We start from the raw sequence: 70872 nt of genomic DNA, 5'->3' as shown, positions 1-70872 counted from the left end.
TTTTGTGCCATGCCAGCAATGCAAAGGGGTTGGAAAGTTGCTCTAATGTGTCAGCTGAGAAATCCTCAGGAGCAGGAGACTCCTATACCACACCCTTTTAGTTCTCTTCATATAGTGGGCGGGACGAAGAGGGGGCACGGGAGAAGTGTGCTGTGCTCCGGAGACCCCCAGCAGGCTTAAGAGCCTCTAGGGATCCATTACAGAATCTGAGAGAAGGTCTAAGGCTACTCCAAGTTATGCTAGCAACCACACCCAGGGGTTTGGGGGAGTGCCAAGATGGCTCAATAACATCTTTGCCCCCCAGCCCCCACTTTCTTCATCATTATTGAGCACAGCTCTGATGCAGCTGAGGCTCGTGGACATATGAGCCTGATACTTCACTCATTTATAACAATTTTACATCGGTGTGACTGCAGTCCCTTCAGTGCTATCGCTCCCGATTTGTATGGGGAGAGCTGGAGACACTGTATGGGGAAGCTTGACTACTGCTACCTTTGCTGTACCTGTTCCGTGGCAAAACAGAGGACTCCAGCCCTGGTCTACACTACAAACTTATGTCGGTAGAACTATGTCGCTCAGGGGTGTGGAAAATCCTCACCCCTGAGTGACACAGACATACCGACCGAACTCCTAGTATAGACAGCACTATGTTAATGGGAAGGCTTCTCCCCATGTGACCGCCTCTCAGGGAGGTGGAGTACCTATGTGCTGATGGGAGAAGCTCTCCCGTCAGCATCGGTAGCATCTTCACTAAGCACTACAAAACTGCACCGCAGCAGCGCTGTAAGCGTAGACAAGCCCTTAGTCTCCAATGCTGTCAAGACAGCAGCTTTCATCAGCACTCCGTTCACCCGCTCAAAAAAGAGGGGCAGGGTGGGAGGGAGGCCAGGGGGAATTACAGAGATTACAAACCCCAGCCCAGATCAAAAGGAGCCTCAAGAGAGTGCACTCTCCCTGAAACTTTAGGCGTATAGCGCCACCTAATGAGCAATTAGCTTTCAGACATGAACGAAGCACAAAATGAATGTAAACCAAATCAGAATGGTATCATTTTATATCCCCTATGCACTGGTATAAATGACTACACAAGGTGCAAAGCAATGGTGAATCTGGCCCTATGTCACCTTCTCCCCACAGCTCTGCCTGTCCAGCCCATGCACTCAAGTCTGTGGACCAATCAGAGAGAGGGTGAGATTGTGGTGCTGGCTCATAGTTCTCCTCTCCTTTTCTTTGTTGACAGTTTCAGAGCCATCACGGAAGGCCATGGGGCACTAATGCACACCTCAGCTGGAAAAAGCGATGGAATGCCGTTCCAACCTGTTCTTCCCACTCCAGGTCTGAGTCCTGCTTCAAAGTATGCCTCAACCACCATCCTGGCAAGTTTATAAATAGCAACTTAGCCATAGGCCAAAGTGCCAAAAACAAAATATATTACAATAAAACTTAAAACTAAATCAAAAAAATTAAACTACCAAAATACATGTAAATACAGATGAAAAAGAACATAAAACTAATTAAACCACGTACAATCACCGTGCCACTTGCCTTTCCCTTATTTTAGCGGCTGACCGTGCAAATAGGACAACTGCTTGGATCACAGTTACACTGTCAGTTCCTAATAAATATTCTGTTTTCTGAGAGCTCACAACTGTATGAAGGAAACTGCACAGATGGTGGATTAGGCCCAACTGCCACACCAGTACACCCAACTGCCACCCTCACAAATCTCCCAGCATCCACCCCTCAGTCCAACCACTCACACAAGAACACAACCCTCATACACAATAGCCTCAAACATCACTCCATGCAACAGCATGGGCTTTCAGCTACTTAACTGTATAATAGCCCTTCACACTTCCTAGTGCCTTCCAGCCACACACCTCAAGGTGCTTTACAAAGATTACTTAAATAACCCTGACAACATGCCTGGAAGCCAGGAAGATAATATTACTCTTGTTTAACAGACAAGGAAACTACAGAACAAAGAAGTGAGCTGTAGCTCATGAAAGCTTATGCTCAAATAAATTTGTTAGTCTCTAAGATGCCACAAGTCCTCCTTTTCTTTTTGCGGATACAGACTAACACGGCTGCTACTCTGAAACAGAACAAAGAAGTTAATTCACTTGCCCAAGATCACGTAGTTAGTCAATGGTGGAGCTGGGACTAGAACAGATCCTTCCTCTACTCTAACCACCAGATTTCACTCTTTCCCAAGGAACAATAAGGAAACCTGCCACCATATGGCAGCACTGGAGTACTCATCTGTGTCCTTGGCTCAGCTTGAGTGATACTCATTGGGCAGCTTCCCATACTCTACCATTTACCATCCTGTTGGTTTCAGCAGCTCCTTCTCATCTGCTGGGCAGCGCGGGAATGGAATTTAGGTTGGTTCCCAGTTGATTAGGAGCTGAGCAGAGCAGTTGCAATATTAGTAGTAAGATAATATTAATAACATCCATAAAGAACCAGACCTACCATTTAACCAGTATGTAATTACCAGATGGAACCCAGCATTTTATATGATGAAATATCTAACAGAAAATGAACAAACTTTCCATGTTGGTGTGAATTTGGTGCTTGTGGAAATTGCTGATTTGACAGATCCAGTGATCAAAATCCTCAGTTTATCCACAGAATAGGGACAGCATGGGAAAGGCATGTTTCCTCAAACTGCCCCATCAACATGTCTCACGCTGAAGAGACCATTGTAGAGATGAGAAGGTAATTCACTTGCATGCTCGTTCAGTCCTTGGACTTCAGAGATGCTCAATAAGGGAGCCAATTGTGGTGTTTCTTATGATCTGAGCACTAGGAGCTGGACTAAGACCGCCAAATTTATCTCAGCTAGTGCTATGACACCTAACAGCAATCCGACGATAGCAACTTTCAGTCACTCCAGACCTGGGCAGACTTTGAACCACCAATCTACATGCGAAAGATGCTATAGCCCAGTAACAATTCCCCTATGCCATCCAGTCCTCACAATAAACTTCTTTGAGCGTTGTCTGCACAGAATACCTGAACGTCTCATCACTGACCCCTCTGCAATGGAGGAATTGGGAATTTATATATTCCAGCCATTTCAAGAACTAACAAGAGAAATGAGTGCTGGCTAAAACTGCTTCTCTGTTGTGCTTTCTGCAGTGTGCACTTTGAAAGTGTATGTTCCACTCTGAGGCATAAATACTATGAAACAGAAATAATGAACTCTGTGATCAGAGTGGGATAAAATATTGAATTGGAACAAGGTTATATACTCTTTGTGGTGGATACACAAACCCTGTGCTGGATCTCGACAGAAAGGGGTTAATGGTCTATCCTAGTAACTGAGACTTAAATCAGTCCAGTCGCCACAGCCAAAAACATCAAGCCTGATACAAAGATCTTCCAGCTGTAGTTGATAATCAGGAGGGAAGATGACATAAAGGGGAGGAAGTATAACCTAGAGTTAGCTATTCTGATAGTGGGAACACACATCCGCAGAAGGAGATGCACCTAGGGATTAGAATCCACAAGCAGCCTTCCCTGAACTAGGTAATGTACAGCCAACAGAATGTTTGACCATCCAGGAAATACTGACCAGATCTCCATGAGGAAAGGGAATGCCTATGTCATAAAATAAAGGGAAGGGTAACCACCTTTCTGTATACAGTGCTATAAAATCCCTCCTGGCCAGAGGCAAAACCCTTTCACCTGTAAAGGGTTAAGAAGCTAAGGCAACCTAGCTGACACCTGACCCAAAATGACCAATGAGAGAACAAGATACTTTCAAATCTGGAGGGGACAGGGGAACAAAGGGTCTGACTGTCTGTGTGATGCTTTTGCCGGGAACAGATCAGGTATGCAGACTCACAACTCCTGTTAAGTTAGTAAGTAATTTAGCTAGAAATGCGTTAGATTTCCTTTTGTTTGATGGCTGGTAAAATAAGCTGTGCTGAATGGAATGTATATTCCTTCTTTTGTGTCTTTTTGTAACTTAAGGTTTTGCCTAGAGGGATTCTCTATGTTTTGAATCTGATTCCCCTGTAGGTATTTACCATCCTGATTTTACAGAGGTGATTCTTTTACCTTTTCTTTAATTAAAATTCTTCTTTTAAGAACCTGATTGATTTTTTCATTGTTCTTAAGATCCAAGGGTTTGGGTCTGTGTTCACCTGTACAAATTGGCGAGGATTCTTATCAAGCCTTCCCCAGGAAAGGGGGTGTAGGGTTTGGGAGGATATTTTGGGGGAAGACGTCTCCAAGTGGGCTCTTCCCCGGGTCTTTGGGTAAGACGCTTGGTGGTGGCAGCATACTGTTCAAGGACAAGGCAAAGTTTGTACCTTGGGGAAGTTTTTAACCTAAGCTGGTAAGAATAAGCTTAGGGGGTCTTTCATGTAGGTCCCCACATGTGTACCCTAGAGTTCAGAGTGGGGAAGGAACCTTGACAGCCTACATTTGGACTATATATTCTTTTTATATTCTTTTTCTTTCTTGTGGATCTGACCTCAATCCATTCCCAACTTGGGCTATGGTACTTGTATGGTTGTTTTGCTTGTTGGTTTTGAGTAAAGATGATTGTTTTTTCCAATACTACTTACAAGTATCTCATTCTTTTTGGCCATCGCTGTGTCTAGCTGACACTCTACTGGTGTGAAACCCCACTGCAGATGCCAGAATATTAAGAGAGTTAACTGAAGGCTCAGATTTGAACACAAAATCACTCTCTGGGTAGGCTTGTGTGTTCCAAGGGTTCTGGGTTAGCCTAAATTGACACCAGTTTGGCAGGAATCTCCTACTGCATTCTTTCCATGTGCTTCTACAAGCAATAAAATTAAAAATACAAAACAAAAAGTCCACACCATACAGGGTAGTTTTTCTGATTCCCCACAGCTTCCTGACTTGGCTTCTAGTCAACACAGACCCTGTTGGCCTCTTCCTTTTCTTTTAAGCTGTTGAGCCTCTGAACTCTGTCTGGGAACTAATTCCTGAAACTCCAAACTGTGACTTGCTCATCTGGGCCCTCTCCTAGGGATAGTATTGGCATGAGATATGGCAGGGCTTTGGGGTCACTCACCGTCCATGGAGTGCCGCAAGACCTATATATCCTTATTCCAGTAGGTGGTGCTAGCTAATCTGTCCAGGATCTTGGCTTCCTAGGCCAAAGTGGTATTAACCTTATTTGTGGCATTCAGAAGGCAAGCTCTGATGTCAATTAACTATTTTACTGTGTGGTCCCCCCAGCTCTTGTGAGGACATGTATCTCCCTGAATTGCGGTTACATGAGTTCCATATAAAATACAACTGTTTAGGCAGACATATATAAATAGTGCCACCTACTGATAAGACAATAGCATTGGTCATAACTATGTAAGTTCAGTAAACTTGTTGATATGCATTGTAAATGGCTTCCTGAGTGCTGCTCTTAATGGTTGCCAACTCTTGTGACATTACGGGACAATGGCAGCACAGTGCTATCAGGTTGCCAAGCCTTGCTTCTGTTGCAAGGTCACTACTTGGAGCTTTGCCAAACAGCATTCCTTCACGGAGGCTACTCACTTCTGCTGAGGCTACCTATGCTGATCATTGCTGCAGACTTCTCCAAGATTAGGTTTTGTAGAGTGCAACTGACCATGAATAGATGTTAGTTATTAATATCAGTGTCTGCATCAACTGCAAGTTAAATCATTTCATCAAAGAATAGTAGCCATTTAGGGTATGTCTACACTACGGAATAAGGTCGAATTTATAGAAGTCGGTTTTTTAGAAATCGGTTTTATATATTCAAGTGTGTGTCCCCCCACAGAAAATGCTCTAAGTGCATTAACTCAGCGGAGTACTTCCACAGTACCGAGGCTAGAGTCGACTTCCGGAGCATTGCACTGTGGATAGCTATCCCACAGTTCCCGCAGTCTCCGCTGCCCATTGGAATTCTGGGTTGAGATCCCAATGCCTGATGGGGCTAAAACATTGTCGCGGGTGGTTCTGGGTACATATCGTCAGGCCCCCGTTCTCTCCCTCCCATGAAAGCAAGGGCAGACAATCGTTTCGCACCTTTTTTCCTGAGTTACCTGTGCAGACGCCCTACCACGGCAAGCATGGAGCCCGCTCAGGTAACCGTCACCCTATGTCTCCTGGGTGCTGGCAGACGCGGTACGGCATTGCTACACAGTAGCAGCAACCCCTTGCCTTGTGGCAGCAGATGGTACAATACGACTGGTAGCCGTCATCGTCATGTCCGAGGTGCTCCTGGCCATGTCGGCTGGGAGCGCCTAGACAGACATGGGCGCAGGGACTAACTTTGGAGTGACTTGACCAAGTCATTCTCTTTAGTCCTGCAGTCAGTCCTATTGAACCGTCTTATGGTGAGCAGGCAGGCGATACGGATTGCTAGCAGTCATACTGTACCATCTTCTGCCGGGCAGGCAAGAGATGAGGATGGCTAGCAGTCGTACTGTACCATCTTTTGCCGAGCAGCCATGAGATGTGGGTGGCATGCAGTCCTTCTGCACCGTCTGCTGCCAGCCAAAGATGTAAAAGATAGATGGAGTGGATCAAAACAAGAAATAGACCAGATTTGTTTTGTACTCATTTGCCTCCTCCCCTGTCTAGGGGACTCATTTTTCTGGGTCACACTGCAGTCACTCACAGAGAAGGTGCAGCGAGGTAAATCTAGCCATGTATCAATCAGAGGCCAGGCTAACCTCCTTGTTCCAATAAGAACAATAACTTAGGTGCACCATTTCTTATTGGAACCCTCTGTGAAGTCCTGCCTGAAATACTCCTTGATGTAAAGACACCCCCTTTGTTGATTTTAGCTCCCTGAAGCCAACCCTGTAAGCCGTGTCGTCAGTCGCCCCTCCCTCCGTCAGAGCAACGTCAGACAATCGTTCCACGCCTTTTTTCTGTGCGGACGCCATACCAAGGCAAGCATGGAGGCCGCTCAGCTCACTTTGGCAATTAGGAGCACATTAAACACCACACGCATTATCCAGCAGTATATGCAGCACCAGAACTGGGCAAAGCGATACTGGGCGAGGAGGTGACATCAGCGTGGTCACGTGAGTGATCAGGACATGGACACAGATTTCTCTGAAAGCATGGGCCCTGCCAATGCATGCATCATGATGCTAATGGGGCAGGTTCATGCTGTGGAACGCCGATTCTGGGCTCGGGAAACAAGCACAGACTGGTGGGACCACATAGTGTTGCAGGTCTGGGACGATTCCCAGTGGCTGCGAAACTTTCGCATGCGTAAGGGCACTTTCATGGAACTTTGTGACTTGCTTTCCCCTGCCCTGAGGCGCATGAATACCAAGATGAGAGCAGCCCTCACAGTTGAGAAGCGAGTGGCGATAGCCCTGTGGAAGCTTGCAACGCCAGACAGCTACCGGTCAGTTGGGAATCAATTTGGAGTGGGCAAATCTACTGTTGGGGCTGCTGTGATGCAATCAAAGATCTGCTGATATCAAGGGTAGTGACCCTGGGAAATGTGCAGGTCATAGTGGATGGCTTTGCTGCAATGGGATTCCCTAACTGTGGTGGGGCCATAGACGGAACCCATATCCCTATCTTGGCACCGGAGCACCAAGCCGCCAAGTACATAAACTGCAAGGGGTACTTTTCGATAGTGCTGCAAGCTCTGGTGGATCACAAGGGACGTTTCACCAACATCAACGTGGGATGGCCAGGTAAGGTACGTGACGCTCGCATCTTCAGGAACTCTGGTCTGTTTCAAAAGCTGCAGGAAGGGTCTTTATTCCCAGACCAGAAAATAACTGTTGGGGATGTTGAAATGCCTATATGTATCCTTGGGGACCCAGCCTACCCCTTAATGCCATGGCTCATGAAGCCGTACACAGGCAGCCTGGACAGTAGTCAGGAGCTGTTCAACTACAGGCTGAGCAAGTGCAGAATGGTGGTAGAATGTGCATTTGGACGTTTAAAGGCGCGCTGGCGCAGTTTACTGACTCGCTTAGACCTCAGCGAAACCAATATTCCCACTGTTATTACTGCTTGCTGTGTGCTCCACAATATCTGTGAGAGTAAGGGGGAGAAGTTTATGGCGGGGTGGGAGGCTGAGGCAAATCGCCTAGCTGCTGGTTACCCGCAGCCAGACACCAGGGCGGTTAGAAGAGCACAGGAGGGCGCGGTACGCATCAGAGAAGCTTTAAAAACCAGTTTCATGACTGGCCAGGCTACGGTGTGAAAGTTCTGTTTGTTTCTCCTTGATGAAACCCCGCGCCCCTTGGTTCACTCTACTTCCCTGTAAGCTAACCACCCGCCCCTCCTCCCTTCAATCACCACTTGCAGAGGCAATAAAGTCATTGTTGCTTCACATTCATGCATTCTTTATTCATTCATCACACAAATAGGGCGATGACTACCAAGGTAGCCCAGGAGGGGTGGTGGAGGAGGGAAGGAAAATGCCACACAGCACTTTAAGCACAGCACTTTAGAAGTTTACAACTTTAAAATTTATTGAATGACAGCCTTCTCTTTTTGGGCAATCCTCTGTGGTGGAGTGGCTGGTTGGCCGGAGGCCCCCCCACCGCGTTCTTGGGCGTCTGGGTGTGGAGGCTATGGAACTTGGGGAGGAGGGCGGTTGGTTACAGAGGGGCTGCAGTGGCAGTCTGTGCTCCAGCTGCCTTTATTGCAGCTCAACCATACACTGGAGCATACTGGTTTGGTCCTCCAGCAGCCTCAGCATTGAATCCTGCCTCCTCTCATCACGCTGCCGCCACATTTGAGCTTCAGCCCTCTCTTCAGCCCGCCACTTACTCTCTTCAGCCCGCCACCTCTCCTCCTGGTCATTTTGTGCTTTCCTGCACTCTGACATTATTTACCTCCACGCATTCGTCTGTGCTCTGTCAGTGTGGGAGGACAGCATGAGCTCAGAGAACATTTCATCGCGAGTGCGTTTTTCTTTCTTTCTAAGCTTCACTAGCCTCTGGGAAGGAGAAGATCCTGTGGTCATTGAAACACATGCAGATGGTGGAGAAAAAAAAAGGGACAGCGGTATTTAAAAAGACACATTTTATAAAACAGTGGCTACACTCTTTCAGGGTAAACCTTGCTGTGAACATTACATACATAGCACATGTGCTTTCGTTACAAGGTCGCATTTTGCCTCCCCCCACCGCGTGGCTACCCCCTCAACCCTCCCCCCTCCCCGTGGCTAACAGCGGGGAACATTTCTGTTTAGCCACAGGCAAACAGCCTAGCAGGAATGGGCTCCTCTGAGTGTCCCCTGAAGAAAAGCACTCTATTTCAACCAGGTGACCATGAATTATATCTCACTCTCCTGAGGATAACACAGAGAGATAAAAAACGGATGTTGTTTGAATGCCAGCAAACATACACAGCAATGCTTTGTTCTACAATGATTCCCGAGTACGTGTTACTGGCCTGGAGTGGTAAAGTGTCCTACCATGAAGGATGCAATAAGGCTGCCCTCCCCAGAAACCTTTTGCAAAGGCTTTGGGAGTACATCCAGGAGAACCGCGAATGCCAGGGCAAAGTAATCCTTTCACATGCTTGCTTTTAAACCATGTATAGTATTTTAAAAGGTACACTCACCAGAGGTCCCTTCTCCGCCTGCTGGGTCCAGGAGGCAGCCTTGGGTGGGTTCGGGGGGTACTGGCTCCAGGTCCAGGGTGAGAAACAGTTCCTGGCTGTTGGGAAAACCGGTTTCTCTGCTTGCTTGCTGTGAGCTATCTACAATCTCATCATCATCATCATCATCTTCTTCGTCCCCAAAACCTGCTTCCGTATTGCCTCCATCTCCATTGAAGGAGTCAAACAACACGGCTGGGGTAGTGGTGGCTGAACCCCCTAAAATGGCATGCAGCTCATCATAGAAGTGGCATGTTTGGGGCTCTGACACAGAGCGGCCGTTCGCCTCTCTGGTTTTCTGGTAGGTTTGCCTCAGCTCCTTCAGTTTCACGCGGCACTGCTTCAGGTCCCTGTTATGGCATCTGTCCTTCATGTCCTGGGAGATTTTGACAAAGGTTTTGGCATTTTGAAAACTGGAACGGAGTTCTGATAGCAGGGATTCCTCTCCCCATACAGCGATCAGATCCCGTACCTCCTGTTCGGTCCATGCTGGAGCTCTTTTGCAATTCTGGGACTCCATCATGGTCACCTCTGCTGATGAGCTCTGCATGGTCACCTGCAGCTTGCCACGCTGGCCAAACAGGAAATGAGATTCAAAAGTTCGTGGTTCTTTTCCTGTCTACGTCACCAGTGCATCTGAGTTGAGAGTGCTGTCCAGAGCGGTCACAATGGAGCACTCTGGGATAGCTCCCAGAGGCCAATACCGTCGAATTGTGTCCACAGTACTCCAAATTCGAGCCGGCAAGGCCGATTTAAGCGCTGATCCACTTGTCAGGGGTGGAGTAAGGAAATCGATTTTAAGAGCCCTTTAAGTCGAAATAAAGGGCTTCATCGTGTGGACGGGTGCAGGTTTACATCGATTTAACGCTGCTAAATTCGACCTAAAGTCCTAGTATAGACCAGGGCTTAAAATGATAATCACTATGAGCTAAATCCTGCCTGTAGTGCTTATTCTTATCTTACTCAGGCAAAACTCTCAAGCAGTTAGCTGGGATTTTGACTAAGAGATTCTGGATTTGGGTTTACAAATTTGAATGAGATAATGATTCTGAGGAAAGGAAGGAGTGAGAGCAGCAGAATAAGGACAATGGACTTCAAAAAAGCAGACTTTAACAGATTCAGAGAACTGGTAGGTAATGTGTCATGGGAAAAAAATCTAAGGGATAAAGGAGTTCAGGAGAGCAGGCTGTTTCTCAAGGAGATCATATTAAAGGCACAACTGCAAACTATCCCCAGGGACAGGAAAGATAGGAAGAACAGTAAGAGATCAATATGACTCCATCAGGAGCTCTTTAATGACCTGAAAATCAAAAAGGAATCCTAGAAAAAGTGGAAACATGGACAAATTGCTAATAAGGAGTACAAAAGAACAGCACAAGCATGTAGGAAAAATTCAGAAAGGCTAAGGCATAAAATGATTTACACTTAGCAAGGGACATAAAAGGCATTAAGAAAAGGTTCCTTAAATTTATTAGGAGCCAGAGAAAGATGAAGGAAAGTCTATGTCCTCTACTTAGTGAGGAAGGAGAGCTAATAACTGATGATATCAAGAAAGCTGAGGTGTTTAATGCCTATTTTCCTTCAGTCTTAACTAAAAAGGTGACCAGATACTCAACACAATTAATACTAACAATAAGGGGGAAGGAAAGTAAGCCAAAATAGGAAAACAACAGGTTAAAGACTATTTAGATAGGTTAGATGTATTCAAGCTGGCAGAGTACTTAAGGAGCCAGCTGAAGCAATATTGCAACTGTTAGTGATTATCTTCCAGAACTCCTCGAGGACAGATAAGGTCTCAGCAGATTGGAGAAGGGCAAACATAGTACCTATCTTTCAAAAGGGGAACAAGAAGGACCTGGGGCATTATAGACCAGTAAGCCTAACTTCAATACCTGGAAAGATACTGCATAACTGCAACAAATTATTAAACAATCAGTTTGTAAGCACTTAGAGATTAATAAGGTTATAAGGAATAGCCAGCATGGACTTTTCAAAAACAAATCATGCCAGATCAGCATGATTTCCTTCTTTGACAGGGTTACTGGCCTAGTGGATGGGGGGAAGCAGTAGATGTAAAATATCTTGATATTTAGTAAGGCTTTTTACACAGTCCCACATTCTCATGAGGGAAATGTGGTCTACATTAAATCACTATAAGGTGGGTGCACAACTGGTGGATAGACCATACTCAAACAGTAGTTATCAATGGTTTGTTGTCAAATTGAGAGGGTGTATCTAGTTGGGTTCCGCGGGATCAGTCCCAGGTCCAGTACTGTTCAATATTTCCATTAATGACTTGGATATTGAAGTGAAGAGTATGTTTACAAAATTTGTGGATGACACCGAGCAGGGAGGGGTTACAAGAGCACTTTGGAGGACAGGATTAGAATTCAAAACAATCTTGACAAATTGAAGAATTGGTCTGAATTCAACAAGATGAAACTGAATAAAGACAAGTACAAAGTACTACATCTAGGAAGAAAAAATCACATACACAACTACAACATGGGGAATAACTGGCTAGCTGGTAGTACTGCTAAAAAGGATTTGGGGGTTATAATGAATCACAAATTGCATATGAGCCAACAATGTGTTGTACATAAACACAGGAGGTATTTGTTCCGCCCTACTTAGCACTGGTGAGGCCTCAATTGCAGTAATGTATCCTGTTCAGGGAGCCTCACTGCCATAAAGATCTAGATAAATTGGAGAGTCCAGAAGAGAGCACCAAAAATTATAAAAATTTAGAAAACCTGACCGACAAGGAAGGGTTACAAAAACTGGGCACAAGCGGCGGCGGTACTTATAACAGTCCTCAAATATGTTAAGGGATCTCATAAAGAAGACTGTGATTAATTGTTCTCCATGTCCACTGAAGGTAGGACAAGAAGTAATAGATTTAATCTGCAGCAAGGAAGATTTAGGTTAGATATTAGGAAAAACTTTCCAACTACAAGGGCAGTTAATCTCTGGAACAGGCTTCCAAGGGAGGCTGTGGAATCTCCATCATTAGATGTTTTTAAAAATAGGTTGGACAAACATCTAGCAGGGATGGTCTAGGTTTACTTGGTGCTGCCACAGAGCAGGGGGCTGGACTTGATGACATCTCAAGGTTGCCCTCCAGCCCTACATTTCTGTGTTTCTATGATAATATTTGCTTTGAATTGTTCTTGTATTTAATAGTTTAAAACCACTTGCATATTGGGACCCTACACCACCGTGTATTTTAGTGTAACAGCACTTTAAATCATGTGCTATTATGTAACAGCACTTAAAGTCATAACAGGCATATTTTCAAAAAAGATCTAAAATCTACCTGTCCTAGATATGCTATGAAACAGTATTTTATCATAAAATTGCTTTTCAAGCACTTCCAAAATAGACTGCAGGATCTGAACACCTTGGTTATCTGTCTTAATTATCCCTAGTCAATATTAAATGAATCTTACTAGCCTTTACCTGGTATTCAAGTTGTAAAAACCATTATTTTCCTTCCCCTTCCTCTTTAATTTTCCTCTGGATAGATGACCAGAGGTAGAAAAAGTGGAATCCCACTTCAAAACATTACTACACTCCAGTGATTAGCAACTTCAGTGACAATAAATGTAAACCTAATGTAAATTATTTTCTCTGACGTATAAGATAAAATCGAGTGAACATGTTTTGACAAAAAAAATTATTTAGATGGTTTATCTCTAGAGTTCAAAAAGATGTACCACAAATTACATCTATTAGATGTCTTAAATAATGATTATGAACCCTATCAGCAATCCTTTCCTTTGGAAATAGCCAGTGGTTTTCAACCTTTTTTCATTTGCGGACCCCTAAAAAGTTTCAAACAGAGGTGCAGACCCTTTTAGAAATTTAACCTGTTGTCTGTGGACCACTACCATAGAAGTCTTAGACTGAAAACTAACTGAACAGAATTCAATTATAAACGTTGCAGGTGCTTGGCATGGCATTTGATGCAGCGTGAGAAAGGGCGCAAAATTATTGGCTTCTACAGTAACACTTCCGGGTTTTGACCTGTAGGTGGGAGTATTCACATATTTTTGATAGATCAGAAAAATGGAATGACTACTCTGGGATCTAACATAGTCTGTGGCCCCCCAGGGATCCGCGGACCACAGGTTGAAAACCACTGGTCTAACTGAAAGCGGTGGAACTACTCATGTAAATAAAGGCTACTTGTCTGAGCAAGGGTTGTAGGATCAGGCTCTTCACCATCATAATCATCACACAGAAAACAGCCAACTTACACATTTTGTGCTGTCTTGGAATCAAACTGGAACTTCGCTGCTGGTGTCATCTGGTGCCAAGAATTAATTTGCAGTCATTCCAGGTGAGATACAAGTGCCATTTCAATACCTGTAATACCAGTGATATAATAAGTGACATTCATGAAACTTAAAATTTTAGGCAACTATTAATTTGGGGGTTTTGTGACTGGGGATAAATAAATGATACTAATGGGGTCAAATGTGACCATTTCTATTGGATTACCCTAATTTATAGCGACACTGCCAGGTTGGTCAGGCCCCAAATGCAGGTTGCTTAAAATAAAAGTTTGAAAACTTAGTATTAAAAATGTTCACAAAATATTTCTTAAACGTCAATGAAAACAGTGCGCGTTCAAAATTCAAGGAATATCATCTACTAAAAATCAACCTGTAAATCTTTTATGTTTAATGGCTTAGATTACTAAACATTGACATTTTAAAAATTCAATTTGGTTCTTGCTATTCACATGCTCCTTGTTTTTCTGCTTCTATCTCACACTGAACTATGTCAATTTTATTATTGTCATTCTCAGGATCATAGTGCTACAATGTCCACTACAAAGGAAGCTGTTTAAAAATCTGATGGATTTGTTGCAGTTCAGAGAAATGTTTCCAATTTGTTCATCTTTTGCTTTCTGAAAGCTTGTGTACCTCAAACTTAAGCTTTATGCCAAATTTAAGTTACTGCTGCCCTTTAAAACATTCTCTGTAGAATCTGAACCCCAAAACTATTGAAGTTTGTGCAAGTGCATGAGAAAATGAAACAGACTCAAAATAAATGTGAAATTGTAAAGTCTTATTTCACCATGCAGTTCAGAAAATAATCAAATATTGGTGGTGAAAGAACTTTTGTTCTAATTTTAATAATCTAAGTTGTTAGACGGAGGTTAAGAAATTTTTTAAAATGACTTCTAACCTAACAGTGTCTACTTAAAACTCAGCAAAAAGAATACAACCTCTACGCTATGCTGTTTGTGTAGTTTTTGAACGAGTGTGTAGCTGCAGTAAATATAAAAACTATTTGCAAGTTCAAATGAAATAGATCAAATGCAACATATTTAAAGCAGATAATTAAATAAAACTTCCCTCCCTCACTTTTTTGAGGAGTTCAAATGTACCTGCAAATTACCCCACGCTGTATATTAGTCTGCTCCTCACATAGGCGTCCTTTTCTCTAACATTTCAATTTATGTAGCAGAATTGATACCAAAGTTCTCTAAAAACTTACATACATACAGCATCAAAGAAGTGCAGCCACTTCTCCCAGAGCTTGCTACAGCTGTTTGGTGGTGGCAAGCGCTGGGAGGTAGGCAGAGGAGCGGGGACCCAGCACACTTAGGGGAGGAGGCAGAGGTGAGGTGGGGCAGGGCAGGGAGCTTGGCTGCCTGTGGGTGCAGAGCACCCACCAATTTTTCCCCGTGGGTGCTCCAGCCCCAAAGCACCCACAGAGTCAGCGCCTATGCCCCCCACGCCCCTAGTTCCAGCACCTATGACCCCAACCCTCTGCCCCAGCCTTGAGCCACTCATACCCAGCCCTACCACACATCCATATTGGCACACATAATAAAATTCATTCCACACATGGGTGGGAAAAATTAGAGGGAACTCTGCCCCAGCGTGGGGACACCCCAGCCCCTCTCCTAAGTGACCATGACAAGGTTGGGGGTCGAGCCCCTCAGCCTTGCGGTTACAAGGACTCTGCCACACAGGAAAGTGGAAGAGGAGCCCTCGAGGTCAGGCAGGCCTCTGGGTAAAGGAAGTGGGTGCAAGGACTCAGATCCTTTCACTAGCCCATTTCACAGGGGTTATTTATAAGCCAGGAAAGTTCCCCACAATAACAGGACCATTCCCCCGCTTACATACAGCAAAAATGAGAATATAAGAAACCATAAAGCAACAGCAAAGTGACTTACATGCTAACAGCACAGGGGAGACTGCATCAGACAACATTAACCCAATAAGAGAAAAGGCACAAATGTGAAAGCAGCAGTCGAACCAAATTAAAACATAAGAACAGTGCACAATTAGAGAGTGGGAAACCAAAAAACCTTCATAGGAGGGAAGATTGGAAAAGCTGTGGAAGATGTGGCAAAACACCAAGCCACAGATGACAACAGTGTAAAGAGGCAGAATGTAGGAGATACCATAAAATGAGACATTTTGCAATAGCATGCACCTCACCAAGAGCAATGGAACAATCCAAGAGGGAGCGTTATCATCAGTTGACAATGAGTTCATATTTCTAGGGACTATATCCTCAACAGAACATACAAACTTTGTTATGCAAGCATGAATCTAAACAGCTGAAACCTTAAATTTAAAATTGATACTGGGGCAGCAATCACTGCAATTCTAAAAGAAGATTATAACTGATCCAGGGATGGAGATCTGCAAAGACAAAATAAGAATCTCCATGGGGCTAGTAACACTGCATTTCAGAGTAGCAGCCATGTTAGTCTGTATTCGCAAAAAGAAAAGGAGTACTTCTGGCACCTTGGAGACTAACCAATTTATTTGAGCATAAGCTTCCGTGAGCTACAGCTCACTTCATCGGATGCATAAAGTGGAAAATACAGGGAGGAGATTTATATACACACAGACCATGAAAAAATGGGTGTTTATCATACACATTGTAAGGAGAGCGATCACTTAAGATGAGCTATTACCAGCAGGAGAGTGGGGTGGGGAGACAGAAAACCTTTTGAAGCGATAATGAAGGTGGGCCATTTCCATTGGATGTCTGTGGCCAGTTCCTTGGGAAACTGGAGAAAGGACAGAAATTTCTTCAACAAATATATGTAATACATGGACTGACAATTCCCCTACTAGGATTGCCAGCAATATAAGGAATACAGCTAGTAGAGAAACTGGAATGCATTAATGGCAGAAAGCAAACTATACAGGAGATGTATCCACAAATCTTCACAAGGCTAGGAAAGCTGTCAGGGGGGTACAAAATAAAATTGACACCAGCAGCAACTCCCTTTGCTCTCAAAGCTCCAGGTCACATCCCTAAACTCTTGTTAGGGAAAGTTAAAGAAGAATGAAAGAGACTGGAACATAGAGGGTTTATTTCCCAGATAGAAAAACCCACTGACTGGAGTCCAGGGATGATTGTAGTACCAAAGCCCAATGACAAAATCCAGATTTGTGTGGAACTCACACAAATTAATAAAAGCATGTGCAGAGAGAGATACTTGCTTCCTTCAGTTAACCAGAAATTAACTCAGTTATCAGAAGCTAAAGTCTTCTCAAAGTTAGATGCTACAGCAGGCTTCTGGCAAATCCCCCTTGCTAAGAATTAATACATTCATCACCCCATTTGAAAGGTACTGTTTTGGTCATCTTCCTTTTGCCATATCTTCAGCACTAGAACATTTCCAAAAGAAACTCTTTCAGATCATTTCAGGTTTGCCTGGCACCCTTTGCCATGCAGATGATGGGTTAGTATACGGCAGAGATAAAAATGAACATGATGAGCAACTACATGCAGTTTTGAGATGCTTCCAACAAGCTGGCCTCACTCTGAAATGAGAAATGTGAACATGGAAAGAAGCAGATATAACACATCATTAGCAAATGGAATTCAGCTGAATTCAAACAAACTGATGGCATTACTCGCCTTACTTGAACCTACAGACGTTTTTGCTATAAGAAGATTCCTGGGCATGATTAGTCATTTTTGGAAATTCTTACCAGATTTAGCTCATCTAAAAAAACCCTTAAAAGATCTCCTTAATGGTCAAAATATCTGGATTTGGGGAAGCCGCAACAAAATGCATGTAGTAAAATAAAAGAACTATAGGCATCTCCACCTGTTTTGGCACAATATTCGGTAAACTACCCAACAATTGTAGCAGCAGTATATGTTCATAGCGGTTAGAAACAGTGCTGACATAAAAGCAGACAAAAGGTGACCACAGACTGGTTGCCTTCATACAATCATAGAATATCAGGGTTAGAAGGGCCCTCAGGAGGTCATCTAGTCCAACCCCCTGCTCAAAGCAGGACCAATCCCCAATTTTTCCCCCAGATCTCTAAATGGCCCCCTTAAGGATTGAACTCACAACCCTGGGTTTAGCAGGCCAATGCTCAAACTACTGAGCTATCCCGCCTCCCAAAAATAACTTCTCTTCACCCCAGATGGGGCTTGAACCCCTAATCCCTGTTTTAAGAGGGCAATGCCTTATCCATTAGGCTACTGGGGCTGCCTCATTTCAAGAAGCCTCACAGAGACCAAGCAACTGTAGGCCCAAATGGAAAGGGAAGCTATAGCAGTCATGTGGGCCTGTGAACAGTTCAGTGCATATCTGTTTTGCCTGAATTTTAACACAGAAACAGACCACAAGCCCTTAGTAGCACTATTGGTTCAAAACCATTGGATGACCTTTCACCTAGGATTCAAAGATTTTGACTATGGCTAATGTGATTTTCTTGCAACATACATACTAGGGAACGCACTCATAGCAGCGGACACTCTATCTAGAGTCCCAGTTGAGTAGCCACCAACAGAAGAGGTTTCAGAGAAAGATGTCAAAGTCTACATTGACCGTGTTCTGGCAGCAATTGCAGCATCTGCCAGCTGACTTCAGCAAATTAGAGATGAACAACTAAAGAATCAGACTTGCCAGAAAATGACTCAATGTTGCCAAAGAGAGTGGAGATAAAGCAGTCAACTTCCAACATATCTGTTATCATACTGACAGGACTGAAATGACTTTCACATGGCCAAGGGCCTGTTTCTCAAAGGCCAGTTCATTCTTATCCCTGCAGTACTTCAGAAACAGATACTCTCCACAATCCACAAGGTATGCCAAGGTATAATCAAGCGCAGGGCACAAGCATAGCAACCTGTATGGTGGCCCAGTCTGAGTAAGCAAATTCCTTGGGACCTTAGTAGAGGACTGCAATATATGTAACAAGAGGAAGAAGAAAAAAAAAAACAATTGCCAGAACCATTACTTTTTACAAAGCTACCTGACAGACCTTGGAGGTGGGTAGCCACAGATGTTTTTCTGGAAAGGACACATATACATTATTGTAGTTGATTACTTCTCCAGATATATTTGACTTGGCTATAGGTACGCAGACTTCATCAGCAAAGGTCATACAGAAACTAAAGTCAATATATGTAAGTCATGGAGTTCCTGAAATCCTCATATCTGATAATGACCCTCAATTTACCTCTGAAACATTCCCAGAATTTCACAGGACTTTGATTTTGAACATGAGACTAGTAGTCCACATTACCCCCAGAGCCAACAGGGGGAGGTGGAAGGAGCAGTGCAGACAGAGGCGGATTAAGTTCTCCTGGGGCCAGGGCCAGAGCAAGTGGAGTGGTCCCAGCACTGAACCATGGACCTGCCTCACGCCTTCTGCTTGCAGCCCTGCCCATGGCCCCATCCCATTCTGCCCCTTCCCCCGCAGCCCTGCCCCTGTTTCCCCAGGGCCCCTGGGCACATGCCCCATGGGCCCATTGGATAATCTGCCAGTGAGTGCAGACTACAAAATGTTCTGCAAAAATCCGTGAACTCATATAAAGCATTCCTGGCATATCAATCAACACCACTTGCATCTAGACTATCTCCAGCAGAATTTCTCACGGGAAGATGACTAAGGATGCCTTTATCTGTGGCACAAATACAACTTAAACCTAGGTAGACCAACCTGCACGAATTTTGAAAATAGGTTGCCAAAATAAAAATTCAGCAGCAACAAAATGTTCAGCACAGAACAAAAGCGCTACCGAACAAAAGCACTACCTTTTGAGCTAGGGAACAAAGTTTGGCTCAAAAGCTCTCAGACATCTGGAACTGTTCTGAACTCCTCAGTCTCTCACATCCTAACTAGTGAAAACTCCAAACCCAGTGAAGAGAGGATCTGGGACCTGCTGGCACAGGTGCCAACTTTCCAAAGTGCTTGGGGGTGCTCGACCCCTGGCTCTGCCCCAGGCCCCGCCCCCCACTCCATTACTTCCCCCAGGGCCTCCCCACATCCTCACCTCTTTCTGACTCTGCTCCACCCCTGCCCTGCCTCTGCCCACCCAGTTCCGCCCATCCCCTGAACATGCTCCTCCCCTCCGGGAACCTCCTGAATGCTGTGAAACAGCTGACTGCGGCTGGCAGGCGGGCGGGAAGCACAGGGAGGGAGGGGGACGCACTCATCCGCAGGGTACACCGGTGGGCGGGAGGCACTGGGGGCTAGGGAGAGCTGATGGGGGGCTACCGATGGGTGCTCAGCACCCATCATTTTTTCCCTATGGGTGCTCCAGCCCCAGAGCACCCACGGAGTCGGCTCCCCAGCCCCAGAGCACCCACAGAGTCGGCGCCTATGCCTGCTGGTACTTTGTCAGGAAGTGAGCCCCCTCCACAGGGAATGCCATGCACAAACTCAACAGAAGTGAGAAAACATCTGGAAGACTGATCAAAACCCCCTTAAAGACCTGATCTTTAGAATACTGTTCAAGACTATTTAAAAGGGAACATAGAAGTTTAAATAGTTTTAAGGAACTGAAGTTTATTTTGAACTGCTCTGTGTATACACATTGTTTTATAATTTAGGTTTTAATCTTATAGAGTACCTGGTCCTTCACCAGGTACCAGAGGGACCAGGATGTGTAGAAGCAGGGATCTTAATAAGTGGGGGAACTTCGTGGTTAGGGAATTCTCCATTTGCTGCTTAAAGCATGGCTCTCTATGTTTATATCCTCCTACTACAGAAATAGCACCACAAAGAGGTGAAGTGACTAGCCTAAAATCACACAGCAGGTCTATTCTGTTCTCCATAAGATTTTTATATTGTGCTTATCACTGTAGCATCTGAGCGCCTTCCAGTAGCACATTACTAACATTTGTTATGTGGTGGTTGTTCTCTCATCCTTTCCCCAGGGGGAGAAGTGTGTCCCGTGGAATGTTTTGGAAGGGTTTTTTAAATAGTAACATACCACAGGCACTGACTTTTCAAAGTGCCGGGGGTTCTCGACCCCCAGCTCCACCCCAGGCCCTGCCCCCACTCCACCCCTTTCCCCCAAGGCTCCACCGCCGCTCCACCCCCACCCCACCTCTTCCCGCCCAGTTCTGCTCTCTCCCCCAAGAACGCTGCGTCCTCGCTCCTTCCCCCCGCCCCCAGCCTCCAAACAGCTGTGCGCAGTGGGCAGGAGGCACTAGGGGGTAGCGGGGGGAGACGCTGATCCACAGGGCCCGCCAGTGGTCGGGAGGCACTGGAGGCAGTGGGGAGAGCTGATAGGAGGGCTGCCGGTGCGCGCACACACACACACACACACACACAGAGCTATGTGTTTATATTCAAGAAGGTAAGGTCAAAGAATGCACCTTGCCCTTTGAGCAGAAGGCGATGAGGTTTGTGATGGCCCTCAGAGTTCATTCCATTCTTGAACTGACCCCCGAGAAAACTCTGTCTCTTGCACAGACAAACTTTACCCTTGTGGTAGAGATTCCATTGTGTCAGAGAAGCAAAGTTGTCAACCATGGTCTTCATCCTGTAACTTTAGATTGTCTTTTCGATATCCTGGGCACAGGCCGTGGAACATCTTGAAGATAAATTCTGAGACCTTCAACTCGATATTCTCTGAGAAGCCAGGGTAGAGAGCAGGGGACAGGTGTGATGTGCTCACAGTTGCCCGTGTTGCTGAGGTGATGCACTGCAATGTTCTATACTAGTTGGAGTTTCCTGAGAGCTGAAGTCTTCATGCCCAGATACATCACATTATTGTAGCCTAGCTGAGAGGTGACAAAAGCGTGAACAGCTGAGGTCAGATCATTGTGCGCCAGGATAGAATGTGTCTGCTAGCCTAATGGAGATGATAGAAAGCATTACTTCCACATGCTCATCGGGGCAGAGCTGGGAACAGAGCCCAGGTCTCCTGGCTTCCAGTCCGGTGCACTATCCGCCTACTGCACTGCATTTCCTCATTTAAGGTCTCTTCTTAAATAGTAAAAAAGAACCCTACCCTGCTCTACACCCCCCAGAGCTCAGCAATGCTGCTCTTGGGCTTTCAGATGGAATGAGAACTGCTGGAGGGGAAAGACAGGGGTGAGGCACTCCATCCCCATCTGCTTGATCCCCCTCCCCATCATCTTCCAATTATGAGAGGAACACACTGCATGGGCCCTCTGCCCCTCCAAACAAGGGCAGTTCATCTCCTAGAAGGGGGTACAACCTATGGCAGGGAGGATCGGGAGCGCAATGCCTCTCGCTCCCCCAGCTCCTCTTACACAGCTTGGGAGTAGAGGAGCTCCGGGCTCAGCGGGCTCCCCAGAGAAAACTGGCCTAGGCCCCACCCTTCAACCTCAGCCGTCTAGTCAGCGCCAAATAGAGACCCATCGGGAACAGCGAGCGAAGGCCCGGGAAATATCTCACATTCACGATCCGCTGGGCGGGAGGAGGGACCCGGCAAAGCGCGCGCCCGCGGAAGGGGGTGGGGGGGGCTTGCGCGCGCCTGGGAAAATGTTGCGCAGATTCTAAAATGGAACGTTGTCGGCGGCGTGATTGAGCGCGAGGGGGTGTGTGAGCGTGAGTAAGACAGGGACCAGCGGCAGCAGCCACCACCGCACCCGCCGCCTTCTTGCAGCCAGTCCCCCCGCAGCGGAACGGGGAGCAGCCGCCTCCTCCTTCCCCCTGCATGGAGCTCTCTGCTATCGGGGAGCAGGTTTTTGCGGTGGAGAGTATCAGGAAGAAGCGCATAAGGAAGGTGAGGAGGGGGCGGGGGGCACCAGCATCTATTCCCCACCTCGCCCTCCCCTGCTGCAGGCAGGGGGGGCTCCAGAGCCTACTGCCTGTAATCTCTCCCATTCGTGCACCACGCTGCAGGGAAGGAGGGCAGGGGCCCTGTTCCCGTCTTGCCTCTCGTACATATTCTGTGCTGTAGGGAGTGTGGTGGACACTGGGATCGCCCCATGCTGCAGGCATCGGGTATGGGGGCATCAGTATGTACCCCTAGCCATGCTGCATGCGCGGGGGGGGGGGGGCGTGGTGATGGGTACTAGCACCATGCTGCGGGCAGGGGGCGTGAAGGGGATCATTGTCAAGCCCCAGTGCTGCAGGATATGGGTATGTTTTTCTGTCACCATGTTACAAGTAGAGCTGTATGGTGCGGATCACCATCACCTACTCCTCCAGCGTCCCATAGAGAGGACAGGTACCATTTCCATACATGCGTCTCTGCATGCTGTTCCTTTCGGGGGTGGAGAGAAAAATAGCTAGATGTGAGGCTTGTAAGGGAAAGAGGACCCATGCCTGTTCTTCCCTTTTTCCACCTCCCACAATGAGGTCATCTTTTTCTTTTACCACGTCCCCTTAAATGAGTAATGACCTGGTCAAGAATAGGCCACCTTGCCAAATTTCCTGACCTCCCCTTCCTGACTTTTCATGCCTGTGGATGCAAGTCTTTTTAAGTGTGGCTTATATCTTCAATTCTTTGAGGATCTTAATTTGTAGTAAGGGTTCATTTCTTTTTGGAAAAATGTGGGTGTGGGGAGAGAGGCACAGATGGACATGGGAGAGATGGCTGCATGTTTAACCTCTCACCTCTGCTACCTTAAGACAAGTCATTTTTGAACCATGTTCTGACTCTTAGGTGCTGAGCTATACTTGTGGTTTGAATGGACACTTCTGTAGATGATGGGGTGATTGAAAAAGTGCGATGAATGCAGAATTTGTTTTGAAATGCTGATGTGGGACTCTAGGATGGATCATTGTATAAGAAAGCATGGCTTTGTGCTTAAATGATAGAAGCGGGAGTTGAAAGAGCTGGGTTCCTACTTCTGACACTGACTCTTTTGGTAACCTTGGGCAAGTTATTTTGCCCCCCCCCCTTTTTTAAATTGCCTCTAATTTTAGGTACTGTTTTTGGATGCTTGGGGGCTCTGAATTTTTTCAGGGGTGCTGAGCTCCCATTGACTTGAATTGGAATTGTGGGTACTCAGCACTTCTGAAATTCATGCCAAGATGTGTCAGATTGGGCACCCAAAATCAATGGACACTCCTGAAAATGTTGGTCTTGAATTTAGTGACTGTTTTCACAGCTGTAAAATGAGGATGGAGAGGGTATTAACCACCTTATGGGATATTGACAGGTTTCAGAGTAACAGCCGTGTTAGTCTGTATTCGCAAAAAGAAAAGGAGGACTTGTGGCACCTTAGAGACTAACCAATTTATTAGAGCATAAGCTTTCGTGAGCTACAGCTCACTTCTTCAGAAGAAGTGAGCTGTAGCTCACGAAAGCTTATGCTCTAATAAATTGGTTAGTCTCTAAGGTGCCACAAGTCCTCCTTTTCTTCTTATGGGATATTGTGAGGATTAACCCATAAACATCTGCGAAGTGCTTGAGAGCCTTCAGTGGAAGGCATCTTATAAGGCAGTATTTTTTTTTCACATATTTGAAAGCTGAAACCCCCCCCCCACCCCCCTTCAAGAAAATGAAATCAATTCCATGATCTCCCTTCCTTCTACAACCCATTGTGTATGTTAAGTGTATCTTAATTTGTATATTTTCGATGCCCTGCCTTCATAAGTATGTGTGTACACACCACACTTCAGGCAAACTTTAAGGGTAAAGTGATGCTGTTATTTATTATTACTCAAATATCATATCAGCTGTACACATACTCAGGGCTCTTGAACTGATTTCCATACTCTCCCATTTCTTCCATCTCCCCCCTATATAGTGAACAACTAATTGGATACCTTTAAATTCAGCTTTGAATTGCTGTTTGTTCAGGTCAGAACGTTGAGTGGCTTGGATGGAGGGGGACAGTGTTTGGGTAAAGCATGTAGCAACTGGAAGGGGACATGCCAAAGAGGCATTTCATAGCTTCTAAAATTTTGTATTTCTTTTGGCTTCTTATAACTAGCCCCTCAGACACTTGTTCCATTCCTGGCATGAGTCTTCCTCCCATCATGTTTATGCATGCGGACTTGTTGTAGGGTTGCTCATGAGTTGTGAAGCTGTGCGTATGCCTGTTGGAGGGTTGCTGGGGCTCCGCCTTCTAGTACATTAGTCACTTTTGAAGCACCTGCAGAGCTGTGTTCCCTGGTTGATAGTAGGGTCATTTGAGAGCACTAGGAATACGTGTGCGTTTGCTTGTGAAATCTGTGGATTTATTCAGTTTGAAGAAAAGGCTTAATTTTTTTTAAAGGTGGTGATGGGGAACAAGCTCTTCAGTGCGCGCTGTTGCCAGTGCAGAACAAAGGGCATTCTCTTGACACAGTTTCTCCTCTTCCTGTAGTACCCATTTTGGGTTGCAGGGCTTACCTCTTCTTTTTGTTTCCCTCTCTCTAGGGTAAAGTAGAATACCTGGTGAAGTGGAAAGGATGGCCCCCAAAGTAAGTATCTCCTCCCTCCACCCTGCTTGTCAGTAATGGCTTTGGCTGTATTTCTGCTCCCCATGTTATTAACATATGTTCTCTTGTGCCTTGCTCCAAAAAAGACAGACAGCCCCAAACAAAGTCTATGTACCCATATTCCTGACTGACTTAATGACTGGTGAGGCTGAAGCATGGGCCCATATCCTTCAGTTGCCTGTCTCTCTTCTTTCCATTATCCTCTCCCCTCTGTAACTGTTCACTTGCTAACTACTTCCAGTCTATCCATCTTACACAGGAAAACTCCAAGGGAAACCCAGGTGCTAGGGTTTTAAGTGTTACATTCAGTAGGAGGTGTTCTTCCTTCCAGGTCAATACTGAGAAGACCCCCCCCAACATATTATTAGAGGGTGGGTTGCATCTAGAAGTGCTTCCTTTTGGATAAGACACAAATTGTGAGCATTATCTCTTATAATTAAAGATTTCCTTTCATGAGAGAAGAGGCACTAACTCAGATTTACTGGTCACAGTCCTCTGTGTTGCCTTTTGAGGATTCCCACTATTTTCCATTGGTTAGGGTATATTTCTGTTCCTGTCCTAAATTATTTTAGTAGTTAGTTTAGTCTTCCCCAGAAGTGGCTGCATTTCAATTGGGAGTGACTTTTTTGGCAAGGAACAATCTGTAAAATGCTGTAAGATGAAAGGCATTATGTAAAATTATTACTGTGTGAACTGCCTGCCTAAAAGGATTATGGACATCTGTCTTCACTCGTCTAAAAAGAAGTTTAAACATCCCCAGATGCCCTGTCTCACCCCCCCAACCTCCACTTCCCAGGTGTATGTGTGCGTGTATACAGTCCCTATCTCTTTGGTTGGTGTGGGAAGAGAGATTTTCTTCCTGGCTATAAATTCTGTGATCTATTTAACCCTGTGCACTTGAGTACCAATCTCTATAGTGCAGTTTAGCACCAAAGCCATTTTCTGTGGACCTGCTGACTTTAGAGTTAACTTCAGCTTTTTGTATTCAGGCATTCAGATTGGTAGCATGTCTGCACTGCTAGAAGCACAGAACATTGGTGTTTGTCCCCTGTTACTTTCCACAAGTGCGGTCACTCCAGTGGTGCCTATTTCACTTCTGCTTGATCATTAGTCAGTAGGAATGGGTGGACTGAGTTTGGTCTAATAGCTCTTCTGAAGGACAGTGCAGCACTTACCTCCTTTTGTCTTTTTCTTCCTTCCTTCCTTTCCCCCAGACCTTGAGATCCGCAACAAAACAAAATCCTAGCATGGGCATTTGAACCCTCACAGCCTCCTGGCTCAGAGGCGAGAGGATTCCTTGTTTTGCTGCCATAACACCTCAAAACATAAAAATATCAAACCCTGTTGATTGGTATCACATTTTTGAAACCTGTTCTCTCCAGAGCTAGCATTGCTTGAAACCTAAATGCTTCAGTTGTTAACTCTCTTCCTTCCTTTTATCAGTCTCTGTCTTGATCTCTGAATGCTCTGTACATGCAGAGGTGTGCAGCATACTTAGGTGTTTACATCCTAGCCTTCCAGCACATCCCGTCTCCCCCTACCCATCTTGGTTTTCTCTTCCTGTGTGTGTGTGTGTGTTGCCATTTCTGATCTCCTTTACCCGTTATTCAATTACTCCCACTGTGGTGTTGATGGAAAGGGGTAAAGGGTCGGGTACAAGTAGTGCATTTGCTTCTTTCCTGTGTGTTCCATGTACTCTTCTCAAATTTCCCTCATTAATTTGCCACACCTATCAAATCACTGGGCTGTGCTGCTGCAGGCAGGGACTGGAAGGGTTACAGATCTGACTCAGCCACAAGCTTGTTTACAACTTGTGTTTGAGGTGGGGGAGGGGAGAAGGAAGATCATGTGATCTGTGTTTTCCAGAGTGTGTGCTCTCTCTGCAGTTCTGCTGCTGCAGCCTGGACTCTGTGTGTGTGTGTGTGTGTGTGTGTGTGTGTGTGTGTGTGGCGCAAATTGCACCATGTTGTTTTTTTTTTTGTTTTTTTTTATATGCAGTGTTTTGTCACTGCAGTGAGCAGGGAGCTGAGCTGCAGAGGAAAAGGAAACACCCATCAGGTTTTTTGTAACAAATCCCCCTCCTCCTCTGCCATCAGAAAAGGAATCCTCTGGCTGATTTTTTCTCTCCCTCCTCTGTAAAAAACGAATGCCGAAATTTCTGGAAGGGAGAGAAAGGAACCTTCCTCTGCATGGATAACATCTTGACTTTGACAGCCTGCGCATACAGAGACTGCTGCAGGAGGCTTGAGTGAAAAGATGGGGGAGAGTTGGTGATGGTGGAGTGAGAGGGGACGGAAGAGTCAGTTAACAGGGAATGGTGAAGGCCTGTCTGTTCTTAACCCTGTGCCCTGTCCATAACCTTCTGGAATAAAGCACATCTTAGAATTCCTGGGTTTCATACCTGTCCTTCTCCCTTGTTGAGGAATCTACATTAGGGTTTCTAGAATCATCCTCGGGAATCTCCCCTATCTTGGTACTCTCTTCTGCCTCAGAAGTGAATGTTCCAGAACCACACGCACAATATACACCTCTTCATCCAAAAACCAGACCCTTCTGTAATAATTTGGCTTGCTGCTCTGCTTCAGAGATGTTTGTACAAACACCACTGCGCTGCTTGTGGTTTTTGGTACCACTTCTCTCTCCCCTTCAGGAATGTATGAGATTGTGTGCCCCGCTGCATGGGTGTTAGACCTTTTTAGTCCAGAAAATAAATCACTCTGGAACATTTTGTTCTAGAGCTATATTCTTCTCCCTGGTGGGATGGGCATTCCAGATGTATACCACCCCCAGTCCCAGTCAAACATGACCTTTGCGAGTGGTAACCCTTCCAGAATTGTTCTCTTGCATTTAGCTCTTCCATGTTCTAGCTCTTCTCTGAAAGCGGTTTTTAAGGACTTCCCCATAGTCAGAGTGTTTCGCTGATACCACACCTAACCCCTAGTTCCTGTCTCAGCTGCATAACAGTCAGGGAGGAAGACGGGTTGATGACCTTTCTGCTCTGCAGCTCTGCAAGGCTAGCTTCTGTTTTCTGGGTGCCGAGTTCGGAAGCACTATTTCCAGTCCTCCCCCCTCATAACACCTGGCTTATGTTAGATAGTTTCTGTGCCGCTGAAAACAATATGCATGCATCCCTGTTTTTTCTTATCCCAGTCTAGAACTGGTGTATAAAAGCTAATTGATCAGCGTCTTGTCACCTGTAGGAGGAGTTAGGTGCATAAGAAATAGCAAAAGGTCTGAAGGCTCACAGTCAACTTACTTTAGGCCCCAAATTTAGGTGTGTGTTTTTGTTTTTGTTTTTTTTAAATCGGCATCTGTGGTGAAAAATCCATTCAGCTGTTATAATCCTTTCATCTTCAATAATCCGAGATTGTTTCTTCACCTGTGTTGTTAACTTATTAATATTTCTGCTTAGGACTCTATTAATCTCGAGTGTCCTGTTTTCTTGAAAATCCCATCCAGCCGGGCCCATTGCCTTAGTGGTTAGTGCTCTGCCAAGGGGGAGAGCTGGATTTGCTCCCCGAGTTGGGAGCAGCACTGCAGAGCAGATTTGCTCAGCCTTCAGTGGTGGGAGTAGTTTATGATGCTCCTGCTGACTTTGAGAGGTTTTGAGGGGGCCTGTGGTGGGAAGCTCTCTCTCTTCTCTCACAAAGAGTGGATGATGTAGGGTTTAGACTGATTCAGGGGGGTGTATGCACATGTGAAAATGGGTGATGGGAAGTCCACAAAGCTCTCAAAGTGGTGTGGCTGATCCCTGACCTCCCACTGAGGAGTGATCTATGCATGGGAGGCAGGTTCCAGGGCTTCAGCAATGCCAGTAGCAGCCCTTGCAGAGAAAATGTTTCACTGAAGCCTTTTTAAAATATATTCATTTTTATTTCTTCAGATACAGCACATGGGAGCCGGAGGATCACATCTTGGATCCTCGCCTGGTAGTGGCTTATGAAGAGAAGTAAGAGGGCTCGTTCCCCCCCCCCCCCCGCGCCCCTCCCCCCCGAGGCAAACTTAAAATAAAAAAGTCCTGTATGCATAGAATGGGCATAGCAGGGGCATAAGCATCTCTCCTGTCCTGCCAATATGCCTCAGTCGCCATCAAGGGTGGCAGCCTCTTGGAATGTCTGGTTCATTCTCCATGGCCTATTCAGCCCTGGGACTCTGCTGAGACTGGCAAGAAAGAAGTCCGTGCCAGTCATGGCGGTTTTTTGAGAAGGACACTTCTCCTCTCATTGCCCAAACGCTGCTGGAGAGCTATTGTGAATAACTTCCAGTCGCTGCCACCTGGGCTGGATATAAACAGGTGACCTAGAGGCACCATATCCCAACCTAGATCAACTGAGCTGTGACCTTTCCTTCCCAACAAGGTTTTTACTCCCACAAGAAGCAGCTCTGGGGTTTTCTCCTCGCTCATGATGCTGGCCTGTGGGGTTTGGTGAAGGAATTAAGGGAACTAGCTAGATACGGAGAGTGGAAGCCCTAGTTGGGCCTTGAGCTGTGTTGTTCTGTATTGTAGTTTGTCATGTTGTGTCTCACATTTTTTCCTTACAGGGAAGAGAGAGACCGTGCATCAGGATACAGGAAGAGAGGGCCTAAACCGAAGCGCCTCTTATTACAGGTAACCTTTCACTCTTCCTGGCGTGTCCTCTCCCATCCTTAGCCCCTTTGGTACTGCGTCTATGGATCTTCCAGGGTGGAGCTGACTTTCTGTTTGCAATGGTATATCCTCTGACTATCTGTACTAGGAAGAAAGGTGGTGGGTTTCAAACATAATAGCTAACACGCTTTAAAATCTTAGTGTAGACAGGGCAAGCTGCAGTTTTGACCCACTTAGCGGATTGAAATGAACCCAAGGCATTCCCATCGAGGGCGTGCCTATACTCCCAGGCTGGATATGCAAACTTGTGTTGGCAGGGCTCGCGCTAGCGTTGCAGCAGTGGCAGAAACTGGCTAGCGCATGTTAAAACTAGAGTGTGCCCTGTGTATGCAAGGATTGTACAATGTGTCAGCTGGCATGTTAAACATCTCTTGTTCTAATGTGCACACGTCCCCTTTCTTTGCTGCTTAAGGCTCTGAGAGGGCACTGAGAGCATCCCTCTGCTGGAGATTATCCCTACCTGAGGGATGGAGGGGGTTTGGGCGAGCACTTGGATATTCTGTCTTGTAAACAGCTCTCCAGTGAAGCTTGTGCCTCCGTGTTAATGTTTATTTTCAGCAAAACTTAAACCATGCTCAGGCTCAGATGGAGCTGGCCTGTAGAGGGTCGTTGTGGCAGTGGAGGAATCAGATTAGGGCAAGTGGGTTCCACTGTGCAGAAGGGATGGCTGTAGGTGCCCTGCAGGGCAATTAGGGCCAGGTAAGTACCTAAACAATTAGATTTCTGGCATAAAAGAGATGCTACCTGTTTGTGTGCTCACTGGATTCATCCTGTGAGAGACCTTAGAGGACAGACAAAAGATGGGAGGGGAAATGGAGGCACAGAGGGGTGAAGTGACTTATCCAAGGTCATTTAGAAGACACAAGAGTGGAACCAGGTCTCCTGACACCTAGACCAGTGCCTAGGGATGGACCAGGCTGTCTCAAGAGACTATTCTGTACAGCAGCGGTTCTCAAACTTCATTGCACCATGACCCCCTTCTGACAAGAATAATTACTGCATGACCTAAGGAGCAGGGTCTGAAGACTGAGCCCTGTCACCCTGGGTGGTGGGGGCCAAAGCTGAAGCCCAAGGGTTTCTGCCATGGGCAGGGGGCATGTAATCTTAGCCCTGAGAGGTGGGGCTTGGGCTTCAGACTTCCTGGTTGCGACCCACTTTGGGGTCCCGACCTACAGTTTTAGAACCCCTGCTGTACAGTAACAGCTCTTGCTGTTGGGACTGTTGACTTGATGCATTCATCTCAAGCTTTCCCTCTGCTCAGTGACCTTGCTGTACAGCTGTCTCCTCCCTAGGCATTTAGGCACCTGTAGACAGTTATTCCCCTTCCTCTTAGCATGGTTCTGTCTCTGCAAGGGCATTGAAACACACAGGTGCTTTAGTTCTGTTACTCTGGGATGATTGGCTTTTCTGCTCCGCTCCCATTCACAGAGGCTTTACGGTATGGACCTGAGGAGTGCCCACAAGGGAAAGGAGAAGCTCTGTTTCTCTCTATCACGGCGATTTGGAGGAGGAAGCAATCTGGTGGGGGCCAAGCCAGGACAGACAGAGCTATCTGAAAAGAGTGGGGGAGGCGTCCTACCATTCCCACTCCGGAAGCAGCGCAAGAACCAGAAATATCTCCGGCTGTCGCGGAAGAAGTTTCCACGCATGTCAAGCCTGGAGAGCCGTAACCACAGGCGTGAGTTCTTCTTGAAGGAGTCAGTGGCACTAGAAACTAGGCAGACTCCCAATGACTGGGATGCGACGCAGCATGCTAGCAAAGAAGGTAAGGCCAGGGACCCCATTTGACTGTGAATTCAGGGGCATGAGCGTGATGCTGTCTGATTTCGTTTACTGGACACACACTCTTCCTCCTTGCCTACTGCATCCTGGGAGTGTGGTTTTGGGTCAGCTCTTTACAATGTGTGCAAAGATTATAATTGGCAAGGTTGTCCCCAAACACCTCTGCAAGTTGTCTGGATGAATAACTCGGTTAATCTATCAGTCTGCTTCTGTGGTGTTGCCACCTATGTGTTCTTATACTGGTGACCATCATCATAGTATCAGAGTGCATGTGAAAGCTAGTGCTGCTTCTCTTCCCCACTGCTTTTCCAGAGGGATGACATGGCTGTCTGTTGCAGTGAGAAACTGTCTTGTCATGTTCCAGCATATAGTCGTTCCCCACACCCTGATAAAGGGAACCTTAAAATGGATAAATTCACATACTCATCATCCTCTCGCAGTGCCACTTTGAGGCATGTGTGCAAATGTCAGTGGGAACCCTGCCCTCCTCTCTGCCACCCAAAATCCCTTTACATTAATATTGTGCTAAATCATCAGCTTTGAGGGTGGGGTGCAAAGGTCACTGGAATTTCATCAAATGTCATAAGCTAAGTAGGGCAGTGAGTGGATTGCAGACCGCCAGGCAAACCCCGGAAGCTGCAGGGCGAGCTCATGGCATCTCAGGAGTCATATCCTTCAGAGTCAGTAGCAAACCCCATTACCCTTGCATAGTTTGAGCTTCTGAAGGTGCGGTTTTCCTGTCAAGATGTAAAATCAATGTCATGGCACTCCTGGTAGGAGCAAGGTGTTACCCAAGTTAGAATTAGGTTGGACCATGGGGCTAATTAGATTCTGGCGATCTAAACTTTCCCTTCTAGTTTCAATTGGAGAAAGTACTCAACTTCCCCTCCACGACTGTCCTGTAGCACCACCAATGCAGAATGGCTGTCGTGCTGCATATTGATGGTGGGTGATGTGATCCCTAGCTGTGCAGTCTGTAAAGCAGTTTGGGATCTGAAGGATGAAAGGTGCTAGAGAAATGTAAAACTATTTTTCTATTCTCCCCTCGACGTGTGCACATTCGGAATTCCGGTTAGTGTCTGGGTGAATGGACTCTTTCCGAGGTGAGAGTAGAGACACCTCAGATATCTGAGACAGAAGCCAGGAAATGCCCAGTTAAGGGGTCCACATTCCATACCCAGGTGGGACAACAGGGTGCAGTACAGGTAAAGTAATAGAGAGGGGATGTTTCCCTCCCCTCTCCATATATTTTTGTGGCTCTCTTTGGGTGCGGGTTTGTTCAATCTGTTCTTGAGTTTTTTACACTGTGGGGAAGTGGAAGTGGGGGGTATTTGGGTCCCTCACTTTGAGTGGTAGAGATTAGGAGCTCCAGGGGAGAGTAGATGTTTTTAGCTTCCTCCCCTCGGTGGGGAGGAGCAAAGAGGAAGACTCTTGAAACCTTTGGACCCCCAAAGAAGTGGCATTGATGGGCTTTGGAGAGAGTCACATCCAGCCCTTCCCTTGGCTGGATTTGGAGGTACAATGGAGGAAAATCCTCAGTTTGTTAGGGCCCCCTTAGGCCCAGGGAACATGGGGTATCGGGGATGAGCTTGAAAAAAAATGAGTTCTGATTGTTTGTTTTTTATTTGGGTTGATTGGTTGGGGTGGGGGTTGAATTTACACTACAGTGAACACGTGCACTAACCAGGAGACCTAGTGGGCTGAGATCCAGTTTCCAGATGTTTCCCCTAAAGTGGGATATTTTGACTCCCATTTGGAAAGAGGGTGGGGAATGTATAATGAAAATGCTGGTGGACCTGTAAGCATGGTGGTGCTGTTGGGGGGCTGTTGTAGTATCAGCCTGCACAGTTGATTGTGTGTCTGTCATTCTTCTTGACGCTCTCCCTTCTTTCCCTCACCTTTCAATGTCCCGTTATTATCTTTCTGTGTGGGAGGGTTAGACACCTACAGTGCCTTGGAGCATGTGCAAACTTGGCACAGGTTGATGTCACCCACCCATAGCCAGCAAGGGTGCTCCTCTTCTGTTAGCCCTTCATTCTTTTTCTAACGTGCTCTTATCCACCTCCCCCTCTGCAGTAGGCATGGATGCAGTTGATGGCAGCCTCCCCTGGATCCCCACCTTGTCCCCCAGCGAAGTGACAGTGACAGACATCACGGCGAACTCCATTACCGTGACCTTCAGAGAAGCACAAGTGGCCGAGGGCTTCTTCCGAGACCGAAGTGTGCAGTTCTGAATCTCCATTTTTAATGTTCCTAGTCAGATTCTTTTGGGGGTGGGGTGATTATTTCACTCTTTAAAAATATCCAAAATGTTTCTTTTAAAAAATGTTTACAGAGGAGGGGTTTTTTTTTGTTTGATTTTTTTACTGAAGTCTCATTGATTTTTCTTTTCCCCTTCAGATATGCAAAAACTAAAGGCAATGTACGCGGTGCCCGTGTTTTTGTTTGTTATACTTGTCTGTTGTTGCTTTGTCCGTCTGAGAAACTGATACCCCTTTCCTTGGCAAAGACTCCCCTGGTAGGGCATTTTGAGAACCTTTTTTCTCTATGTATTTCCTTTACTCTGTTAGTTCTGACAGCTGCATTTAGGGTGAGAGAGGACACGGAGAAGAAGGGGTTGGATCTATTGCTTGCTTCCCTGATTTGCAGTTGTTGTCCCTTGGGTAAAGATGCTTCCTCTGGACATCACCCTCCCCATCTTCCTCCTCCCGCCCAGCTAATGCAGTGAGATGTAATGGACCCGATCACTTTAGGTAACTCAAGTCTGTTACAAGCTTCCTCCCTTCCAAATGTTTTATCTGTGGCGGTATTGCAGGTAATCTGTTTGCCTGGGAAGGTAGGAAACTCCATGGCAAATAATGAATGGGACTGATGGTTACAGTGTGATTCCATGAAGAGTGAAGGGATGTCTTCCTTGTCTGCATGATCCATTTATCCTGTAACACATAGCTTTGTAATCTCCTAGCTGTGGTATATTAGCTACACATGCTCACTTTAGATTTCTGAGCCTTTAATAAAGGCATCACTGTAACTTAATTGCCCTTTAGGAGGATAACTGTATAAAGAAAAGGAGTACTTGTGGCACCTTAGAGACTAACCAATTTATTTGAGCATGAGCTTTCGTGAGCTACAGCTCACTTCATCGGATGCATACCGTGGAAACTATGTCTGCTGCAGTTTCCACGGTATGCATCCGATGAAGTGAGTTGTAGCTCACGAAAGCTCATGCTCAGATAAATTGGTTAGTCTCTAAGGTGCCACAAGTACTCCTTTTCTTTTTGCAAATACAGACTAACACGGCTGTTACTCTGAAACCTGTATATATTAACATAGTGGTACTCATTCTTCTCTATCCAGAGACCTTCCCAGAACCCTTCTATGATCTAGAAATATGGGAAGAGAAAGGTGTTTATATGTAACCCCCCCACCCCACCCCCTGGGGGATGAGGATTCCCCCCAGGCTGAGAACCCCTGTACTAAAAGATTTACCAAACCCAGACTGTATATAAATATTGTCCTGAAAATGCTTTACTAAGTCAGTGAAAAGGGTGGCTCTCTTCTTGGGAAGAATGGCTTATAGAGGGATTGAAACATTGCCTAGCAGTGCTTGAAAACTGCAGATAAGGGCAGAGGCCAGATGCATGAGAAGTAAGCAGTGAAACTGGACTTTAGCTGGTCAGTTTCCACTTTTAGGTAGTTTTTTTTTGCTCTCTGATCAAATTTAAAGGGCAAAAGTGAATAGCATAAGGGCTGGGAGGAGTCTACTAGACTTCTAACATTTTTTAACTTTTAATTTATCCTCTAAAGTGATAAGGACTCTTGGACTGAGTGTCCTACTTATATTTTCCCTCCTCAACTTACCATATCTGTGACCTCATCCTTATTTGTTCCCTTTACCAGGGGAGTTTCCCTTTTGAGGGTTTAAAAAGCTTTGCCAAGGAAAGCCATCTGCAGTTCTATAGACTGCACCTGATCTTGCACTTAAAAACGCCTGGAGATTTGTGCTGGATTCTACCTGTGACATTTTGGGGTTTCTAAGAATTGCTGTATCTTCAAAGTTGATGTTTAGCATCTGTTCTTGCATGCTCACTCTCTTCCTTCTTTATTTTAAACTTAAAAATCTTTCTCTCTGTGGAAAGCAAGAAGGGAAAGCTAGGGCCTTGGGGGGGAATTGTGGGGCAATGTGATACAGTGCAGACTTGACTCTTTTTTCATTTGCTCCCCTCCTTTAATTCCTTCCCTCAAAAAAAAAAAAAAAAAAAAAACTTCATCTGCTGGTTTTGTGCTATCTGAAGCTACTTTCATACAGAGCTGAAGCTAAGTGTTAGTGTAAATCCTAAATGCTGTTTCTCTGCAGCTCTCCCCCTGGAGGGCTTAGCTCCTGCAGAACTTTGGAGTTCTGCAACACTGATGCTTTGGATCCTGCAAACACTTGCTTTTTACAAAGGTTTTGGACTGCTCCTAAGCTTGCTTTAAAAGCACATTTTACCTCTAATAAGCTCTAGCTGCTTACAGGATACTAAGATTCACCCTCCATTGTCTGAACTAGACTGCCTTCCACCAGGTCATGGTACGTGCGGGATGGATTGACACGCCCTATATTTCAGGTGTCTCGGTGCAAATATTTTTGTCCCTCAAAATAAACACAAAGTGGGGGATGCAGGAGACTGCCCTAGCTCCAAGTTTTAATGAGTGGTGAATTTTGAGAGGAGGGGTAGGGGGTGAAACCTGAGTTGATTTTTTTTTTTTTTTTTTTTTTTTTTTAAGTGGTGGGAGTAGGTGTCAGATGAGAAGAGGGAGTGCTGAATCCTTTAAAAAAAAAAAATAGAAACAGTGCAACCTGTGGGATAAACATAGACTCAGGACAAAGTTTGTCAATCGTGGTTGCCTAGAGTTATGCTTCTAAATACATATATAGTCACCTACATAGAAGTGTCCTCTTTCCCCATCCCTTCCCTCAAAAAAAGAGTGCTGAGCACCTGCATCTTTTACTGACTTCCCTGAGAGTTGCAGGTGCTCAGAATGTCTGAAAATCAGGGTGACTTTGATCCAGGTGACTCTAGATTTAGAAGATTAATCCTAGGCACCTAAGTTTGAAGAACTTACTTCCCAACTCCTTGTTCCAAACTTTTGTAGGATCTGGAAGAGAGGCTTTAACTTTTATTTTTTTTATATGTGGGTACGGCCTTCTATGCACTTTCCCCAGTTTAGTCCAGAAACACTGCAAGAAAAACTCTTGTTTGTGGATGTTTCCAGCCCTGGCCAAAATCTGCAAGGCAGCAGAAATCCTGTAAAGGGCAAGAAAAAAGCTTCTTCTCTCACCAGACTTCCGTTCTGTTTTTCTCTCTCTCCTTGGTGTCACGTCTATGCACCCATTGAGATTTTCCAGACCAAAGAATTCTGTCTTGACATTCATTTTCTTTGAAGAACACTGTTTTTGCAAACTTGACTGTAAGTGGAACTCTGGAGCCCTTGCAAACAGGATTCACCCACTGCTTCATTTTTAACCCTTTTGTAGATGTTTACTTGTATTGCTTCTGATGACTAATATCCTCTCCTGACCTAAAAGGATTAAGGAGGTATCTTGGTAGCCGTACTACCTTATGCCCAAGTCACTGGGGGGGTTAATTCATTTCCAGTTGAGATGCAGAACTTTGCTGATGTGTGGGTTGGCTTTTTTGGGGGCATGGAGAGAACAAGTGGGGAGAGGGTGTTTTGTGGTAGGAAACTAAACATGTATTTATCGATTTTTATTTTATTTTATTTTTTTGACACATCCTTAGCAAGGTTTGCATGTTGTAAAAATCAATCTTGCTCTCTTAACAGAATGGTTTTATTGTTTTTAGTCTCTGTAAAGTGTCGTTCTCTTCTGAAAAGTGACTAGAGAAATGGTGGCGTGGGCTCCAGGGTGGTGGAATGTCAATGATTTTCAAATCAAATGTGCTCAGTTTACAAGTGCAAAGTTTAACTGCAAACTCAGCCTGGAATCTGAAAGTCATGCGGGGGCCTTTTTGGCTGCTATCACAAAAATCAAAGATTCTGTGATTAGAGCTTCACTAGCTATTATGTTTGATGCAAGAGCCAAAATAGAGTCCAGTTGGAGCTTACTTTAATGATTCTGTTTGAAATATGAGCCAGAATAGAATCCAACTGACTCCCCTATAGCTCTGTTGACTGCAAGGCTGAAGCAATGCAGACTGACTTCAGCCAGCAGAATCGCACAAAAAGCAGGTCCCTTGAGTAAGAAGGGACTGTTCTTATAGAGTCAGTCTTCAGAACAGAATTGCACTGTAATAACTTGCCAGCAGTTCGTAGGGCAGGCGACGCTTGTTTCATGCATCTGTTCATAGTGGTATTTTATGTATTGTTTGTATCATGCCCACACTTAGGGACCCCTGTCACATTGGGACTCGACTCCATTGTACTAGGCACTGTATAAACACTTGTTGAAGACTGCTTCGGCCCCCCCCCCATACCTTCCATCCCCACGCCCCAGTATTTTTGATTCCTCTGAGCACCAACTACAAATCATTTGTGGTATCTTAAGGTACATCTATGCTGGGAAAAAAAACAACTCCTCAGAACAAAGTCTCAGAGCCCAGGTCAACTGACTTGGGCTCCCGCTATAGGGCTAAGCATACCAGTGTAGATCTTCCCATGTCCAGCCAAGCAGGAACAGATACACCGCTATTTTTAGCCACTCAGCATGAGCGCAAGTCAGTTGACCTGGGCTCTGAGACTTGCTGCCCCAGGTTTTTTTTTGTTTTTGTTTTTAAACAGTGTAGACCTACCCTTAGTAGCCCTGTATCTCCAGCACACCCCTTATTCTCCTGTAATGACTTGGGCCCTTGGACGTGTCAAGTCCAAATTTGTTTTCAGTGGCAGACAGGATATTGTGGGAACACCCAAATGCAGTTCCTTTTGCCAAAATAAACCCAAGTCTGCCAGTGAAGTGACCCTGACTAAGTCAGAGCCTGAGACACAAACGAACATAGATGTGATTTAACATATCAGAACAGGGTGTTTTTTGTTTTGTTAGTGTTGTGAAACTGTCTGGAAAGATTCTTCTGGTGTGTTTGATTGAATGTGTGAACTTGGTTTTGACCTCATGGGGCCCATGGCCCCAGTACTGCTTCCTGCTCTACCCCAGCCCCACTCTTAGTACTGTTTGACAGTTTAACTGGAATAGAGAGAGTGGCCTCATGTAGGCTGAAAAATAGGCAGGCTGCTAATAGGAGATACTTAATGCAACCACCACAACAAAGGTTGGGATGAGGAAATACAGTGCTGATGGCTGTGGGCAACAGCCCAGGGTTGATGGTTAAAGCAGGGCCCCTTTGCTGAACATTAATTTCATGATTTTGAAATAGGAAAGAAGCAAACCTCCTTTCTAAAAATGGTAATATTTTCCCTTCTCTTCTGTTCCTATTCCATATACTCTTCCTGTAGCCTAGGAAGGAGGGCAGTGTAGCTTCCTGGGACAGTGTAGGGGCTGCTTGATGAATGGGGCCCCTAACTTGTAAAGTCTGGCATTCCTTGGACTCCAGAGTTGTGCTGGATCTGTGTACCATATCCCCATTGTCAATAATGCCCTTGCTAGACTGTTCAGGACAGACTGTTGGGTAGAGTGCCTGTTACTTCAAGAAGAGAGTGCATTGCGATGCAGGGAGCATTCATTAACTCCCAAAGCCCTTCCGGGGTCTGCATCATGCTGATACTTCCCATTGAATAAAATCAGATGCCAAAGTGAGAAATCCAAAACCTTTCTTCTTGTTGGAGGCTTCTGCTCCCATCCTTTGTACGTCCCAATTCTGACTAGTTAATGGCTTCGTTCAGCTGGGATGTGCACTACACAGTGGCCTGTCACAACTTTGGTTTTGCCACATATTTGTTCTCATCTTTTCACTCAGATGGGGGAAAAAAAAGTGAATATTAGATGGGGGTGTGCATGGAGAGGGGAGTATCTAGGAGATAGAGTATGTTTCTGTTCAGTGTAGCCTAGTGTATTCAAATGCACAATTTTCTTATCTCTTCACTTCCTTCTCCCTCTTAGGACATCACTGCCCTGCATCAGCATTTTAGAAGGATTAACTGGCACTCTTCTGTGTGCTCTGAATGGGTACTGAGTATGTGAGCATGTGTGGAGAGAGTCGTTTGCTTCTGTGTTAAGTAGCTGGGTCTTCCAGGGGGAGGGAAAGCAGAGACTTATCTTTGTGGGGGCGGGAGCCAAACAGGAGAATGACAGTTCAGAGCCATTATTAGAAAGGAAAATCTATCATTGGCAAATGCAGGTGATGGGAACAGATTGTTGCAGATCTCAAGTCAATATCTCCCAGAACACAATGATCTAAAATCAGCTCTTTCTCATGTCAGAGGGTCCGTGTCCTCTGCCCCACCGAGCTCAAATGCCCATAAGCCAGGACTGTAGCCTTCATGCAAAAGGAGAATGACTGTCCCAAATTATTTTATCACTCAGATGAAACCTAAGCTCTTAAGCAGGTGGAAGTGGTTGTGGGACTTGCCCAAGAGATGAGCATTTGTAAAGCAGGGGTAGGTTGCCAGTCTCATCAGAACAGTCACTGGTGGGGAAGGGCAGACATAGCATTCGTTCAGAACCTCATATCTTCCTCTAACATCCATTTCAGATTCTTCTTTAGGAGAAGGAATGTTTCCTGGGGAGTTGGTCGCTTCCCGGATTTCTGAATGGGCAATGGCTTCTGGATGATCAGAAGTAGCACAGAGCGATTGAGCCCAATAATGGAAGCTGGTAGTGGCTCCCATTGAATGGGAGACTGAATTACTGTACTTGTGAAATGGGATGGGAGGAAAGCTTAGGCTCAGAGAGAGGATTTGCTGCTTTCATTAATTGTGGGCCACTTGTTACCCTGCTTGTCTTTTCAGAGAAGAGGCACACTCCCCTCCCACAACTGTGTGTATGCTGGAGGTGCCAGATAGACATCTTCGGGTGGGAGGGGGTGCACTGTGTGATGGTCAGAAACGTGACCTTTTAAAATCTATCTGTGCTGTATCATTTTAGTGCTAACAGTGTGGGAGGGTTGACCAGAAATGTAGAGGTAGCATCAAAAACTCTCTGAAATCTAAAAATGTTAGTCTGCTTTTTGGCTTTTCTTAAGTCAAGGCCTAAGTATGTTTGAAGCACTTTGAAGATGCAAAGCACTAGGAGCGCTGAGTACTCGTATTGCCTCTTTAAAAAAGTGGCATTTGAAAAGGGAAAGATGTATCCATTTCAGACCACTGGCTATTCCTTATCTCCTTTCCACAGCTGCCATCCAGCCCTTGGCATCCCTTCTACAGTTGTAGGGTGGGTTTGCCATTCCAGGCATCCCAAGTGAACAAGGGCACAATGAAGGAGGGAAGGAGACTTTAAAACTCCACATCCACCTTCAGAACATGTTTTTCCCCCACCACTTGCGGTATATAGGGGAGTTATTAGGTTCTGTTCCCATGTTAAGTAGTCCCAGTGCTCAGAGATGGCCGAGATGTGATCCAATGGGTTTCTTCCATCTCTAGTTATGGAGACCTCCTTTTAGTTCCCTTTTCTGGACAAATTGCACTTTAGTAGCTTAATGGGGATGGGAGGCATGTGTACCTCTTTGGGGTCGGGGCAACCCAACAGCTGTTCTCAGTGGCTGCTGGACTCTTCCAGTGGGTTAATGTCTCACCTCACATCCAACAGAACAGGTGCAAAGGAACTTGCTTAAAAAAAAACTAATCACAAAGTTTAGGCTTAAAAAAAATCTAAATTGAACATTTTAGCTGGCTATGTGGGGTGTTTTACTTAGTAGCAGGCACCTGTGTTTGGAGGAAGCCCAATCCTCCCAGCTTTTCAGCGTTGACCTTCTCTACCATGCTCCTGCACTGCTTGATCTAGGTTCTTCTAAGACTGCTGTGTGACTTTATTGCCTATTTTATATGCTTGTTTTCCACCAAGGATGGGGTTGGGGAAAGTTACTTTATTTTTTATTCTTGGCATGATAGAGCACCTGAGTCTTTGCACAAGAAAGCTTCCTTTGCACAGAATGAGCTTCTAGCTTTTGTACAGACTAATTGAATGTATTTGGGCAGAGGGGGCTGAGGGAACGAATCAATTCCAAACAAACAAAAAACCCCTACATATATAATGCCTTTTCTGAGTGAGCGTGTGTTGTAAATGGAAATTGTAATACAAATGGGAGGACAGGTCTAGTTACAATTTGATGCAAAGTGTGGTTTTATTTTTGTACTGATATGGGTAAGAGACTGTACAGCATCTATTTATTTAGATGATTTATGTGGTAAATGTTGCAATCAAAGTTATTAAAAATATTAAATATGATAACTGACATTTAACTAATGGCCTGTTTCTGTCTTGTCATTTTCCCCCTTAATCCTACAATTCCATTCTTTCTATCTCTGCTGACCTCTTGGCCTATGGAATGAATGTGCAGTAGTGCTACCGGCTTAGAAGAGATGAAAATCATATGTGTATGATGCACAGGGATCATGTTTAGTGAGGGCAGTGAGGGCATTTTCTGACAACACCTCCCTTATTGGATCATCTCAAGCAGGTTAGGGTTTTTTTTATTAATTTTTAAACCTGGAAAGTGAGTTTTAGCTGACCTCTCAAGATCCCTTTCAGTCCTATATTGCTGATCTTCTTAGAGTGCTTGCTCATATCAGTTCCAATTAGGTGTGCGTGCACTGCATGCACGGCCGTTGGAGAATTTTTACCCTAGCAACACCCAGTGGAGCTCCCTGGAGTGACGCCTTCATGGCATTCAATATATACCCCAGCTGACCCAGCGCCTCCTCAGTTCCTTCTTACCATCCGTGATGGTCATTGGAACTGTGGAGTCCCGCTTCACTTGCTCTCCACTCTCCCTAGCGTATACCTAATAGTGGATAGTTTATAGTTTTGTTTTGTTTGTTTTTGTTAGTTATAGGTGGTTTACTTAGTGGGGTTGCTGGGCCTTTCCCCTCCTCCCAGATTCTTCTCTTGGGCTCATGCCCAAAGCTCTGGGATTCAAGCCCTGCAGTTTCTGCTCTAAGCCCATGCCAACAGGAGATCCCCATGCCTCTTGCCTGAAGTGTCTGGGGGAGTCTCACCAAGGAGAGAAGTGCATGGAATGCACCTGCAGGGCACCGAAAAGTAAATCCATGGTCTTTGCTGCCAAATGTTCTGTGCACACGCTGCTTTAGGATTGACTGGATTCCAAATTGCTGGAATAGAGAGGGAGACTGATTTTTTTTTTCTTCCCCTTCACCAGGCTTTTCTCCAGAAACAGCTAAAGTGACCTTAAAACTCCTTAATCAGTGGAAGCTGCTGGGGGGGCAAAGACCCTCCAAAAATGCAGGACCTCAAGAGGACATTTGCATTGTTTGTGCCTAGGACTATCCTTGCTTCTTTGTACATTGAGGTGAAACACAACCACGCGCTGTCCTGGTCTACAGTTTTTGTACCAATATAATTATTTAAGTTAAGCATGTGAATTTGTGTTATTTGGTACAACTCTTACCATGAATGCAATTATACTGGCATAAAGATACATATATGGCAAAGTTTATTCCCCTTCCCAGCTGGGAATAAGCTATAGGAGCATAAGCACCCTCAAGTAGATATAACTACATCCACATTAGTGGCTGTTACTGCTTTACCAGTACTGGTGTAGTTACAGCACAACAACTGTGTGTAGATAAGCCCTAATTTTGAGCACTCTTGATTTCAAACAGAACACAGCAAATGGAACCTAATTGTGCTTCAAGAATCAAACTAGGACCTTGGGTAGTTCAAGGGAACATGGTTAGGTTTTACCTGCTGTGTCATAGGAAAATGGGCTTTAACCATGAGAAAAGAACAATGGGAAAGGGAGTGCTAGGGTGGGTCAGACCTATGGTCCATGTAGTGCAGCATTCTGACCCTGGCAGGGGCCAGCACTAGCTGCTGCTTCAGGAGAAAGGGCAAGAAACCCTGCAGTGGGAGTTATAGGATAACCCGATCTCAGGAAAACTTTCTTCCTAACCCCCATTCTTCTACGGGCAGTTTATGTCCTGAAGCATGAGGGTTTCCATTCTTTCGCCTTTGATGCCTTACTTATAAATTGCGCTAGCCTTGTTAGCTTGATCTGTGTCCAGACCTTTTCTGACCAACGTGCTACCGGCAGGTCCCTCTAACTGCACTGAGGGGGTAGACGGGCTGCCTACACATCTGCCCCCTTGACCCTGGGATCCGGGATCTCTTAGGGGGAAGGCAGCTTCACTGGCAACCGGTTCACAGGAGCCGAGGGACGGGGGCTGTACCTCTAAAACTGCCCCCCGCCTCCCAGCGCGTTTACACCCCAGCCCCCCGTTCTTTGTACCCCCAGCCCCCTTCCCCGACCCCGCGCTTTGCCGCCCGAGCAGCGACCCAGCTCGCGCCCCGCTCCCTGCAGCCCGCGCGCGCGCCTGCGCCCTCCTCCTTTTCCCCTAGCAACCGCCGCCGGGGAGACCCTGGTAACGGTGCACGCGGGAGGGGGAGAAAGAGAGGAGGGAGGGTCACGTGCGGCCGCGCGGCCGCAGAGCGAGCGTGAGCGTGCGCGAGCCGGTGCAGCTCTAGTAGCGGCGGCGGCGGCGGCAGCAGCAGCCTGAGCTGGGGGGAGGGAAGGAAGGAGGGAGGGAGAAAGAAGCGGGCGGGATTATTATGGGCTGTGGGTGCTGCTGCTGAGCAAGATGGAGCTGTCTGCAGTGGGGGAGCGAGTGTTCGCGGCCGAATCCATCATCAAGCGGCGGATCCGAAAGGTGAGCAGCCGCCCAGCCCGAGCCCGGCCCCGGCCCCGGCCCCCCGCTGCCCTGGGTTTGTTGCAATGGCCATTTCGCTAATCCGCCCTCCCTCCCTCTCTCTTCCTTCTCCCCCCTCCTCCGTTCCCCTCCTCATCTGTGTTTTGCAGGGGCGCATCGAGTACCTGGTGAAATGGAAAGGCTGGGCCATCAAGTGAGTTGTTCGAGTATTTCTCCGTGTGTGTGTGTGTGTGTATGTGTGTCTGAAGGGTTTTCCCCCAAGTCCGCGCTGAGATAATATTATGCATCCCTTTCCCGTGCGCGCAAACTGTACTCTGAGGTTGCTCCCCCCCCCCCGCCCACATTCTCCTTTTTTATGCGGGTGCTCGTGTTTTGTTTATTTTTTTGTGCCTTGGCAGGTACAGCACTTGGGAACCTGAAGAGAACATCCTGGACTCCCGACTTATTGCAGCCTTTGAGCAGAAGTGAGTTTAACAGGGGAAACCACGTTTGTTTATTTGACATCTGAGCTACCCAAAAAAAAAAAAAAATGTGTATGTGTGTGTTTTGTCTTAAGAAAAAGTTTAACTTCCTAAAATTTGACTCCCTAAAGGGAACGAGAGCGTGAGCTGTATGGGCCCAAGAAGAGAGGACCCAAGCCTAAAACTTTCCTCCTGAAGGTAACTTTTATTTAAATAACTTAGGCCCAGTTAGATGTATCCAAAATCCCGCTGCCTGTCCACTTTTGGAGGTACTTAACTCTCAAATGCCTTGGGCCTCCCTTAGTCTGCATGTCTGGTGCAACTAAATAAAAGGGGGGAATAGAAGTAAGTGCATGAGATGCTGCTTGGGGTAGTGAAGGATTATCACCAATGGGATAGTAAAAGCTAGGGTGTGTGAACCTGTGTTTGTGGGGATGTTCTCTTCTTGTCAGTCTCCTCCTCTCCTTCCCCTCCATCCACCCCCAGATGTTTGTCCCTGTGGTGTTTGCACCTATCTGCTCTCTCTCCCCACCACAGTGGTATTTCATTCCTCCCTCCCCACCTTTGGTCTGCATGTGATAATATAGTGGCATACTTGGTGGCTATGAAAAGGTTTTGTAGTTGTTGTTTTTTTAAGATATGACAAGGGTCCTGCTGCTGCCCCTCCTCTTCGCATGTCAGTATGCTAGATGCCCACCGGCGCTATATTGGCAGTCCTTTGGGGCTCGCTGCTTGTTCTGAAAGTCATGGAATAACTATGCTTCTTCATGGCATAAAGACTCCACATCGTCCCCATTGACAGCGTCATTTTCATGATATCTGTTTTTTCATGCATAGTCGTGTTTTGTCTCAGAAGGAAGACTTTTTTAAAAAAAAAAAAGGTGGAGTCCCCAGTTTCCTCTTTTTAAAATGTGGTGGTGGTGACCTTTGTAGCGGAAGTTAACAGATTTTTCCTGTAAGAGTTGGTATCTGCCATATTCTGCTATCTGACTGACACCCTGCAGACAAATTTGTTGCATTATTGCTCCCCTACAAATCCCAATCCTGGATCATAAATGAATGGAGGTGCCAGAATATCATCCAGTGTATTTAAGACAAATTTGCATGGGGAGTCAGGAATTTCTCAATTCTGGTCTAATCTGATACCCAGATGCTATGGAGATGGGTGCTGTAGCAGTGCATCTAATACTCCTATCTCAGGCATTGACTCATTCTGTGCCTTTGGGCAAGTGAAGTTACATTTTTGTGTCTGCTTTCCCTATCTGTAAAATGGGGTTAATACTTTGCTTTCCTGCCTCATGGGTGTTGAGAGGCTTCACATCTTCAAAGCTCTGTTGAAACATAAGTGAAGCGCTAAGTGGCAGCACTCAAAGTTCTGTGCAATAGGACAGTGGTTCTCAACCAGGGGTATGCGTATGCCTGGGGGTACTCAGAGGTCTTCCAGGGGGTACATCAACTCCTCTAGATATTTGTCTAGTTTTACAACAGGCTACATAAAAAGCACTAGCAAAGTCAGTACAAACTAAAATTTCGCACAGAGCAGAATAAACCACTCATTTTTTATCTACTGTACACTGAAATGTAAGTACAGTATTTATATTCCAGTTGATTTATTTTATAATTATATGGTAAAAATGAGAATGTAAGCAATTTTTCAGTAATAGTGGCTGTGACATTCTTGTATTTTTATGTCTGATTTTGTAAGCAAGTAGTTTTTAAGTGAGGTGAAACTTGGGGGTACGCAAGACAAATCAGAATCCTACAAGGTGTACAATATTCTAGAAAGTTGAGAACCATTGCAATAGGATTCCCCCTGTTATCTGCTTTGGAAGGATAGAGCATATGGGAGGACCGCAGACATAGTTTAAACATTGTGGGGAGAATCTTCCTGGGGTTTTCTGGATGCCCTGGTAAAAATTGGGGAGCTCTCTGGAAATTTTTAGGAAGCACTGCTTGTGATTGGAACATTCTCCCCCCTCCGCAGCCGCCACCACCACCACCACCTTGTCTACATTGTTACTCTTTCCTTAATTAAAAACTGAAAACGATAAAAATCTGTTTGCTTTCCCCACTAATGAGTGTGTTTCTTTTTACACTTCACTCCCTGAAACGGAGCTAGTCAGTTTCATTCTATAGTCAGTTTTTATCTCTGACACTTATGCTTTAGATCTTCTTGTGTTTGGGAGTCTAATAATGCAGAGGAAAGCTTAAGACGACACCATTGACTTAAAAATAACATTTCTGTTTGAATTTTTTTAACCTACTATTACTTGTAACACTTGAAATCTGAAAAGAAACATTCTAATTTTTGCTTCTTTATTTACATTGAGTATTTGACAACTCTAATCAGTTTTCCTGAATAGTCAGTTGGTTTCCTCTTCTATGTGTGTGGGACAGAGCAACATGGAAGGGGAACATTTAGTTAAAAAATTTAAATGTGTAAAACTATATATAGCAACATGTGATTGTATAGTCGCAAAGAGCTGGCAGGGCATCTCAGAAACAGGTGCAGATTCTGAATCCACCTTACTTCTGACTTACTGTCTAAATTGATTAGATTTCTAGTTAATGGTTTTCTATTTTAAAAAGATATTGGGGTTGGGGGACACAAATCATTGACACTTCAAGAAATAAGCATTCCTATAATTTCTTAAACACCACCACAACAAACAATATTCCTTCACTGGCGTCTTGACTTGCCTTAATTCTTTTCCCTCCCCAACTCTTGAAATCTACTTGACTGTTTCTGTAATCCTCTGACTTGTGCTTATAGTTAGCTTGTCACGCTGGAGAAGAGAGTGAAGCGTGGAACAAAAAATCACCACTGGTAGGTTGATGCCTCACTGTGGGGAGCACTGAGTAGGGCAGGAGCTGCTGGTGTCTCCTCTGGGGAGGAGGTCTGGTGAGAGGAGGTTGTGTTGGGGACTTCCCTTAGTTGCTGGTTTCTTTGGGGTGTTATTTTTAGGGCTGGATCAGAAGTCAGACTAGACAGCAAGAAGTAACTCTCTTTTGGTTTAGTACCATCTGAACTTGTCCAAACTTTTTTTGAGGAAACTTTACAATGTGATTTTAGTTAGAAAATCAGCTAAAAGAGCCCTTCAGTCCTTTGTACTGAAGTCCTATCTTTCTGTCTGCCAAAGCCAAGGTTTTGACTCCTGTAAATGCTGCAGGACTGATGCCACTACAGGAGGAGAAGGAGGGTTCTGTTCTGTCTTGCACATTAAACATGTTGTCAGTTCTTTTGACTGCAGAATCTCTTGCCGATGAGGACTTCTGAAGCACGGGGGAGAAACTTGACTCTTGGGTCCCCGGGGGAGTTTGCAGAGCTGGCAGTTAGAACAATATTCTTTTTGACTGGCAAACTCAACCGATTAGAACTGGAAGGCATGGAGATTAAATACGGAACCAAACCACGACTGGTTGTAAAAGGCTAGCATGCACTTGTAATGAATGGTTTCATATATAATGTTTCTGACCAAGATTTTCAAATGTGGTGTTTAAAGTTAGGCTTCTAAATCCATATTACAGCATCTAAATAAGTGGCCTGATTTGAAATTCCGTTTGCTTATTTATTTAGTTATCTTAATATTGATTTGGAGCCAGATTTACAAAGGAATTACTCTTTGAATTGAGTTATGTGCCTAATCTGCTTGGGCACTTCTTAAAATCCCACTAGGTGCCTATCTGCATTTTAGGGCACCTGATTGTTTTATAAATGTGGCTGTTGGTGCCTTAAGTCAGGCTTCGAATGCTTGGCTTTTCTATCGGATCGCTAAGGGATATCACACCAGTGTTTGTGATATCACTAACACGCTCTTGCATCATGGATGGCAGGACTGAAAGTGTGGGCTTCAGCTACAGTATTTTGGGTAGAAGGTTTGGCTGTATTCCCTGGATATTAGTCAAACTTTCCCATGGATGAAGTTTACTTGTAGGGGGGATCATGGCATGCAATAGCCTGTAAGGTGACACTAATTTATGGAAAACGTAAGTTGTTGCTTTGGGAGAGGAATTTGGAGTGGCTGATGTGGGGCAGTCCTTTCCAACCTTTATTAATCTGACATCCCTGATAGATCTTGTCTGTAGGAGGTTGCTTGAGGGTTTAGAAATATAGAGAGAGGAAATATCAATAAGATTCAGTCTGGGGAAAAATGGAAGCTCATGCAGAGTAATAGAGACACATTAACTGTCCCACACATATACTTTGCATGCAACTTTTGTCTTCCTTTCTCACCTCCCTGACATACTTCTTTCCTCACAGCTTGGTTGGCTTGGGAAATGCAAGGGTCACATGCAACTCCATAAAGTCATGCATGTGCTATCGGAGGACATGTCCCTGACCCTCCTGCTCAGCTTGCAGAGATCTCTATTCTCAGTCACTCTAAATAATAAGGTAAAGATTGGAGGGTGTTAATGGAGAAAGTAGTACTGAGAGCGTGCAGTAATAGACAATAGGGGATTTCCCTCTTGCTGCTTGCAAGACCTAATTTAGTCTGTAAACTGAAGTGGAGGGAGGCGCAACATGGTGTTAAGCAACTTCCTCCCTCAAACTCCGCTTTTGATCTCCCTGTTCATAAATTACCCCTCAGCAGATTGAAATTGAAATCTGTTCCCTCATAGCATTCATTTTCCCTCCAATGGGGAAACACAGTTTATGGTAAGGTTGCTTAGGAGCCACAGCTTGCTGTTGCTCTGTCAGCTAAAGCTTGCAGAATGCTAGTCAAAGAGGTGAAAGGGGAAATAAGGGCTCTTATAAATATATTATTTGAGGGGGGAGTACAAGACAAAGCAGATGCACTACTAAATAAGGAGGGACTCGTGTAAATACGGCAGAGCTACTAAAGTGTTTTCTTTTGAATCAAAACAAAAAAGAGTTGCATCCTTTATTACTTCCTATTTGTAGAGTTATTGACATAAATTAGGTAAAGTAGGATTTGTGGGGAACTTGAATATGTACTTCTCACCCTGTCTTCAGTATGTGTATCCTAGAGTGTGAAGGGAATGAACTGATTAAATTATTTGTTGGATCACTAGCAATAATTATTTAAAAAAGAACAGAAGTAGGGAGGTGTGAGCTGATGAGAATTCATGAGGGGGCGGAGCAAATGTGATCCAGATTTCCAAAAGAAGGGAAAAAAGTGATCCTAGCAATTACTGTGCTGTAAATCAACCTTTGTTCTCTGTTAAATGAGAACAAAATCTCTAAACGATTGCAGACTTTTATCTTGGTGAAAACTGAACCAGGATCAATCAACAGGGTATTCTATGTACAGCACTGAACACATCTTCCACTCTTAAGTCACCAAGGTAAAGACCGTTCCCACTCCAAGGAATTTACCATCTGAAGGAGACATTTAAGATGCACTTGTGAAGTTCAGAGAAAGGATCAACTTTTGTTGTCTTAAACTATGAACCCTTACAATTCATGAGCACCATAGAAGAACTGAGCCTTCAGCAGGGAGAAGTGTGTTTCTTGCAGAGATTTGAGTGAGAAGACGACTTTGTAAACTGGGATTGGGAGGTAGCTCCAGGTATAGAGGGAAGCAGGCACATAACCAGGAATAGGAGAAAATGAATGGGTCAGTAAAACTATCAACTTCCAGGGGGAAGAGAGGAGCGTTTGTAAATGATATCTGACAAACTTGATCACATATTTGGTAGAATTACTGGACTAGTGTCTGGAAGGAACACGGTAGTTGGGACATCTGGATTTTCACTAAAGCATTTGATATTGTTTCTTGAAACTTTACTTGAGAAATGAATTCAAGCTGACTTGGGTATGTGTACTCTAACATGAATTGCTAAGCATTGCAAAGAATGTAAACTAAGCAATGAGTAACAGCAGTGTATTGAGTTGGAGGGAGTGTTAGGTTCCATTTTAGCCTATTTGTTGTAAATCTGTCAGAGGAGAAAACCAGCATGTTAATTCCATTCATAGGATAGTAAAATACAAGGTTTCATGAGGGTAGGGAAATAAAATATGGGCAGGAAAAAAGAAATGGATTCAACCAGGAAAAATGCAGACAAGTGCTTCTGGGATGTAAAGTAATCTGGGACACAAGTATTCAATGAGCATAAGACACTTTGAGAGCAAAAATACTTCTAAAAGAGAGAGAGAGTGACACACACCATGGTGTGATAGAGAAAAACAAATTAGACATCAGATTAGTGTGATATAGTGGCAAAAAAGACAAGGGGATTTATGGGTTTGCTGTGCAGGGGGAGCCATGCCAGCTATCAGGGAGTTAATAATCCCTCATTATATGGCTTCAGTTCGCTTGGAATAAGAGATTTCATTCCCTGCACTGCACCACACTACTAGATAATCCCAAACTGGAGGGAGTTCAGAGAAGAGCAGTAAAAATGCTTGAGGGGCTGTGATAATGATGTTTGAGATAAGACAAACAGATTCAAAGTAAAATATGGACCAGAATAGCTTGGTTAAAAGATGTCTGAAGAGAACCAGTGTGGGAGGGATAGCTCAGTGGTTTGAGCATTGGCCTGCTAAACCCAGGGTTGTGAGTTCAATCCTTGAGGGGGCCATATAGGTATCGGGGCGAAAATTGGTGATTGGGCCTGCTTTGAGTAGGGGGTTGTACTAGATGACCTCCTGAGGTCCCTTCCAACCCTGAGATTCTATGAACCACTGCCATCTGTATGTATTTAAATGGTGATGAAAAGAGTGAGGAATTATTTGGCTTCAAAGAGCTATTGAAACATACTAGACTGTAGTCTCTTTGGGTTAGGAATCTGAATATCTGTGCTGTAAGGCACATAGGCCGTGGAATAATAGATGAGTCTGAGCCAAAGAAACTCTGGATGCGCATTAGGACGTCATGCCTGACAGTGAAATCTGTGAGGATTTGTGTGTGCTAGAGATTTTTAACCTTTGCTGAGGATAAACACATGTTTGTGGCCTGTAGTAAACATTTGGGGAGTGGCAAACACTGTCCTTACAAATACATTAACCACCTTGAGTTATTTGACAATCGTTTAATTCCAGGTATAAAACGCCTAGTGTTCATGAGCCTTTAGACTGTGGAATTTGTTTCCAGACGAAGCAGTAGAAGCCCCCAGCCATCACTGGAGCCACTTACAGCTAGACTAGACAAAGCATTGGAGAGCTTACTGTAGGGAACGGCCCTGTATTAGCCAGAGATGAGCTACATGCCTTCAAGTCTCCATTCCCAACTTCTCCCATTGTGTGGCAGGGCTGTTTGAGAGGTTTGGGGCTTCCTGCAGCGTGTGCTGTTGTCATAACTTGGGATTGGAGTGGGCAGGGTGGGGGCAATCAGCAGGAGTGGAATCTTTTGGGATCAGATATAAGGAGTTGGGGAGATAGGCAGGGGAGATAATAGTGCAGCTTAAAACCTTAGCTCCCCAGAACCTGTCCTGAGCTGTGTGCCTGTGAGTGAGTGTCAGTGTCAGAAGGACGAAGTGAGAAAGTGGATGTTGTATCCTGGGGACTGCAGTTCTCACTGTGGTCACTAGATGGTACAAGAATCATTTGATTCTAAGTTGGCAAGGCAATGATGGATGTGGGGCCAAAAGGTCTGGTTACTTCTGTCCGGGGCTGGGTTTTGGGGGCAAGGGAATTATAGAGTGACTGTTTGGGATGAGGGAGAGTCTGTTTCAAAGGGGATGGGGCATCTTATCCTTGCAGGGCGCCATTTAAAGTGTGGCTCTGCTCGGAAAAGCGAGTGTAAAATTACGCTGTAGGGTTCCATGTTTGTTGTCTCCAAATCAGACTATCTCAATTTACAAATGAAAATGTAGTTAGCTGCTCACGACAATCCTGTTGCTGATGCATGAGCCAGAGTAAATTCCAGCTCACTCTGCCAGAGCTGTCATGGCTCTACAGGACTAAGAAGAACTAAAAACTTTTGTCCCAAATGTTAGCAGATATGACTCCTGATACATTTATTGGGGAGGAGGGGGAAGAGCAGCTCTCTTTTCTCTGAGAAGAGCAGGTGCCTTTCACTATTTAATCTGTCACGTTAAACAAATATCTCATCTGAAGGGGCAGGACAAGTCTGGTTTTTAGGGGGAGAATAAGAACACAGGAATTGCTTAGAAACCTAGGGGTGGAATAGGAATATAAGAATTGCATTGGAAACCACGATAGACCCTAGGTTAGGGTTGGTTAGGTTTTTTTTTTTTTTTTTTTTTTTGGTCCAAATTTCTTGGTCAAGGTCCAGACTCCAGAGAAACATTTTTCACACCACAGTAGTAGTAATAAGTAAATAAAAAGATTTTGCAGTTTGTTCAAAAGCATCTCATGGTCCGAATTTGGCCTGCAGTCCGCGTATTGACTACACCTGCCCTAGTTCCATTTAGCCCAATATCATGTCTATGACAGTGGCCAGCACCAGATGTTTCAGAGGAAGGTGTAGGGACCTCGCAGCAGGCACGTGTGAGATAATCTGCTCTTTCTCCCCCTCCTCCCACACCCTGACACACACACTAGGCTAAAATCCTAAAACGTGAGGTTTAACATCCCTTCCAAAATTTGCATTTTCATTAATTATGATAACTCCACATATTCTTGATCTCCCTGCAGACAACCCAGGGGATTAGAGACCAGTCATCTTAACTTCAGTACCTGGAAAGATAATTAAACAATCAGTTTGCAGATACCTAAAAGATAATATGGTGATAAGTAACAGTCAGCATGGATTTATCAAGAACAAACCTAATAGCTTTCTTTGATAAGGTAATGAGCCTTGTGGATAGGGAGGAAGTGGTAGATGTGGTATATATGATTTAATAAGGCTTTCAATTCTGTCTCACATGACCTTCTCATACACAAAAGTGGGAAATACAACCTGGATGAGGCTGCTATAAGGTGGGTGCATAACTGATTGGATAACCGTTCCCAGAGAGTAGTTAATTATCAGTGGTTCATAGTCAAGCTAGGAGAGCATATCAAGTGGGGTCCCGCAAGGATCGGTCCTGGGTCTGGTTCTGTTCAGTATCTCCATCAATGATTTAGATAATGGCATAGAGAGTATACTTATAAAGTTTGCAGACGATACCAAGCTGGGAGGGGTTGTAAGTGCTTTGGAGAATAGGATTAAAATTCAAAATGATCTGGACAAACGGGAGAAATGGTCTGAAATAAATAGGATGAAATTCAATCAGGACAAATGCAAAGTACTCCACTTAGGAAGAAACAATCAGTTGCACATGTACAAAATGGGAAATGACTGCCTAGGAAGGAGTACTGCGGAAAAGGATCTGGGGGTCATAGTGGATCACAAGCTAAATATGAGTCAACAGTGTAACGATGTTTCAAAAAAAGCAAAAAACATTCTGGGTTGTATTAACAGGAGTGTTATAAGCAAGACACGAGAAGTAATTCTTCCGCTCTGCTGTGCTGCGAATAGGCCTCAAGTGGAGTACTATGTCCAGTTCTGGGGGCCACATTTCAGGAGAGATGTGGACAAATTGGAGAAGGTCCATAGAAGAGCAACAAAAATGATTAAAGGTCTAAAAAGCATGACCTGTGAGAGAAGATTGGGGAAAAAAAATGGGTTGTTTAGTTTGGAGAAGAAAAGACTGAGGGGGGACATAAGTTTTCAAGTACATAAAAGGTTGTTACAAGGAGAAGGAAAGCAAATTGTTCTCATTAACCTCTAAGGATAGGACAAGAAGCAATGAGCTTAAATTGCAGCAAAAGTGGTTTAGGTTGGACATTAGGAAAAACTTCCAGACTGTCAGGACGGTTAAGCACTGGAGTAAATTGCCTAGGGAGGTTGTGAAATCTCTTAAAAATCTCCAGTGACAGAGCAGGTTAGACAAACAACTGTCAGAGAGAGTCTATACTTAGTCCTGCCTTGAGTACTGGGGAATGGACTACAAGACCTCTCGAGGTCTCTTCCACTCCTATGATTCTATGTCCAGTATCTTTTTGAACCTTGAATCTGAGACTTTCCTCTCATAGTATCCATCAGACCACTACCTTCTCCATCAACCCTTCCTAAAGATCCATTTCTCCCATGACATCTACAAGAAATTACTAATAGTCTGGATGGGACTTTGCTTGTTTGCTTTATTCCTCTCTCCTATCCTTTGTCTTGTTTGTCTTCTAGATTGTGAGCTTATGGACGCAGTCCCTGCTCCCTACATTCAGACAGTGCCTAGCGTGCATTGGGGTGCTTACTCACCACAAATAAACTTCTTGGTGTTGAGCCCCACCAACAACCACCAGATGCTTATGAGGATGATTGGCCCCTTCTCCTGGTGACAGAGTATAGTAACAATTGAGTGTAGCTTTAGAATCTCTGGCACCAGGCTCCCTGGGCACTTTCCTTTGTGCTCCTCTTTCAGGGGAGCATGTAAGAAGGGGGAGGTCAAGGAAATGCGCTAAAGCAGCACTGCATGCTTCGTGAGGATGCTACTTATGATGACAGGAGCGCTTCTCCTGTCAGCGTAGGTACTCCACCTCCTCGAGAGATGGTGGCTTTGTCTACAGGAGAAGCCCTTCCGTAGACATAGCGCTGTCTACACAGGGGGTAAGATCGGTATAACTGTGTCGCTTGGGGTGAGGATATTCCACAGCCCTGAGTGACGTAGTTCTGCCGACATAAGGCTGTAGTGTAGACGTAGTCTCAGACTTCCTCCAAGTGCAGTCCTTGGTAAGTCCTAGAACCTGACCGGCTGCCCTGCACTAACTTCCCTTGTTTGTGGAGGGAGCCGTTCATGGTGATTGATAGTAACAGTCTGCAGATGAAGTCTGCTGTTCCTTTCCCATGGCTCTGAGTTCCTTGGTTGGTTGTTTTAATTGCTGCTGAACACACACCGGCAGGTCATTTCTCTGATCTGTCAAAGATGATGCAAGTGTCATAGCTGCCGTCCTGGCTGATGCATTGGGTATTGAACAGGGGACTTCCGGAGCTAAAGCAAGAGCTGCTACAGCTTGAACTAAAAAGCCAAAGCTCCATAGCTAGGGGCTGTAACAGGCACTGAGGGGGACTTCTGGCAGCCGTTCGCCACTGGGTTACCTTAGTACTAGGGTCCTGTGCATTTAGTTCTTCATTTAAATGTGTAATTTGTATACAAACAAGGTGTAGCCTTCTGGCTCTTGACAGGGTGCCTCTCATGTGGTCTTGTCACCACAAGCTGAGGTGCCCCCGATTCAAGGCCTGGCAAGTCTCAGGTCGTCTCTGACTCCATTCTGCTCTCTCCCCCACCACCGCAGGCTCGGGCCCAGGCGGAGGCCCTTCACATTGGGGATGTACACTTCTCTGTCAAGCCTGGCTCTAGCACCTCGTCACCCAAGCTGCACTCCAGCGCTGCAGTGCACCGGCTCAAGAAAGATATCCGGCGATGTCATCGCATGTCCCGGCGCCCCCTGCCCCGCCCAGACCCCCAGAACGGCGGGGGAGTGGGAGGAGGGGCTGGCATACGTCCGCCAGTCTCGCCCTTCTCCGAGACCGTCCGCATCATCAACCGCAAGGTGAAGCCTCGTGAGCCCAAACGCAGCCGCATCATCCTCAACCTCAAGGTTATTGACAAGGGCGGGAAGGCCGCGAGTGGGGGAGGGGGCCTGGCCCGTCCAAAGATCCCCTCACGAAACCGCGTCATTGGCAAGAGTAAGAAGTTCAGCGAGAGCATCCTCCGCACCCAGATCCGCCACATGAAGTTTGGCACCTTCTCGCTGTACAACAAGCCGTCCGCTGCACCGGCCACATCTCTGGAGGGCAAGATGGAGGCAGGAGGCTCACAAGGTGCCTCCTGCGGGCTGGTCATGGGCTCCACCCCTTACGATGCCCACAGCTCCAGCTCCTCAGGCTGCCCCTCTCCTACCCCTCACTCGTCCTCCGACCCAGACGATTCTCCCCCAAAGCTGCTTCCCGAAACCCTGAGCCCTGCCATTCCTGACTGGCGCGAGTCGGAGGTCCTGGACCTGTCGATCCCACCAGAATCAGCAGCCACCAGCAAGCGCTCTCCCCCCGGGGGATGTGCTGGGGGCCAGACACCCTCATCATCCCTCTCCTCTTCTGACCCGGAGCAGGAGGCTGGCGACTGGCGCCCTGAGATGTCCCCCTGCTCCAATGTGGTGGTCACAGATGTCACCAGCAATCTCCTGACCGTCACCATCAAGGAGTTCTGCAACGCAGAGGATTTCGAGAAGGTGGCAGCAGGTGGAGGAGGCAGCAAGTGAGAAGTTGGCTCCCAGCTTCGGGGGGGTAGGGGAGGCTCTGCTGGAAGAAGTCATGGTGTGAATGGCTGTTGTTAGTTTTCTCCTGCTCTCCCCCCATCCCCTTCCCCGGTTCTTTTTCTTTTTGCTTGGAGACTGGGGTGGGAGTTAGAGGGCAGAGGTGTCTGAAGTTCCCAGATGTCACAGCTACGAGGGGTTGGGCTGGGGAATGATCATTTGTCTTCAAAGAACATGTTGTCATACTGGTGTGGAGCCTGGGTGACAACGGGGGTGTGTGTGTGTGTTGGGGCTGAGTGGGGAAGGCTCCCCCCCCATCTTTTCTGAAAGTATGGGGGAACTCCTACTACTGGAGAGATGGATAAGGCATTTGAAAGGGGCTGTGCTACCCTCCACCTTCCCCCTCTGCCATGCACTGTACACACACTCCTCCACTTCTCCAGTTCTTCACCCTGTCTTCTCCCAGGGAAGCTCTGACCCTCTCCCTTCTTTGTGGCATGGGTTAGCTGTCTCTTATGATCCAGCTTCAGTAGTTCTGGCTGCATCTCTGGGAGAGGGATACTATTGGGGGGAGGGGGAGGAAGAGGAGGGGAGGAGATCAGAAGTTAAAGCATCAGGGTTAGAACGAAATTGCAACAGAGCTCAAGTGGGGGGTTGCAACCCTACAACACATGCCCCAGGCTCACTTCCTTCTTGCTTTTACTATTGGTGCTAACTTGGCAGTTGTATGGGCACTTTGAGACTGCCTGGGCCCTTCCTCCTCCCTTCTGCTCCTTCCCTTCCAGATCTTCCAGTCTGCTGAGCTTTGTTGCGCCTGTCACTTCCAGCCTGGATCTTCCTCCTTCTGTTCATCACTTGCACTTGCTCGGGTCTGAGGCATGCCGTACCCTTCCTAAGCCTTTTCCTAGTGGAAGTGGGAAAGCCACACATCCGTCCTTCAATTCAGGAGGAGCAATGGCTTGGCATGACATTACCCAAGCAGGATGAGGTCAACAGGTCTTACCTCCCAGGAAAAATATAAGCCTCCTTGGGTCCACTGAATCACTTCACAAGCCTTGTGGGTGTGAAGGAAGATCTGCTACTCTTCCTGCTTGGTTTCATCTGTTTGTGGTGGGTGCGTTGGAGAGGGGTCACTGCAACCATTTCCAGGATCTAAAATTGCCTCTACAATTGTCAACCAAAGGTGCTAAGAACCTGTTGTAAGAATTACCGTGTCTTGCATTTTGTGTGTGTGTGTGTGTGTGTGTATGTGTGCGCCTGCCTGCCTCTCCTTCATCTGCCCCCCCTCCCCCCCACTCCCCAACTCCTTGTTTTTACATGTTCAGTGTGAAATTGGATCTGGAATCGCCCCCACCCTCTGTAATTGGAAGCAAGCGATGATGTGGCTTCCTCCAGTTCCCAGAGACATACCCTTAATGTCCAAATGTGCAAAAGCGCTCTTCTTTGCCATTCGTGGCTTGTTTGACTCTGTGTCAGTGCTGAGCTTTGTGGCTGGATACCCCTCCCTCACTTCCCCACTCCTCTGTTGCCGAATCTGTGAAACACTTGGGTGTGGGGAAGAGGGGCTGATAAAGTTCATCTAAATTAGTGTTGCAGTAAGTGTCTGCCCTGATTCCCTGACCACGGGGAAAAAGGGGGTAGGAGGGGTTGCCTGTTGTGGGATCCATAATTCTTTATATGCCTACAGGGCTGCACGTACTGGGGGAAGGAGAGAGAAACTCAGCTCTAAGGAGAGTGTCTCCCTCTGTCACACAGCCACCAAAATAACTAAATTGGGAGGAATTCACCCCTTTTGTGGTTTTGCATGCAGACACCCTGGATTTGAAGGGTATGTCTATCCTACAAGTGCTATGGCTGCTGCTACGCCACTGCAGCGTAGACACTTGCTACAGTGACAGAAGGTGTTTTTCTGTCGGTGTAATAAAACCACCGCTTCAAGAGGAGGTGCTTGATTGACAAAAGAATTCTTCCACTGACCTGGCTGCGCCTACAATGTGGGTTAGGTTGACTTAACTACATTGCACAGGGCACAACATTTTTCACAGTCATAAGCAACGTGGCTAGTGTGATCTAATTTTTAGGTGTAGACCAGCCTTAAAACTCACCTACTGCAAAATAAATGTCTACACAGAAACTTGCATCAAAATTTTAAAAACGTGAATTCAAATGAGTTTAGCTCCAGTTTGTGTGTAGCCAATCTGAGAGATGATCCCATATGTGGTTAGTTTTATTCCCACACAACCACAACACCCACCTCCACAAAGCTGCCCATCTTTTATGGGTTTTTTAAACAAAACTTCTAAAATCCAGCAGAATATTTCAAAACCAAATACAGGGTGGGGGAGACTTCCCCATTCATTCATCAGTCCAAGGCTTCCTGTAATTTGTTGGATATGTATGTGTGTATGTAAATTAATACCTGCCTGTTGTCTCTGCTTTGTTTTGCATCTTTCCTTCACCTTGCACATGCAGGGTTCTCTTATTTCATGGTAACTTCAAAAACAAGCAGGCCTTGGAGAGGTGGGAGATCTATATTGGGAGAATAACAAGGAGACTTGTGTTTTAAAAAGAGATGATTTTAAAAAGGAATTAATTTATGAGGCTGCAAGATAAGAGGAACTATTTTACAGAGTAGATGCATGCCAGCCGGTCACTTTTTTTTAGGTTGCTTGGTTACTCTTGGCGTGTATGTGATGGCGTTCTTGTTTCGTGATAATAAAGTTCAGAAATATTTGAAAAGTTTAAGTGGGAGAAAAAAGGGAACTTTAATAGGAAACTCTTGACATGTTTTAGCCAAGAAATGATCACTTGGCAGAGTTTGTTTTTTTTTTTCCCCTCCTGATGTCTGTTGTTTGGTGTTCCTGGATTTTTCCATAATAAGTGGTTTTCGCCTTCCTCTGAAGCATTGGCCAGAGGATTGCATGGGGGCTCGGTGACCCTTCTTCCTGGAATTATAAAGACAGGAGAGGGGCAGTGGGCTTTGGAGGAACTCGTATCGTAGATCATCTCTCAGTAGGAAAGACGTGCAATCCAGTCAGGGGAAGTAGCTTGAGTCCATTTGTCACCACCCTCCTGGGTGGGTCACCTGTGGGGATTGAACCCTGAACCTCTGGATCTAAAAGCATGAGTCTCTATTGCTTGAGCTTAAAGAACAGGCAGTAGCAGTCTTATAAATCTTTGTGTGGTCCAGCCACTAGAGGCTGACAAAACCCCACGCTGGTATGAATGTGGGTTATGCTCACCTTCCATCTCCCATTTATTTTTTCCTCCCTCCCTACTGGAAGATAAAAGGGAGGTCCCATCCATGCCTTTCAGAGAGGGCGTAGGGTTGGGGGGAGTATTCAAAAGCATTCCCCCAAAACCAGGGGAACAGTCTGTGTCTGTGCCATGTTTATTCTCTTGTTGTGTTTTTAGAGGAGATTTTATGATGGAAAGTGGAAAAAGTGAAATGAATAGTTTTTCAAAAAAAAAAAGAAAAGAAAAGAAAAAAGAAAAGTTTTTAAAAAATGAAATTTCTATAGGGGGAGAGAGAGTTTAAAAATGAATAATAAATGCAGTGATTGCACAAACTGTAGTGGTATTAGATGGTCCTTAGAGAAGAGAGTATTTTGTAGTGTTGAAGTGTGTGTCTGGGATGGTATCTGGCTCACTTGAACTGGAGGAGGGTGTCCTTGGGGTAACCAGCAATTTTTGATTTGAAGAGGCAAGTCCTGTTTTGGAGAAAACCCATGTAATTTACCCTTCTCTTCCCCACTTCCCCAAGTGTTGGCATGAGTTCCATCCAACAGCACTACCATTTCCCTTCCCTGCCCCCTCTCCAGAAATTAGACAGAGGCTCTGTATTTTTCTCCCCTTCCCAGGTACAGTGGTGCCAAAGTTGTTGCAGAATGGTAAATCCTGACCTGATGGGGTCTGGGCCAGGCTGGTAAAATGGAAATGGCATGTGAGTGGAGCTACTGAGATCTTGGATTGGCTTGCATCTTTCTTGCTAGATAACCACCCCAAGAGCAGAATAAACGCTCATTCAGAACAAGGCAAAGCTCCCTTCCTTGTCTTATCAGCTCACTGATTTCAGTGCTTCGTGGAAATGGCATTTTAAATACAGAATTTGCCACAGCAGAACCCGATGTAGCCCAGTCTAGTTTGGTGTCCCACCTCTGGCAATGGCCACTACCAGATCTTCAGAGGAAGGCAGAAACCCCTACGTGTACCTGAAGTTTTGGACAAGTGGGGATCACCCTCTCCTTGGGAAGGCTGGGGTGCATCGAGTGCATGTAGGGGTGAAAGCCAGGATGGCATTGGTGGGTTTTTACTAGTGCAGGATTGTAGTCTCCTGGACTGTGGGATGTGTGAATGTCCCATAGTGGTGGAGGGAGCTTTCCCAGCCAAGGCTGCACTGTGTCTCTTTGCTGCATATTGTTCATCTGCTGTGTTGGGGTGACTGTAGGAAAGAGGATGGGAACCAGGCGTTGGCGTCTGAATGTAATAAGTTACTAGATATGGGACTCTAAGATTTCTGGCTTGTCAGGGTCTCCTCTGTGCATTTTGGGTAAAAAAACAAAACTGTCTCTTGCCTTCTCTGGGTTGTTCTTGGGAACTCATTTTCTCCACTCTTCACCCCTGAGCTCTGCCAGTGCTCCTCTGTCCTGACCTACAGCTTCAGTCCTGAGCTGAGCGTACATACTAATCTCCCACCTTTGCTCAGCACTCCGTTCTGGTCTCACTGAAGCTAGCATATGGGCATGGAGCTGACAAGCATACAAAGCCTTTGCAGGGATGGGAGGATGTATGTAGGGCCAGTGGGGAGTTCTGCCTTCTAATCTTAGGTGAGCCACTTACTTGCTGTGTCTTTTCAGGGGATGGGGGAGTGTCTCCGCATCTCCTGTACTTCAGTCACCCCTCTCCTGCCACCCCTGCTGGGATGGAGGTGAGGTACCCTCCCTCCTTTACCAAATGGGTGCTGTCTGAGCTGAGTCTTCCTGGGTCATTAAATCCCCTTCCTCACCTCTGCTGTTAAAGGAAGTTTCAGGCGCTTTGCAATATTCCCAACAGTCAATCTAACTTCCTTCATGGACCTGACAGTACTGGGGATGGAGAGTTGGAACTCCCTGTGGATATCCAAGCTAAAGCACAGGTTGGGGTGGGGGAGCAGCTGTGCTGGCAGGTAGTCATTTCCCCCACAGTCCCGCCCTCCACACCACGTCAACAGTGGTGTCTGTGGATGTGGGATGGTGGGAGGAGAAAGTAGCGTAACCAACTGGGATGGCCCTTCTCGCCAGCGGGTGTGGGATTCCAGTTCCATAGCCAGGATTTGAGTAAGGAGATGCAACAAACCAAGAATGGGTGTCTGGCTAAGTGCTCTGTGTCCCTTTGGAGGAGTGCTTGTCCGTCTCCCATCCCCACACCTCTAACTGAGGCCTTGCACTGTTTGGCCTGATGTATCCTTTTCTCCAGTGTTGCTTGCTTTGCTGCTTTTTGGATTGCCCAATATCATGCAAGAGCTGGGATCTTATTTACTTTTTATATGAATATAGATATATATAGATATATATGTATATATATATATATAAAAGAACCCCCCACGTAATCCGTCCCAATCCCTATATCAAACGCATAATAGTTCAGAAGGTTGCTCTTGGGGCTGGGAGCTAGGCATTCCTGGGTTCTTTTGATTTCCTGTGATCTTGTGCAAGTTGCTTCACGGCCCTTTGCCTCTCTTCCCCTGTCTGTACCATGGGGGCAATGCCCTGTAGAGGTTGCTGGGAGGCTAAAATTTAGTAATGTGCATATAGAGCTATAGAAGGGCTGAGTATTGCTTCAGAACCCACGCATTCCTTCCCAGATACTTTATAAATCCATTGCATTGTCACTCTGGCTTTGAATGAGGGAGCGTTTTGGCCCTCCTCCAAAAGTGCAGTGTGTACATTTCTGAGGAGCAGAATCTCTCATCTCCTCTTCCCCCACCCTTATTTTTCCATTTGCCGCTTAACCTCCCCACGTCCGTTATCCAGCATCAGATCTGGGCATCCCTACTGCTCCTAGTAGTCTCCTCCCCCAAAGCGAGGCAATTGTGTTGACACTGTGTGGTCCTGTATTCTCATTAAAACATGCTATTCACTTCCAAGGTTGAGATAGCCCTCACTGGTTTACAAGAAGTGAAGACCAAGAAGTCCCTTCTCCTCTCCTCCCCTCTCTCTCCCCCGCCCCCCAAAAAGAATCTCAGTCAGGTAACAAAGGAAGATACCAGTTTTTCCAGGGTTGTACCTCTAGCAGTTCTTCTGACCTTCCCACCTTCTGCTGCCTAGCACAAGATGAAACCCTACAGGACCATCCAGAGTTCTGTCTTCAATGCAGAACTGCATCTAAGACCTGCTTTCCACCCTAACAGGAAACATCAATCCCTTAGGGATGTTCCACTCTTGTCCCTCAAGGGGGTGCTGTCTGGAGTCTTCTGCAGAGACAGCATGTTCAGTCTGGGGTGTGGACTGCCCCACTTTTGCACTCTGGCCAATCTAAGACTGGTATGGGGAAGAGGGTATTGAGATATGGCTGCAACTGGGGAAATAGTGTGGCAGAGGAAAGAAACAGGGTGATTACCCCAAAGGAGAAAATCAGTAAGAGAAATCAGAGTAATGTGATCTTAAATATTGGCAATGGTGGGTGATTCAAGAGAGATTAATTTGATGGGGGGTAATGGCAGGTTAAGTAGTTTAAACATTAATCCCTGTATTAGCTAACACCCCATGATGCCCCAATTCAGCAAAGCATCGAAGCACATACTTAAATCCATCCCTGTTCAGCAAAGCACTTAAAGCATGCACAAAACTTCTAAGCAGGTGGTTATGGATCTAAGTACTTTACTGGATTGGGGCCTCATACAGGAACTGTGTCTTTTTAAATCCAAGTAAATTTTCCCCATTATTGCAGTTTTCTTCTTTGCACTTCCGCTAGGATGGTGAAATTAACTTGGTCAGTATCACTTCCTGGTTCCCCAGGAGTAGCCCTGACTCTTCCAGTGTAGCAGGGACAAGTGGGTTTCCTTGTTGTGGGGGGAGGAAACTTCATTCAAGTTCTGAGAATAAATAAATCTACCATCATATTTTTTTAAAATCTAAATTTTGGAGCTAAACTACTTGCCATGCCCCCCCTTCTCCTCTTAACAGTAGAGGATTCTTTTTTTTCTTTTCTTTTTCTTTTTTTTTTTTTTAAATTTTGGGTGGAAAATTGCAAGGGGGGGTGGGAATCAGGGCTTGCACATCTGCCTCTTCCCTCCACCTCCCCAGGTGCCAAACTGAAGCCCAGATCCTGCAGACTTATGCAAGTACTTAACTTTAAGCAGGCAAGTAGTTCCACTGATGTCTAGAGGTACTTGCTTCAAGCTGAACATGTGCATAAGTCTTTGCAGGATCAGGGCCTTACTCTTTATCCCAGAGAGAGATTTTGATTTAATTTCTATAATGGTGATGGTCCTGATGCAACCCATATACCCCCCCCCATACCTGCCCCACACTTGGCATACAGGGTATGGTTACCCTTTAAGCTGGTTGTGTGATTCCCAGCTCAAGGAGACATTCACACTATTTCTTACTGAGCTAATACACTAAAAATAGAGTGTAACTGTGGCAGTGCGACCTTCAGGACTGGCTAGCTACTCTAGGGTCTCAGACGGGCATGTACTTGGGGCAACTAGCCCGTCCTGTGGCTTGTGCCACCATGGCTTCACTCTATTTTTAGTATGCAAGCTCTGAGAGCTGGCACAAGTATGTCTCTTCAAGCTGGGAATCACACACCCGGAGCCAACTGGAGACCTACCCAGAGAGGGGAGGTGGTGACTTTTTTTAATTTAAAATAAACCTAAATATCTTGTAACTTTTTTTTATTTTGAAAAATGCATTTAATTAAAGAATCATGCACGAATGAATTGTATATCTATATATTTTTTTGTCTTGTAATTTTCATTTTTAAATATAGTGTTTGCGTTTGTTTATTTTAATCCAGTTCCCAGCTGGCTAAACTCTGTCTAGAGTGGATGGATGGGACGCGGGGTGGGGCGATAGGATCCCCCTCCCATTGGCGTTTCCAGCGGAAAAATGGCTTGTTCTGGGTTTGGGGGCAGTTTGTGCTAATTACTCTCGTATTCTTGTACATTTTGTTCTTTCTGCTGCTCTTGAGTATTGTATCGATGCCAGAAATGGGGAGTTAATGAAAAATATTAACCCCAATAAATTGTTACATTCCAAAGCCTGTTGCCTGCCTTGTGTGTATGTGACTCTTTGTGATTTTCAAAGGTGAGTGGCGATGTTTTAACCTGCCAAGGGAAGCAGTGTCCGCCCCATCACTTCTGTTACTTACAGCTAGCTTCGCCAAAGCACAGGAGAATACACTGCAGGTAACAGTCTTGTCTAACGAGGAGTGTTGGAAAATGGACTAGATGTCTTAATAGGTCTTTTGCCCTTTAATTTTTATGTAATTGGGGACAGACTAGCAGAGCTGTTAACTTGGCTCTTTAGGTAGTTTCCATGTTTAAAAACAAAACAGCAGCAAATACAAATGAAGCACAAAGCTCGAGTCAAACTTCTGCCCAAAAACAAAAACACAAGGAACTGGGCTGCTGCTCTCAGAGGCAGACACACAGATGTTTTCCTCTGGAGGCATCCATTCACCTGGAATCCCAATATGAGTCTGGCAACAAGTGACCTGTTAACTACCTGGACAAGCCTGACGGCTATTTGTTATTGATACTGGCTCATACGTAGCTCTTGGACTTCAAAATCTGTCGTAACTAGAAGAAGAGGAGATAGAAGCCTGGTGCCCTTTTTCTACTAAAAGCAAAACAACAATCTCCGTGTTATGATGTGAAAATGCCAAACTCCTGCCTTCTATTTAAAACGCTTAATGAGAGGCATATTGAAAACCCATCTAGATGTGGGGCAAGACAAGTCTATGCTCATCATCTGTTTCCCATCCTTTTGTCTTTAGTGCTTGCTGCAAGTTGGCCCAGAAGAACCTGTGGGCACCAGATCTGATCACTAAGGCCTGGTCTACACTGCATGGTTAGGTCAACACAAGGCAGCTTACATCAACCCAGCTATGGATGTGTCTACACTTAAATTTTGTTCCTGCCAATATAACTGCCCCGGTATGGCAGCTTAACACCACCACCTCCCTGAGTGGTGGAGAGTCAAGGTTGATGTAATTAGGTCGACTCAGTATCAGTGTAGATACTGTGTTACTTACGTCAACTGTTACTGGCCTCCAGGAGCTGTCCCACAATGCCCCACAGTGACCACTCTGGTCACTGTTGTGAACTCCATTTCCCATGGGCCAGGTGGACAGGAAACTATTCCTCCCCTTTAAAGCCCCACAGATTTTTGAAATTCCTTTTCCTGGTTGCCCGGCTTGGCAAATACCTAGCAACAACACTCCATTGTTATGTGCAACTGCTCACCTGCCCATGCCAGCTACTTGCAGTAGGCAGAAGGTTTTGTACCTCCTGGGTTTGTGGGGAGAAGAGGCAGTGCAGGCACAACTCCGATCCAGCTGTAGAAATGTTGACGTCTATGAGCAGATTCATTGGGGCATGCAGGAGAAGGGCTAGAAGAGAGACCAGCAGCAATGCCGCATGAAAGCCAAGGAGCTGTGGCAGGCATAACAGAAGGCAAGGGAGGTCAACAATCAATCTGGTGCAGAGCTGTAGACCTGCCACTTTTACAAAGAGGTCCATGCCATCCTTGGGAGAGACCCCACACCTGAGCCCTGTGGATACTTTGGAGGAGCCCGAGTCACAGGACCCTGCCATGAACAGCAAGGAGGAGTATGGGGGACAGACGACCAGAGGATCCAGCTGCACAGTGAGCCAGGGTATTTTTTGACCCCATCGCAGTCCAGGCAGTTCTGACAGTCACACAAGAGCAAGCCTGATGCAGGGTAAGTATGCCGTTTGCTTTGAAATTACAGAGATGGAACCCCCCAAACTAGCAGGACACGTGTTGATTTACTCTTTTATTTATGCTAGAAGAGGTAGTGAAACAACCAAGAGACGTGGTGGTGGTATCTGCTTCTCATCCCCCTCTAGAGTTAGACAGAGGGGGCCATGCAGAGCGGTTTGTTTTATGTTCTCCAGGATGTCCTGTGAATTCTCCATAGAGATAGTGATGAAACTGTGATGAAGGTACTCTGCAATCCTCTGCCAAAGGTTTCTGGGGAGGGCTGCCTTATTTCTTCTGCTGCAGTAGAACACTCTTCCATGCCACTCAGTGATTACTTCAACAGGCACCATTGTAGTACATAGGCTAGCAGCATACCGGCCCAGGTGGCATCGGGATGCCAGCAGCAGCTGTTACCCTCAGAAGTGAGTTACTAGCTAATATCACCCCTGCCGGTGGAAAACAGTGCCACTATTCACTTCCATTGCTCTATACAACTATATTAACTGAGCTATCCTCCTTCAATTCCCCAACCATCTCCCCAGCCCAAGGGCCATACTCGCCATGGCTGGTGCTGTGACTGGCACAGGACTGTATCATCCCAAGGAGAAGTGAGAATGCAGTGCTCACAACTTTTGGGGATCAAGAGGTGTGAGTCCAGTATCCTAAAGTTTGATTTCTGTTGTGAATATACTGACAGTGGTACTCCTGTGTGTTGTGGCCTTTAGGGTCTACCCCTCCACACCCACAGAAAGCCTGAGCCAGATAAGGAGAAAGAAGAGGACTCAGGATCATGTGTTCTAGGACATGTTGTAAGCCTGTGCTTACATAGAATGAGAATGAGAACAGGGCCTGGAGGATGACTCTTGCAGACATCATGGGGAAGGAAGGAGTGGAGAGGAGAGGGAGATGCACCAGAGCATAATGGTGCTTCTCAGGCAGCAAACCAAGATCCTACAGACTCTGATAGAGCTGTAGGTCCAAGAATCCCAGGCTTACCTCCCTCTGCAGCCAGTAGACAACTCAATGTTGGGACCTCCTTACACCACCTCTCAACATTCCACATGGCATCAGGGACCACTGCACTGCCCCTACCAATCCAATCCGGGGGACATTAAAGACCATCACAGCTGCACATACACGGATCTGTGAAAGACATGGTTGGTGTGTGCCCACCTAAAATATAAAATGGCAGTTCTTTCCCCTTTGTAAGTTGTGTTCCCTTAATTTATCAAGTTTTATAAAGTTCTAAATGTTTAATCATTTGCCTGGTTCACATTACAGAATAAAATTCTATTTTTTGAAACATAATTCATCTTTATTCGTTCACAACATATGCTGGCTGGTGCTGAGCACATCTGACACTCCCCAATTTCCTGTTACTTCATTTTATTCCAGAACGCACAATATCATTCTCAGACAGTATTAAAAGGTGCATTAACAAAGTTATATTACTACACACACAACACTTGCTACAAGATTCATACTGGGCTGCAAAAGACCAAGGCCAGCTCGAGCACACTACTATGAACCCTATTAAAATGGTCTTTCAGAGCCTCCCTGAGCCATATAGCTCCGTGTTGAGCACTTCTTATAGCCCTTGTATCTGGCTATTCACATTCAGCGGGCAGCCGTTCACTCCACCTCCAACCTAGTGGAAACTTTTCCCCCTTCGCTTCACAGATATTATGCAGCACACAGCTGGCAGCAACAATCTTTGGCATTTTTTTTCATTGAGGTCCGGTCTCGTAAATAGACAATGCCATTGACCCTTCAGACAACCAAAGGCACATTCAACTATTTTTCTGTACCTACTGAACCTGTGATTCAAACGGTCCTTGGTGCTGTTGAGGTACCTGGTGTACAGCCTTATGAGCCATGGGAGCAAGGGGTAGACTGGGTCTCCCAGGATCACTGTTAGCATTTCAACATTCCTGATGATAATCCACCAGCTGGAAAAGAAAGTCCCTGATTTAGCTTTCTGAACAGTCTTGTGTTCTTAAAGATGTGTGCATCATGCACGTTCCCTGACCAGCCCCCAGTGATGTCAGGAAAGCATTTATGGTGATCCACCAGTGCTTGCATTACCATAGAAAAATAGCCTTCTCCCTCGATGTGCTCTGTGGTTTGGTGCTAAAATAGAGATGTGTGCCATCTATTGTGTGCCACAGTTCAGGAAGCCCATTGCTGCAAAACCATTCACTTATGTCCTGCACATTTCCCAGAGTCGCAGTCCTGTGTAGGAGGAGGCAATTAATGGCCCTGCACACTTGCATGACAGCTGCCCCCCAGGGCCGTCCTTAGCCATAGGCAGAATAGGCAGTCGTGTAGGGCACCACTCTGCTGGGAGTCCGGACAGATGGGAAGCAGTGGAGCATGTAAGAGCAGGGATGCTGGGTCCTAGAGAGAACCGAATGCAGCACAGTCTGAGGGAGGAGATTGGCTGCTGGGGTCTCTGGGAAGAGGAGAGGGGAGGGGTGGGGGAAGGAGGAACTCACCTGTGAGTGTGACTCTCTCCCCCTGCGTGAGGTGAGGCAGGCTCAGCGGCTGCAGTATCCTTTGTTGCCCCCACCCCCATAAGGTCCATTCTTCTCCCCACGGAGCACCTCTCCCCACCTCCCCTCTGGTAGTCTGGGTTGGGTGAGGGGAAGGGGGGGGCTGACTGGCTACGTGCTGAGGAATGAAAGTGAAAGTAACTCACTTCCTCGGCAGCCAGCCAGGATTGGAAGGGTCACATGCAGCTGGCTGGGCCAGATAGCATGTGTGAAAACTCAGAACGGGGGTTGGGGTAGGGTGACCAGATGTCTCACTTTTATAGGGACAGTCCAAATTTTTGGGTCTCTTTCTTATATAGGCTTCTATTACCCTCCATCCCCTGTCCTGATTTTTCACACTTGCTGTCTGGTCACCCTAGGTGGGGGTAATTGGTGCCTATATAAGACAAAGCCCTAAATATCAGGACTGGCCCTATAAAATCAGGACATCTGGTCACCCCAGCTGGGGAACACGTCTCTCCCCCAGGCTGGCAGCGATCCTTCTCATCTGCAGGGGAGCTGCGCAGGGCAGGATGAGCTGCTGTGGCTCCGTAGGTGCCCCGTCCCTGAGATCAGATGCTGTGCTAACTTCACCCTGGTCCATTAGTCTGGCAGTGGTGCCCATTGGTGTGTGATCGGACCTGAGGGTTTGCTGCTGCTGTTGCCACTCTGCACCCCAAGAGGTAGATTTTGGGGTCCTGCAGTTTTCCACCTATCTCCTCCTCTGCTGCAGCTGTTGGAGCAGCAGCCTGGGGCGTGAGTGAGCCAAGCATGAAGGCAGTACTGTGTTGCCATTTAGATTGTCATTTAACAACTTTGTGTGCCAAATATGCTTGCTAACAATCCTGAATCCAATTTCAATATTTTTTTTTAAATCAATATCTTAGCCAAAACCAGAAAATTAAGTTGTTGACAATTGTTTGGGGCAGGGAGCGGGCCAGTTTTCATCAGAGAAACAAAAAATGCTGACTGGCTTTCCAATAGCCCTGTTACTGCTAAATAGAGCCCTCCAACAACTGTAATATGCGCATCTCCTTACTAGTGTATAGAGTGACCATATGTTGTACTAAGATTCTCTTGCTCCTTTTCCCCAGTGAGTCAGTATGGCTTTTGACAGCCCAGAGGTTGGGCAGCCAATGTCTTACGTTTTCACAGTGTTTTGTCCAACTTTCATAAAGTAAATACTCAGTTAATATGAGTTGACAAGGCCGGGGACACTTCCTTGTGAAGAATCTGTGCAGCAGAGCATGCGAGAGCTGTGAACATGTCAGATTTTGATGGAACTTTAGAGGCAGTGATTTATCATGTATTTCTGGCCGTGCCCAAAATGTGCTGCTATTGCTAATGTCTTT

General features: G+C 45.8%; 2 protein-coding genes across 7 annotated transcripts; both read left to right on the top strand.

Annotated features, from left to right (window-relative positions):
• The first annotated feature begins 22304 nt into the window (after window positions 1–22304).
• CBX7 (chromobox 7) lies at window positions 22305–43145 on the top strand. Of its 2 annotated transcripts, XR_012156463.1 has the most exons (8): window positions 22305–22584; window positions 25174–25217; window positions 29119–29184; window positions 29778–29844; window positions 31312–31648; window positions 33742–34418; window positions 42114–42233; window positions 42933–43145. XR_012156463.1 is itself a non-coding variant. In XM_073326730.1 (6 exons), the coding sequence occupies exons 1-6, from the start codon at window positions 22516–22518 to the stop codon at window positions 33897–33899; spliced, it is 741 nt and encodes a 246-aa protein (XP_073182831.1). In that variant the 5' UTR covers window positions 22305–22515; the 3' UTR covers window positions 33900–34755. The 2 variants fall into 2 exon arrangements, 1 of the variants encoding a protein (XP_073182831.1); XM_073326730.1 differs by lacking the exons at window positions 42114–42233; window positions 42933–43145 and having other exon boundaries at window positions 33742–34755.
• A 1124-nt stretch (window positions 43146–44269) lies between these two features.
• On the top strand, window positions 44270–65301 carry CBX6 (chromobox 6). Of its 5 annotated transcripts, none has more exons than XM_073326698.1 (7): window positions 44270–44439; window positions 44589–44632; window positions 44838–44903; window positions 45032–45098; window positions 47674–47727; window positions 49162–49293; window positions 56155–65301. In XM_073326698.1, the coding sequence occupies exons 1-7, from the start codon at window positions 44371–44373 to the stop codon at window positions 57064–57066; spliced, it is 1344 nt and encodes a 447-aa protein (XP_073182799.1). In that variant the 5' UTR covers window positions 44270–44370; the 3' UTR covers window positions 57067–65301. The 5 variants fall into 5 exon arrangements, with proteins under 5 accessions (XP_073182799.1, XP_073182779.1, XP_073182789.1 ...); XM_073326678.1 differs by having other exon boundaries at window positions 56101–65301; XM_073326688.1 differs by lacking the exon at window positions 47674–47727 and having other exon boundaries at window positions 56101–65301.
• The last annotated feature ends 5571 nt before the right edge of the window (window positions 65302–70872 follow it).

The sequence above is a fragment of the Lepidochelys kempii genome, chromosome 1 (genome assembly GCF_965140265.1).
Source record: "Lepidochelys kempii isolate rLepKem1 chromosome 1, rLepKem1.hap2, whole genome shotgun sequence".
Lineage (NCBI taxonomy): Eukaryota > Metazoa > Chordata > Testudines > Cheloniidae > Lepidochelys > Lepidochelys kempii.
This window is presented reverse-complemented; position numbering and strand designations above follow the sequence as displayed.

Bases quoted from the DNA above. Each gene is read 5' to 3' on its own strand.
- CBX7 (XM_073326730.1), top strand. From the start codon at position 22,516: ATGGAGCTCTCTGCTATCGGGGAGCAGGTTTTTGCGGTGGAGAGTATC. The intron at 22,585-25,173 runs GTGAGGAGGGGG...CCCTCTCTCTAG, and splicing joins GGAAGAAGCGCATAAGGAAG to GGTAAAGTAGAATACCTGGT. The intron at 29,185-29,777 runs GTAAGAGGGCTC...TTTTCCTTACAG, and splicing joins GTAGTGGCTTATGAAGAGAA to GGAAGAGAGAGACCGTGCAT.
- CBX6 (XM_073326678.1), top strand. From the start codon at position 44,371: ATGGAGCTGTCTGCAGTGGGGGAGCGAGTGTTCGCGGCCGAATCCATC. The intron at 44,440-44,588 runs GTGAGCAGCCGC...TGTGTTTTGCAG, and splicing joins TCAAGCGGCGGATCCGAAAG to GGGCGCATCGAGTACCTGGT. The intron at 44,633-44,837 runs GTGAGTTGTTCG...GTGCCTTGGCAG, and splicing joins TGGAAAGGCTGGGCCATCAA to GTACAGCACTTGGGAACCTG.